Genomic DNA, 72,089 nt, shown 5'->3' with positions numbered 1-72,089 from the left:
CTAAGGTTTCTCTCTCTAGATGGATCTCGAGCTGTATTCTGTTAGCATATCAGAGTTCAGGAAGGCCTGCACCTCAAGGAGTCCATGCTCATTCTACTAGGGCCGTTGCCACTTCTGCGGCCTTTCAAGCTAGGGCTCCACTGGATGACATTTGTTCCGCAGCCATGAAGGCCACCCAAGACTTAGGTAGCTGGAGACTCTGTCCCACAGGTTGCTGACAAATGAAGTTCAACTTCAGATTAAGAAGTTATGTACTCACCATAATGTTCCATCTGAGTAGGTATCTTCATTTGTCTGCAACCATCCCCCCCTCCTTCCCCCTGACCGATTGGATCGCTCTTGTGTTATTAGCATATGTTCCCATTGGGACACCTGTTATCTGTTGTGCTATGGGGCAAACTTGATCTGAGGTCAGTTAGGGCAGGCAGGGATTATGGAGGGAGGAGCTAGGAGCTCAGATCTATGCTATGTTAGAAGTTGCCGGCTCAGATCCGAGATCGGATCCATATCCCACAGGTTGCAGACAAATGAAGATACCTACTCAGATGGAACGTTATGGTGAGTACATAACTTCTTAATCTGAAGTAGGAACTTCATTTGTCAGCAACCTTTGGGATACGGATCCGATCTCGGATCCGAGCCGGCAACTTTTACCACAGCATAGATCCGAGCTCCTAGCTCCTCCCTTTACCCATAATCCCCTGACAATCCTGACTGACCTCAGATCTAGTTTGCCGCGCTTCAAGCCTACAAACTGGATTTCGAGCTCCTGATAGTTCAGTGAATTTTGTGAGAAAAACTTGACTATTTTTTAGTACTTTCTCTTGTGTGAGTGTGTAAGACTGTTCAGGTTCCCTCTTTTATATCTTTTTTGTAGTATTTTTTCCTCCCTATCCTCGCTGGTTCATAGTGTGTGTTTGTGGTGTGTGTAGGGGCCTAGTGAGTGTGTTTTCTGTACAACATGTCGGAGGCCCCTAAAGCCATCTTTTCAAAATGCACCGAGTGTGGCCATAAGCTTTCACCGGCGGATGGCCACACCCGGTGCGTTAGGTGCCTTGGGGTTGAACACCTCTCTTCGGGATGCACGATTTGTGCAGTGTTCAACCCCAGGGAACTTAAGGACCGGAGGTCGAAGCTGATCCTGGCGGACCTTTTGCCCCTGGACTCGGCTCCGGCCTCCGGTTCTTCTGTGGCCGCTACCCAGCCCTCGGTGGTAGCCACCCCTGTCTCCCTCCCTCCGGTTGGGACTCAACCTACTGTTTCGGCTCCGGAGGAGAGGGAGGCCGTAAAAACCAAAAGGAAGAAGAAGCACCATAAGTGGCGGGCCGAGGACTCTTCCTTGGCCCCGCCCGCCAAGCGGGCTTCTCCATCCAGTGTTTCTGGATCACTTCCTCATCAGCTCCGGTCCCTTTGTTTTTCAGCAGGACCTGGGGAGGAGGCGACCCGGTCCCCATCGAGGTCATCGAGGCGACACTCTAGGTCTGCTTCGGTGGCCTCGTCGAGGTCCACCTTCAGTATGTCAGATGCAGACATGGACCGGATGATGAGGAGGTTCATCCAGGCTCAGCTGCAGATGGAAGTGCTCTTGCCTCCCCCCCCTCTGGGGGGGAGCTCGACCCCATTTTTTGCTCCAATTGCTCCTTCTCCGTCCCACTTCCCAGGTTCAGAGCATTCGGAGCCGAGCCGCGTCGGATCCGGGGGTGGGTCGGAACCAACAGTACTAGTTACTTTGTCTCTGACTGGTCCCTGTTGCGATCTTTTTGCCACTCCTTCAAATACCAAATGCAACTGTTACTTCGCTCTAATCCCCCTTCAGGGGGAGTCCCCGAGAGACTCTCTAGTACATGCTTGGCCTCCCGGTCTCCTTTACACATACCCTCCATTGCCCATGATGCTGAAACTCTTACAGAAAGCCAGTTGGCTGGGGAGCAAAATGATCCTCATTGCCCCATTCTGGCCTTGTCAAACATGGCTCCCGTACCTGTGGTCTCACCTGATTCATCCACCATGGATTCTGGATCCACTCCCGGATCTCATTACTCACCCTCTGGGTCTTCCGACCCCCAACCTGGTCAACCTCAAGCTGACTGCTTGGTTGCTCCAGTTCCACTCCTGATAAGGACTCCCGGAATCTCCTCACCAGTCAAAGCCATCCTAGTAGCAGCACATAAACCTTCCACCAGAAGAGTCTACCGAAGTAAGTGGAAACGTTTCTCCATCTGGGTGGAGCGCCATCACTTGGATCCTTTCACGGCTCCTCTTACATCGGTTTTGGATTTCCTAACTACCCTTTTTCATCAAGGGGCTAGCTGCTCTACAGTCAAGGTACAACTAGCAGCGATTTCGCATTATCATGAGGGCATGAATCGGGCCCTCTAATTACTTCCAAGCTTTGTAAAGCTTTCCTCAAGAGTACCTTCCTTCTTAGACCTCCGGTTAGGGAGGTAGTACCCCCATGGGATTTGTCTTTGGTTCTCCAAGCCTTGACTAGCCCCCCTTTCGAGCTGGCAGCTATGGTTAATCTTAAATACCTCTCTTGGAAGACGGCCTTCTTGGTGGCCATTACTTCAGCTAAAAGGGTCTCTGAACTTCAGGCTCTATGTGTTAAACCACTGTATTTAGCCTTCCATCCAGATAGAGTTTACCTCAGGATCAATCCGTCCTTTCTGCCTAAGGTATCTTCGGAAGCTAATATTAATCAATCTATTAATCTTCCCGTGTTCTTTCCCAATTACCAGAACAAAGGAGAGTACATACTGCATTCCTTGGATGTGCACAGACAATTACGTTTTTATATTCATCAAACTGCTGGTCATAGGCAATCTGACCAGTTGTTTGTCTCCTTTGCCAAAACAAGTTTAGGCAAGTCAATTTCTAAAGTTACACTATCACGGTGGATAGCTAGTTGTATCCTCTTAGTGTATCAGAGTTCGGGAAGGCCTGCCCCTCAGGGAGTTCGAGCTCATTCTACTAGGGCCGTCGCTACTTCGGCGGCTTTTAAATCTAGGGTTCCCTTAGATGATATTTGTTCCGCAGCCACTTGGGCCTCATCTCATACCTTTATCAGCCATTACAAACTGGATGTTGTCTCCAGAGGTAGGGCATCCTTTGGCTCTGCAGTGTTCCGGAATGTTCTTCCATAAAGGCCACCCAGGATTCAGGTAGCTGGGGACTCTGTCCCAAAGGTTGCTGACAAATGAAGTTCCTACTTCAGATTAAGAAGTTATGTACTCACCATAACGTTCCATCTAAGTAGGTATCTTCATTTGTCTGCAACCACCCCCCCCTCCTTCCCCCTGACCTATAGGATCTGTCTTGGATAAGCCCCTTCTGGGGCACAATAACAATGCTTATATCGGGCAAACTTAATCTGAGGTCAGTCAGGGTTGGCAGGGGATTATGGGTAAAGGGAGGAGCTAGGATCTCAGATCTATGCTGTGGTAAAAGTTGCCGGCTCGGATCCGAGATCGGATCCGTATCCCAAAGGTTGCAGACAAATGAAGATACCTACTCAGATGGAACGTTATGGTGAGTACATAACTTCCTATTATGTACTCACCATAACGTTCCATCTGAGTAGGTACTTCATTTGTCTGCAACCTGTGGGTATCGGATCTGACTTCGGATCCGAGCCGGCAGCTTACCAAGCTCTAAGATCCGAGCTCCTAGCTCCTCCCCCTACCCATAATCCCCTGCTACCAACCACATTACCTCAGATCGTTTTTTTTGCCTTACCAACCTGGAAACATGAAATATCAACTGCAAAGGTGATCAGAAAATCCCGAAAGGTTTGGGGGATGGCAGGGGGGGTCGGTTGCAGACAAATGAAGTACCTACTCAGGTGGAACGTTATGGTGAGTACATAACTTCTTTATCTAAAGTAGTTACTTAATTTGCTCTGCAACCTGTGGGACAGAGTCCCCAGCTACCTTATAAGAACCTGGGTGGTCCTTACGGAAGGATATTCCGAAGCACCGCAGAGCCAAAAGACGCCCTACTTCTTGAAATCACATCTAATTTATAATGAGAAATGAACGTATGAGAAGAGGACCAAGTAGCTGCTGAACATATGTCGTCCACTGGAACCCTAGACCAGAAGGCTGTTGAGGTGGCTACAGATCTTGTAGAATGAGCACGGATACTAACCGGGGCTGGTTTGCCAGATGATATATACCCCCGAATAATGCACTGACGAATCCAATTTGCTACAGTGACTTTGGAAATGGCTTTACTCATGGCTGATTTTGCATACGAGACAAACAACTGGTCTGACTTGCGAAACTCTCTAGTCCTATGCAAGTAGAAACGCAGCTGTCTGTGTACATCCATTTTGTGTAATGTGTATTCTCCGTTGTTCTGAAATGTTGGAAAAAACACTGGTAGATTTATCGATTGATTTATATTTGCTTCTGAAGCAACCTTAGGCAAAAAAGACGGGTTAGTCCTGAGGGACACTCTATCTTTGTGAAAGATAAGGTAAGGAGGCTTCATACACAAGGCTTGTAATTCTGAAACCCTTTTGGCCGAAGTAATAGCCACTAAGAAGGCTGTTTTCCATGACAAGAACTTCAATGGAATTGAGGCCGCAGGTTCGAAAGGTGGACTCGTCAAGGCTTGCAAAACTAGAGTGAGGTCCCATGGGGGAACCACAAACTTTATCGGAGGATTTAAAAGGAAGATGCCTCATAAGAAGGTTTTGCACAACTTTGTAGATGCTAAGGAACCTATGCCATCACCCACATGAAAATGGGCGATGGCCGCCAATTGCACCTTAACCGTAGAAGCGCTTGCTCCCTGTCGAAAGATTAACGAGAGGAAGTCCAGGATGGTCAGAATAGGGACAGTAAATGGGTCCAAGCCCTTATCTTCGGCCCAAATGGAAAAACGTTTCCATTTACTGTTGTAAAATTTTCTGGTAGATGGCTTATGAGCCGCAAACAGAATGGCCTTAACGGGAGATGAGATACCGGGAGTCCTAGCCATTAATGGAACTGGATCAGCCAAGCCGCAAGCTTGAGGTTGACCAGGTTTGGTGTTGGGCAATCCGCGGGATGAGAGATCAGTTCTGGACTGGGATCCAGAATCCACGGAGGAGCCATACTGTGAGACCGCAGAAAGGGGAACCAGATCTGCTGAGGCCAGAATAAGGCTATGAGGATAACTCTGCTCCCCAACCGACAGGCTTTCTGAATGAACTTCATCATGAGTGAAAGGGGAGGATAAGCATAAAGGAGCCCGGGAGGCCAAGCATGGACCAGAGCGTCTCTGGGGGTTTCCCCCCTGGGGGGAATTATTGCGAAGTACTCGCTGCATTTTGTGTTTAAAGGAGAAGCAAAAAGATCACAGCGAGGCTGACCCCATTTGTGGAAGATCTGCTTCGCAACAGATGGATTCAGAGACCACTCGTACAGAGTGAGAAGCACCCGACTTAGCTTGTCTGCTAATATGTTGGATCATCCCGGGATGTGCGTTGCTACCAGAAAAAGGTTGGTGGAGATCGCCCATTCCCAAACTCTCATGGCCTCTCGACACAGGGGGTAGGATCTGGTTCCTCCCTTTTTGTTTATATACCAGACTACAGACATGTTGTCTGTCTGGATTGCAATAGTCCCCAGGGGAAGAAGGTCGTGGAGAGCTTGCAATGCCAAAAGCATCGCCCTCATCTCTAGGACATTGATATGCAATGCGGTCTCTAGGGGAGTCCACGTGCCTTGAACGGATCTGCCTGAACAATGCCCCCCCCCACCTGAGGCGAGAAGCGTCCGTGGTCAATGTGGCTTTAACTGGGGGGATCACAAAAGGCCTCTCTTCTCTGAGTTCCCGCGCATGCAACCATCAAAGAAGGGAGTCCCTGCAAACTCTGCTCAGCGGTATTGGCGTGTTCAATGGGTGGCGCAAGAGGGACCATTGGACCATGGCGGGCATGGAGGGAAAGACTGATCGCTGCTGCCATAGACCCTAGTGCCCTCAGGACTAACTCCGCTGGAGGAGAAGGACTCCGGAGAAGGGCTAACACCTGATAAGACAAGCTGTTCAGTCTGACTGATGTTAGAGTAACTCGAGAGATTCGAGTATCCAACCTGGCCCCTATGAATTCCAGGGCTTGAGTGGGACACAGGCAGGACTTCTGCAGGTTTACTGAAATGCCTAGGTTGTGGGCTAGAGTCAGTGCGTAATCTCTTGCTACAGAGAGCTGATGCCTGTTGGTCGCGGTAAGGAGCCAGTCGTCTAGGTACGGGAAGACCTTAATTCCCTGAAGTCTCAGGTGGGCAGCAACCACCGCCATGACCTTGGTGAACACTCTGGGGGCTGAAGTGAGGCCGAATGGAAGAACCCTGAATTGATAATGACTGGCTCCTAGCCGGAAGCGGAGAAACCTCCTGGATCGTCTGTCCATTAAGATGTGGTAGTATGCATCCTTGAGGCCTTTGGAGCACATCCAGTCGTTCTCCCGCAGAAGGGGGAGGATAGATTGAAGAGTGACCATCCGGAACTTTTCCTTGGGTATAAACAGGTTCAGAGCGGAAAGTTCTAAGATGGGTCTGAGGTCCCCCGTTTTCTTTGGCACCAATAACCCAATCCGGACTGATCTGGGGGGGATGGGCTGGATGGCTCTTTTTCTTAGCAGCTTCAAAATCTCTGAAGCCGCTGCCTCCCTCTGATCGGGTGGGACATCAGGGAGGTGTCTGGTTTTGGGGGGAAGATTTAGGAAAGGAATGAAATAACCTCTGGAAAACATATGGAGCACCCATCGATCCGTTGTAAGGGACTCCCAGTTTGACAGATGCTCCGTCAACCATCCCCGACTGCCTCTAGAGAGGGACAGTCAGGCAAGCCCTCAGGGCTGTTGCATGGGTCTGTCCGAGAAAGGTTCTCTAGACCTGAAATTACACGGCCCCCCTCTGCCTCGGGGCCGGCGTCCACCTTGTCCTCCTTTGCCTCTAGAGGACGAGTGGTCCGCAGCTGGATGGGATTGCTGAGACTTCTTTTGTCCCCTCTGATTCCTGGAGAAGGATCTTTGGGGACTAGAGAAGCGGACTCTGACGGCAGACAGCGTCTTCCCGTCCTTTTCGCTTTGGACCAGCATATCGCAAACGGTCTTGCCGAAAAGAGCAGAACCGTCAAAGGGGGCATTAGCAAAGGACGCCTTGAAGGGATCCATGAAGTCGCAAAGACGGAGCCAGGCGTGAAGTCGTAAGACGACCCCTGCTCCGCTGGCTCTAGCGGCTCCCTCCAAAGCATGAGAGAGGAGCTGCATAGATGAATTGGAGATGGATTTCAGAGTGGCCATTCGTGTCATAAACACATTCCTGTCTCCGACCGACATGGACTCTGGGGGGGCTGCAGTGTATTCCTTGATCAAGTCTTGCTGTAGCCTGATGGTATGTGCCATATAGTTCAGCGCCCTTATAGAAAAGATCACTGAAGCAAACATCCGCTTCCCAATCCGGTCCAATGCTCGAGATTCTTTATCTGGTGGGTGGACCAGAGAACTCTCCTGAGCGAGTTCTTTCTTGGTGGCCACCGCCACCAACATGGCACCAACAGGGGATCCTTTGGCCCATGATTCCCTATCTGTGGGGGGGCTTAGTATTTTATAGGGACGCCTAGGAATTGGCTCCATGGTGCCAGGCTCCTTCCACGCCCTGGTGGTAATTAAGTCCACCAGGGGGTTGGCCGGAGGGGACACCCAGGAAGTAGATGGGCCTGCCTCAAATGCCTCCAGGAACACAGATTCATCAAGGGAAGGTTTTTGGGCAGACCACCCCCCTCTAATATGCAAAATTTCCATGATGTCTCCAAAGGAGACATCTTCAGGGGGTGACCTTGGGGAACCCTCTCTATCATCTAAGTCCGTGTCAGTGGTAACGGACTCGGGGGAGTCCATGTGCCTCCTTTTACACCGTTTCTGAGGAACCTCCTCAGTGGGGCTATCCAAAGAGGGCTCGTCCACGGGTTGTTGTTCCTCAACAGGAACTAGCTGGAGGACTTGGGCAGGCTGTCCCGATGGTCGGATGATGGAAGACAGACCCTCATACAGTGGGGGTACGGGTGGATCCGAAGCCTGAACTGGGGATCTGGAGGATCTCGACAGTACCCTCTCCACTACCTCAAAAGCCGAAGGAGAATCACCCTCGCCAGCCTCTGAGAGCAATCTCCTCGGCTCCGAGGAAGGGATCGGGGTCGGAGCCGAAGCAATCGGTGCCGAGAGAGAGGTGCGCCCCAAAGCCAACAGCTCCGAAGATACAACAACTCCCTCGGATCTGACGCTCAGCCCTCGGCCCTGAGAGCTCAGATCCGACAAGCTCGCGGGCATAGTCGGCGTCGAAGAGACCAGCGCTATTGGCGACGACAATTCCCTGGGTCCGAATGAGCACGGATCCAATGACTCTGAGATCTGAAAATGAGTCAGAGAAGGAGTGATCGGGGCAAACATGGGGGCCGCACTCCCCCACAGAGGGGGGGAGGCAAGAGCACCCCCATCTGCATTTGGGTCTGTAAGAACCAATGCATCATCTGATCCATATCCGCTTCGGAGATGCTTTTGGTTGACCTGGAAGAGGTAGTTGAGGCGGGCCTGGAGGGCCGCCTCGATGACCTCGAGGGAGACTGATCTTCCTCCTCCGGCTCCGGTGAGAAGCTAGGCGAACGGAGCCGAGAGGAGAAGGATCCAGAGACCCCCAAAGGAGACTTACTTATTTTTGCTGGCAGAGCCGAGGGGGTGAGACTCGGCCCGCCTTTTATGGGATCTATGTCCCTCCTTATCCTTGTGCCTGTTCTCCTTAGTTGAGGAGGCACTAGTTTCCCCAGAGCTCAAACCCGAAGTGGGAGGTTGAGTCCCGGGTTGAGCTGAGGGAACAGAGGGCGCCGAGGCCGCTGAGGCAGCTGGAGCCCGAACGGGAGAGGAAGAAGAAGCTGACTCCTGGGGGAGCTTTCCCACCAGGATCAGCTTGTTTTTCCTATCCCGAAGTGCCCGGGGGTTAAAGGCTGCACAGATCTGGCAGGCTTCTGAAATATGGGCTGCCCCCGGGCACAAAATGCACTGAGTGTGGCCATCAGCTGGGGAAAGCTTGTGGCCACACTCAGTACATTTGGAAAAAATGGCCTTAGGCCCTTCCGCCATGTTAAAACACACACACACACACACACACACACACACAAACACACCAAAACGCTAAGGGGGGAGGGGGAGTGACAAAGAAAAACTAATTAACTGTACCAGAAAAAATAAAACTAGCACTAAAAAGGGGTAGAAAAAGGTTTACTACCACACACACACGATTTTGAAACTTTTTTGATGAAGTTAAGATAGAAACGATCTCACCCAGCCAGGAGCTCTTCAAAGGGAAAGCTTCTTCAGCTGCGGCAAAAAACGATCTGAGGTAATGTGGTTGGTAGCAGGGGATTATGGGTAGGGGGAGGAGCTGGGAGCTTGGATCTTGGAGCTTGGTAAGCTGCTGGCTTGGATCCGAAGTCAGATCCGATACCCACAGGTTGCAGAGCAAATGAAGTAACTACTTCAGATCTTCATTTGGTCTGCAACCTGTGGGTATCAGATCCATCCTTGGATCCGAGCCGGCAGCTTTACCTAGCTAAAAGATCCAAGCTGCTAGCTCATCCCCTACCCATAATCCCTTGCTACACATCCCCCATCCTCAGATCTAGTTTGCCGCGGCTTGTAGCAGCTTTTAGAGACGAACTCTTAGGCATGCGTGAGAAATTTCCAGTTTTAATAAAACCTTTAAAATCATTTTTTCTAAAATTTTTTTGGTGTGTGTGTGTGTGTGTGTGTGTGTGTATTGTTTAGCCCCCTTTATTGACTAATATATTTAGCGTATTTTTTTGTGGTAAATTTACTTCAAATTTGTTTCTTTCCCTCCCCCTAGTGCGTGAGTGTGTGGTGTGATAGCTGAAGGGCCTAAAGCCATTTTTTCTAAATGCACTGAGTGTGGTCATAAGCTGTCCCCAGCTGATGGCCACACTCAGTGCGTTATTTGCCTGGGGGTGGCCCATTTATCCACCAGCTGCCAGGTTTGTGCGGCTTTCAACCCCCGGGCTATCAGGGATAGGAAGAACAAGCTAATCCTGGCGGGATTGTTGCCCCCGGATTCTTCTTCCTCCTCTCCCTCTAAGGCACCGTTCGCGGCTGCGGCTTAAGTGCCTTCCAATCCCCCTCCCTTGTTGGGGACTCAAACTCCCTCTGCTTCTCAAGGTGAGGGGGACTCTTCTTTCTCTTCTAAAGAAAAAAGGAGAGATAAGGACCAGCACAAGCATAAAAGGCGGGCTGAGTCTCATCCCTCAGCCCCACCAGCGAAGGTAGCTAGTCCCGCTAAGAGGGTCTCTGGTTCTCCTCATTCTCGGCTCCATTCTCCTTGCTTTTCCTCGGAGCCAGAAGAGGAGCACCGGTCTCCCTCGAGGTCCTCAAGGTGGCCCTCCAGGCCCGCCTCTACGACCTCCTCCAGATCCACCAGAAGCTTGACCAACGCTGATTTGGACCGGATGATGCATCGTTTCCTGCAGGCTCAAATGCAGATGGGGTGCTCCAGCTCCCCCCCCTCTGAGGGGGAGCTCGGCCCCTTTCTTTACCCCGATAGCTCCTTCTCTGACCCAGTTTAGGGTTTCGGAGTCATCACGTCCATGCTGTGTCAGACCCGGGGAACTGTCGGCGCCGATGGTCTTGATTACTTCGATGCCAACTATGCCCTCGAGCGTGTCAGATCCTAGCTCTCGGGGCCAAGAGCTGAGCGTCAGATCATTGGGAGGAACTGTGTCTTCGGATTTAGATCGGAGCACACTTCCCTCTCGGGTCCGACCGCTTCGGCTCCAACACCAATCCCTGCATCGGAGCCGAGGGGGCTGCTCTCGGAGCCAGGGGAGAGCAGTTCGCCCTCCATGTTTGATGTAGTGGAGAGGGTGCTGTTGAGGACTTCCAGATCCCCGGTCTGGACTGCGGATCCATCAGTCACCCCTGTGCATTTGGGCCTGTCCTCAGTCATCCGGCCACAGGGACAGCCTGCATCAGTGCTCCAGTTGGTTCCCTTAGAGGAACAAGACCCTGTGGGTGAGCCCTCCTCGGATAGCCCCACCGAGGAGGTTCCTCACAAACAGAAGTGCAAAAGGAGGCACCTGGACTCCCATGAGTCCCTCACAGAGGACACAGACTTGGAGGAAGGGGAAGGTTCCCCAAGGTCACCCCCTGAGGATGTCTCCTTTGGAGACATCATGGAGATGTTGCGAATCAGAGGAGGGTGGTCTGCCCAAAAACCTTCCTCGGATGAGTCTGTGTTCCTGGAGGCATTTGATGCAGGCCCGTCTACTTCTTGGGTGTCCCCCGGCTGACCCCCTGGTGGACTTAATTACCACCAGGGCTTGGAAGGAGCCGGACACCATGGAGCCTATTCCCAGAAGGCCAGACAAGATACTTAGTCCCCCTTCTGATAGGCTGGCATGTTCTAAAGGTTCTCCAGTGGATGCCATGGTGGTGGCAGCTGCCACCAAGAAGGAACTAGTGCAGGAGAGTTCCTTGGTCCACCCTCCAGATTAGGAATCTCGGACTTTGGACCGCATTGAAAAGTGGATGTTTGCTTCAGCTACCTTCTCTGTAAGAGCGCTGAACTATATGGCACACGTCATCAGACGCCAACGAGACTTGATTAAGGAATATGCTGGAGCCCCCCCCAGAGTCCATGATGGCCGAGGACAAACACACCTTCTCGGCTCGCATGGCCACTCTGAAATCTATTACTAACACTTCTATACGACTACTCTCCCATGCCATGGAGGGTGTGGCTAGAGCCAGCGGAGCAGGCATCACTCTGCGGCGCCATGCCTGGCTCTGCCTTTGTGATTTTGTGGAACCCTTCAAGGCATCCTTTGCAAACACGCTCTTTCACGGTTCTATGCTCTTTGGCAAGACCATCTGCGACACACTAGTCCAAAGCGAGAAAGGTGGGAAGATGCTGTCTGCCATCGTGATCCGTTTCTCTAATCCCCAATGGTCCTTCTCGAGGAACCAGAGGGGACAAAAGAAGATGTGGTTCCGGAAATCACAGCAGTCCCATCCCGCTTCGGACCCCTCGTCCTTCAGAGGCAGAGGAGGACAAGGTGGAAGCCGGCCCGGAGGCAGAGGGGGGGGCGCGGAATTCTGGGTCTCGAGAACCTTTCTCGGAGAGGCCCACGCAACAGCCCTGAGGGCTTACCTGACTGTCCCTCTCTGGAGGCAGTTGGGGGGCATCTGTCGGAGCACCTCCAAACTTGGGAGTCCATTACTATGGATTGGTGGGTGCTCCGAATTATATCCAGAGGCTATTCCATTCCCTTTCTGAGTCTTCCCCCTCCTTTGAAATGCCTCCCCGATGTCCCATCCGATCTAAGGGAGGCAGCAGCTTCAGAAATTTCGAAGCTATTAGAAAAAAGAGCCATCCAATACGTCCCCCCAGGCCAGTCTGGATTGGGAAATTACTCCCGATTCTTTATAGTGCCAAAAAAGATGGGGGACCTGAGGCCTATCCTAGACCTCTCATCTCTAAACCTGTTCATTCCCAAAGAGAAATTCCGGATGGTCATTCTGCAATCTATTCTCCCCTTCCTATGGGAGAATGACTGGATGTGCTCCATAGACCTCAAGGATGCATACTACCACATTCTAATGGACAGACGATCCAGGAGGTTCCTCCACTTTTGGCTGGGAGCCAGTCACTATCAGTTCAGGGCTCTTCCGTTCAGCCTCACCTCAGCCCCCAGGGTATTCACCAAGGTCATGGCAGTGGTCGCAGCCCACCTGAGACTTCAGGGCATTCGGGTCTTTCCGTACCTGGACGACTGGCTCCTCACCGCCTCCACCAGGCATCAGCTCTGCTCTGCCAGGGATTATACCCTGGCTCTTACTCAGCATCTGGGTATTACTGTAAACCTTCAAAAATAATTCCTTCATCCTGTGCAGGTTCTGGAATTTATAGGGGCCAAGATAGATACATGCCACTCCAAGGCCTTTCTAACAACAGGCAGGTTGCGCAGTTTGTCTCTTCATGTTTTGGCAATTCTCCAATCCCCAGCCCCACCTGCAGAATTAGTCCTGAGAGCTTTGGGCTCCATGGCAGCAGCCATCGGTCTGTCGCCCTTTGTGCGGCTGCGCATGAGAATTCTTCAGTGGACTCTTCAGGTCCAATGATCACTTTTACTGCACCCCTTGAACACCCCAATTCCCTTGAGCAGGGTTTGCAAGGCCTCCCTTCTCTGGTGGCTTCACTCTCAGGAGCTGCGAGAGGGGAGACTGTTTGTCATTCCTCAGCCCCAAGCCACATTGACCACGGACGCTTCTCACCTCAGATGGGGGGGCATACTATGGGCAGAACCGTCCAAGGCACTTGGACTCCCTCAGAGCTCATTCTGCATATCAGTGTTCTGGAGATGAGGGCGGTGCTTCTGGCGTTGCAAGCCCTACAAGACCTTCTTCCTCCGGGAACTATTGCAATTCAGACAGACAACATGGCTGTAGTCTGGTACATCAACAAACAGGGAGGAACCAGATCTTATCCCCTTTGCCAAGAGGCTATGAGAGTTTGGGAATGGGCGATCTCCACCAACTGCTTTCTGGTAGCATTGCACATTCCGGGCCGGACCAACATCCTAGCGGACAAGCTAAGTTGCTTGATCCTCGCACTGTACGAGTGGTCTCTAAACCCATTAGTAGCGAAACAAATCTTCCTCAATGGGGTCTACCTTGCTGCGATCTTTTTGCTTCTCCATCAAACACAAAGTGCAGTGAATTTTTTGCTCTAATTCCCCCAATAGGGGAGAGCCCCAGAGATGCTCCAGTTCATGCTTGGCCCCCCGGTCTCCTTTATGCTTATCCCCCGCTTCTGCTCATGATGAAGTTCCTGCCGAAAGCCCATCAGTTGGGGAGCAAGATAATCCTCATAGCCCCATTCTGGCCTCAACAGATCTGGTTCCCTTACCTGCGGTCTCACAGTGTAGTTCCTCCTTGGATCTTAGATCCCATTCTGGAACTAATTTCTCATCCTGCGGGATTACAACCCCCAAACCTGGGCGACCTCAAGCTCACGGCTTGGTTGATCCAGTTCCGCTGATAGCAAGGACTCCCGGTATCTTGTCACCAGTGAAAGCTATTCTGGTAGCAGCACACAAACCTTCTACCAGAAAAATCTATAGAAGTAAATGGAAACGTTTTTCCATCTGGGACAAAGACCTGGGCCTTTTACTATCCCTATTCCGACGATTCTTGATTTTCTGTCCCATATCTTTCATCAGGGAGCCATTGCATCTACGATCAAAGTACAGTTGGCAGCCATCTCTCATTTTCACGTTGGGGATGATGTAGGATCACTGGCTTCCACCAGGGTTTGCAAAACCTTTTTAAAAGGTGCCTTTCTGTTAAAACCACCAGTTAAGTCTGCGGTCCCACCATGGGACTTAACATTGGTCCTACAGGCTTTGATGGGCCCTCCTTTCAAACCGGCTGCTTCTGCTCAGTTTAAATTTTTATCTTGGAAAACAGCCTTCCTGATTGCAAGAACTTCAGCCAGGAGAGTGTCTGAGTTTCAAGCATCTGTATGAAAACCCCTTACTTAATATTTCATAAGGACAGAGTTTCTCTCAGGCTAATCCTTCCTTCCTCCCTAAAGTAGCCTCTGAGTCGAATATTAATCAGTCTATTAATCTGCCAGTGTTTTTCCCCAATTTCCAGAACAAAGGGGAATACACATTACACAAATTTGGATGTACATAGACAACTGCGTTTTTATTTGCACAGGACAACAACCAACCACAAATCTGATCAATTGTTTGTGTCCTTTGCCAAGTCTTCTTTAGGTAAATCTATTACCAAAGTTACTTTAGCCAACTGGATTTCACAATGCATCATTCAGGCCTATTTAGCTTCAAACAAACTGGTACATGTGGAAATCCATGCTCATTCAACCAGATCCATAGCTACCTCTGCAGCATTCTGGTCTAGAGTCCCTATAGACAACATATGTTCAGCAGCTACTTGGTCCTCTTCTCATACATTAATTTTCCATTATAAATTGGATATGATATCCAGGAGTAGGGCTTCCTTTGGCTCCGCGGTGCTCCGGAATATTCTTCCTTGAGGGCCGCCCAAGGTTTCTAGGTAGCTGGGGACTCTGTCCCACAGGTTGCAGACCAAATGAAGTTAACTACTTCAGATAAAGAAGTTATGTACTCACCATAACGTTCCATCTGAGTAGGTAACTTCATTTGTCTGCAACTGAACCCCCCCTCCATTCCCCCTAACCAGTTTTGTGCTTCTTAACCATGGAATAGGATTGCTCATGCTGTTAGGCAGTAGGTTACTGGCCTCTTTCAAGGGTCTTGTAGAGTCTATATAGGCAAACTTGACCTGAGGATGGGGATGTGTAGCAGGGGATTATGGGTAGGGAGGAGCTAGGAGCTCGGATCTTTTAGATAGGTAAGGCTGCCGGCTTGGATCCGAGGACGGATCCGATACCCACAGGTTGCAGACAATAAGAAGTTATGTACTCACCATAACGTTCCATCTGAGTAGGTAAACTTCATTTGTCAGCAACCTATGAGACCTATGGGATCCGGATCCGACCTCGGATCCGAGCTGGCAGTTTTCAACAGCTTTAGATACAAGCTCCAAGCTCCTCCCCCTACCCATAATCCCCTGCCAACCCTGACTGACCTCAGATCAAGTTTGCCCAAAAGCAGGTACTGCTCGAAGACTAATATTTTCAAGATAAAGTGGGTAACACCCATGGACCTGAGTATGAAAACATTCATAAGTGAGGGGGCAGGAGGGAGGGACGGTTGCTGACAAATGAAGTTTACCTACTCAGATGGAATGTTATGGTGAGTACATAACTTCTTAATCTGAAGTAGTTAACTTCATTTGTGCAGCAACCTATGGGACAGAGTCCCCAGCTACCTGAACCTTGGGCGGCCTTCATGGAAGGATGTTTCAGAGCACTGCAGAGCCAAAGGATGCTCTCCCTCTGGAGATAATGTCCAATTTATAGTGATTGATAAAGGTATGAGATGAGGCCCAAGTGGCTGCCAAACAAATATCATCCAAAGAGACTCTAGCTCTAAAAGCCGTAGAGGTAGACATAGACCGAGTAGAGTGGGCATGGACTCCCTGAGGTGCGGGCCTGCCAGAACTTTCATATGCTAAAAGGATACACTGCGAAATCCATCTAGACAGCATGACTTTAGACACAGATTTACCCAAGTTAAATTTGGCAAAGGAGACGAACACCTGGTCAGATTGCCTATGACCAGATGTCCTGTGGATGTAGAAGCGAAGTTGTCTATGCACATCCAGTGAGTGTAATTTGTATTCCCTTTGTTTTGGTAATTAGGGAAGAATACTGGTAGGTTGATGGACTGGTTAATATTCAATTCAGAGGCAATCTTGGGAAGAAAGGAGGGATTGGTCCTGAGGTAAACTCTATCCTTGTGAAAAGTCAAATATGGGGGTTTTACACAGAGGGCCTCTAGTTCAGAGACCCTTCGAGCCGAGGTGATAGCGACAAGAAAGGCCGTTTCCCATGACAAGAATTTAAGATCTACTGAAGCTGCAGGCTCAAACGGGGGAGCTGTTAAGGCCTGAAGCACCAGCGTTAAATCCCAAGGAGGGACTACATCCTTCAATGGAGGTCTGAGCAGAAAGGTGCCCTTCAAAAAAGTCTTACACAATTTCATGGTGATCAAAGGGCCCAGTTCATTTCCCATGTGATAATGAGAGATAGCTGCTAGTTGAATCTTGACTGTGGAGGAGCTAGCCCCCTGATGAAACAGCCCTGACAGGAAGTCTAATACCATGGGTAAAGGAGCTGTGAAAGGATCCAAATTTCAACATTCCGCCCAAATGGAGAAACGTTTCCATTTGCTACTATAGATCTTTCTAGTAGAAGGCTTGTGCGCTGCTACTAGAATAGTTTTAACTGGGGAAGAAATACCGGGAGTCCTAGCTACAAGTGGAACTGGAGCAGCCAAGCAGTGAGCTTGAGATTGTCCAGATTCGGGACTGGGAGATCTAGGGGGTGGGATATTAGATCTGAATGGGGATCCAGAATCCAAGGAGGATTCACCAGATGAGTCCAAAGGTAAGGGAACCAGGTTTGACGAGGCCAGAATAGGGCAATGAGGATTATCCTGCTCCCCAACCTGCTGGGTTTCTGTAGAAACTTCAGCATCAGAGGAAGAGGAGGGTAAGCATAAAGTAGACCGGGAGGCCAAGCATGCACCAGAGCATCTCTTGGAGGTTCCCTGGGGGGGGGGGGAATGAGAGTGAAGTAGTCGTAACATTTTGTGTTCGAGGGGGAAGCAAAGAGATCGCAACAGGGTTGACCCCATTCGGCGAAAATCTGATTCGCTATTTCGGGATTCAGAGACCACTCATGTGGTAACAGGATGGTGCGACTTAGTCTGTCCACTAGGATGTTGGACCACCCCGGAATGTGCATTGCTATGAGAAAGCGGTTGGTGGAGATCGCCCATTCCCACACCCTCATGGCCTCTTGACAGAGTGGGTAAGACCTGGTTCCCCCCTGTTTGTTGATGTACCAGACAACAGACATATTGTCCGACTGAATTGCAATAGTTTCTACAGGAAGAAGGTGCTGAAGTGCTTGCAACGTTAACAGCACTGCCCTCATCTCTAGGACATTGATATGCAGAGAGGTCTCCGTGGGGTCCCACGTGCCTTGGACTGTCTTGCCCAAACAATGCCCCCCCCCACTCGAGGTGGGAGGCATCCGTGGTCACCGTGGCTAGGGGAGGGGCCATAGAAAAGGGGCGTCCTTCCTGGAGGTTCGGACATTGGAGCCACCATAAGAGGGCCCTCTTGCAAGCCCTGCTGAAGGGAATGGGATGGCTCAGAGGAAATCGAAGGAAGGACCACTGGATCCTCCCCTCATTTTCAAACGCGCCATTGACAAAAGGTTGATTGCCGCTGCCATTGAGCTGAGAGCCCTCAGGACCAATTACGCCGGAGGAGCTGGAGAATGTAGAATGGCCCGCACATGTAGCCTCAGGGTTCATAGCCGGTCTGTGGTCAAGAAAGCTAGGAGCTTGTTTGTGTCTAATCTTGCCCCTATGAAGTCTATAGTCTGAGTCGGGGTAAGAGATGACTTCTCTATGTTGATAGTGACCCCCAGCCGGGGAGCTAGACGAAGAAAGTAGTTTCTGGCTGCGCAGAGTAGATGCCTTGTCGGGGTGGTCAGGAGCCAGTTGTCCAGGTATGGGTAGACCTGAATTCCCTGGAGCCTCGGGTGGCCCGCAATCACTGCTAACACGTTGGTGAACACCCTGGGGGCTGTGGTGAGACCAAAGGGAAGGACCCTGAATAGGAAATGACTGGCTCCTAGCCAGAAGCGGAGGAACCTTCTGGATCGCCTGTCCATCAGAATGTGGTAGTACGCATCCTTGAGGTCTATAGAGCACATCCAGTCATTCTCCTGCAAAATGGGGAGAATGGATTGAAGGGTGACCATGCGGAACTTCTCTTTGGTTACTGACAGGTTCAGGGGGGAGAGGTCGAGGATAGGTCTTAAGTACCCTGTCTTTTTTGGCACCAAGAAGAACCTGGAGTAAAACCCCGACCCGCACTGGTCTGGGGGGACGTGTTGGATGGCTCTCTTTTCCAGCAACTGTTGGATTTCAGTTGCTGTGGCCTCCCTCTGATTGGGTGGGACATCGGGGAGGTATCTGGGGCTGCGTGGGTAAAGAGAAAAGGGAATCTGATATCCTCTGGATATAATGTGAAGCACCCAGTGGTCTGCTGTGATGGACTCCCAAGCTGCTAGGTGCTTTGAGAAACGCCCCCCGACTGCCTCCAGAGTGGAGCAGTCGGGAAACCCCACAGGGGTGTTGTGTGGGTTGGTCCGAGAAGGGTTCTCTGGATCCAAAGTTCCATGGGCCCCCTCTGCCACTAGGGCGGCATCCACCCTGCTCTCCTCTGCCAAGGAAGGGCTGGGAGTCCAGAGCGGGACGGGACTGTTTTGACTTCCGGAACCACATCTTCTTCTGTCCCTTTTGGTTCTTGGAGAAGGACCTATGGGGAGCAGAGAAGCAGACTCCGACGGCAGACAACGTTTTCCCATCCTTCTCACTCTGGACCAAGGTATGGTGAACAGTTTTGCCAAAAAGGGCAGAACCATCAAAAGGGGCATTAGCGAAAGATGCCTTGAAGGGTTCCGTGAAATCACAGTGCCAGAGCCAGGCCTGACGCCTCATGACAAGGCTCGCTCTGCTGGCTCTAGCGGCTCCCTCTGTGGCATGGGACAGTAGCCGCATAAAGGTGTTTGATATGGATCAGAGAGTGGCCATCCGGGTGGAGTGCAAATGCTTGTCCTCCGCCGACATGGACTCGGGGGGGAGACGCAGCTTGCTCTTTGATAAGGTCCTGCTGCAGTCGAAGCACATGTGCCATGTAGTTCAGTGACCTCACAGAGAAGGTAGCTGAACTAAAGACCCGCTTCCCTAAACGGTCCATTGACCGAGACTCCTTGCTCGGGGGATGGACCGAGGGACTCTCCTGAGCTAGTTCCCTCTTGGTGGCCGCCACCACCAACATGGCATCTGCAGGGGGACCCTTACTCCAGTGGGACTTGTCAGAGGGTGGGCTAAGAATTTTGTCCGGGCGCTTGGGGACTGGCTCCACAGTGTCCAGCTCCTTCCACTCCCTGGTTGTAATCAAATCTACCAGGGGGTCGGCCAGAGGGGACACCCAAGAGGTAGACGGGCCTGCTTCAAATGCCTCCAGGAACACGGATTCGTCTGAGGTAGGCTTTGAGGCAGACCACCCCCCCTTTATCCTGAGCATCACCATGATGTCACCAAATGAGACATCTTCAGGGGTGATCTTGGGGAGCCTTCCCCCTCCTCCAAATCCATGTCCTCAGTCAAGGACTCGGGGGAGTCCAGGTGCCTCCTTTTGCACTTTCGCTTGTGAGGAACCTCCTCAGGGAGGCTGTCCAAGGAGGTCTCACCAGCCACGTCTTGTTCCAAAGGAACAACCTGGGACATCAGAGCAGGCTGTCCCTGGGGCCGGGTGATGGAAGTCGGGCCCAACAGAGAAGGAGTGCAGGGTGGAGCCATGGCAAGGGCCGGGGGCCTGGAATCTCTCGACAGGGCCCTCTCCACCACGTCGAATGCCGAGGGAGAGCTGCTCTCTCTGGAATCCAAAAGCAGACCCTCACTCGGATCCGATGGATGGATCAGGGCCGGCGCCGAAGCGATCGGATCTGATGGACCAGTATGCTCCGACCTGGACTGAGCTGAAGGTATACTGATACTCCCAGATCCAAAGTTCAGCCCTTGGCTCTGAGAGCTCGGATCCAAAGAAAACAGACCCGACAGACTCAAGGGAAGTGTCGGCGCCGAAGTACCCGAGACTATCGGCGCCGACACCCCCCAGCTCCAAGGCTGCCTGGCTCCGAAGACTCCGAGCCCGGGAAGCAGGATGGAGAAGGAGCTATCGTGGCAAAAAAAGGGGTCAAGCTCCCCTCCGGAGGGAGGGGGGAGGCAGGAGCACTTCCATCTGCAGTTGGGCCTGGAGGAATCTTCTCATCATCCGGTCCAAATCTGCATCCATGAGACTTCGGGTTGATGTCGATGAGGCCACTGAGGCAGTACGGGAGTGTCGCCTCGATGACCTCGAAGGAGATTGGATCTCCTCCTCCTCAGGACAAGGTGAAAAGCACGGGGACCGGATCCGAGATGGGGGAGACCCAGAAGTCCTGGAGGGAGAAGACCGCTTAGCCGGGGGGGGCCGAAGCAGAGGTCTCGGCCTGCCACTTGTGGTGCTTCTCCCTCCTTTTCTCTTTCCTGGCCTCCCTCTCCTCCGGGCCTAAGGTGGGAGGTTGAGTCCCGGCTGGGGGGAGGGAAGCAGGAGTGGCAGCCACCGCAGCAGCAGTGGGAGCCACAGGAGGACCGGAGGTAAAAGCCGAATCCAGGGCAGAAGACCTACCAGAAGCAGCTTAGACCTCCGGTCCTTGAGTGCCCTGGGGTTGAACGCCGCACAGATGGAACAACCAGAAGACAGGTGTTCAACCCCAAGGCACAACACACACCGATTGTGGCCATCCGCTGGGGACAGCGTATGGCCACACTCAGTGCACTTAGAAAAGATCAGTTTTGGGCCTCAGCCATTTTAACTAAAAGAGAAAAACACACACGTTAGGCCCCAAACACGCACACACAACCCTAACGGAACCACGAAGGAAGGGGGAGGTAAATGACAAAAAATATAGAGTTAAACTAGAGAGGGTTTTTACAAAAAGGGACCTGTAAACACTCAAAACCAAAAAACAGAAGAAAATAGAGGAAAAAGGTAAATTTTTTTCTCACAAAAAGTCTCTAACACCTGGAGCTGTAGATCAAGCTGCTGTTGGATAACCACGGCAAACTAGATCTGAGGTCAGTGAGGGTTGGCAGGGGATTATGGGTATGGGGAGGAGCTTGGAGCTGAGATCTAATGCTGTTGAAAACTGCCGGCTCGGATCAGAGGTCAGATCCAGATCCCATAGGTCTCATAGGCTGCTGCACAAATGAAGTTAACTACTTCAGATATGAAGTTACCTACTCAGATGGAATGTTGTGGTGAGTACATAATAAGAAGTTATGTACTCACCATAATGTTCCATCTGAGTAGGTAACCTTCATTTGTCTGCAACCTTTGGGGATTCGGATCCGACCTCGGATCCAAGCCAGCAATCTTTCATAGCTTAGATCCAAGCTCCTAGCTCCTCCCCTTCACCCATAATCCCCTGCTAACCCTGACTGACCTCAGATCAAGTTTGCCCATAGCCAAAAAGGCTAATAAAGGAGTATAACTACCTTGCTTAAAGGGCAGGATAAAACCTCTAACCAAAGAACATCCGAAGATCAGGAGGAAGGTGGGTGGGATGGTTGCAGACAAATGAAGGTTACCTACTCAGATGGAACGTTATGGTGAGTACATAACTTCTTAATCTGAAGTAGTTAACTTCATTTGTCAGTAACCTTTGGGACAGAGTCCCCAGCTACCTGAATCCTGGGTGGCCTTCATGGAAGGATGTTCCAGAGCACTGCAGAGCCAAAGGATGCTCTCCCTCTGGAGATAATATCCAACTTATAATGGTTGATAAAGGTATGAGGTGAAGCCCAAGTGGCTGCAGAACAAATATCATCCAGGGGTACTGTAGACCAAAAGGCAGCTGAAGTAGACATGGACCGAGTAGAGTTGGCATGGACTCCCTGAGGTGCGGGCCTGCTAGAAGTTTCATAAGCCAAAAGGATGCATTGCGAGATCCACCTCAACAAGTTGACCTTTGATACTGGTTTACCTAGGTTAAATTTGGCAAAGGAGACAAACAACTGGTCAGATTGTCTATGACAAGCCGTTCTGTGAATGTAAAAACGTAGCTGTCTATGCACATCTAAAGAATATATTTTGTATTCTCCTTTGTTCTGGTATTCAGGAAAGAAGACTGGCAGGTTAATGGATTGGTTAATATTTGCCACCGAAGCAATCTTGGGAAGGAATGAGGGATTGGTCCTGAGGTAAACCCTATCCTTGTGGAAGGTCAAGTAAGGGGGTTTGACACATAGAGCGTGAAGTTCAGAGACCCTCCTAGTCAAAGTAATAGCGAGGAGAAATGCAGTTTTCCATGATAAATGTTTGAGATCAGCTGAAGCTGCAAGTTCAAAAGGGGGAGCTGTTAAGGCCTGAAGTACTAAAGTCAGATCCCAGGGAGGCACTACTTCCTTAACTGGGGGCCTGAGTAGGAAGGTGCCCTTCAAAAAGGTCTTACATAACTTAGTGGTAATTAATGGGCCCAGTCCATGTCCCACGTGGTAATGAGAGATAGCCGCTAGTTGAACTTTGACTGTGGAACAGCTAGCCCCCTGATGAAAAAGCCCTGAAAGGAAATCCAAAACAGCAGGTAATGGAGCTGTGAAAGGATCCAGGTTCTGACGCTTCGCCCAAATAGTGAAACATCTCCATTTACTATTATAGAATTTCCTAGTAGAAGGCTTGTGTGCTGCTACTAGGATAGCTTTAACTGGGGATGAGATACCGGGAGTCCTAGCTACAAGTGGAACTGGAGCAACCAAGCCGTAAGCTTGAGGTTGACCAGGTTTGGGACTGGGAGACCTAGGGGGTGGGAAATCAGATCCGGGAGGGGATCTAGAATCCAAGGTGGATTCAGCAGATGAGACCATAGGTAAGGGAACCAAGCTTGGCGAGGCCAGAATGGGGCAATGAGGATCATTTTGCTCCCCAACTGACTGGCTTTCTGTAGGAGTTTCAGCATCAAAGGTAGAGGGGGTAAGCATAGAGAAGACCGGGAGGCCAAGCATGCACCAGAGCATCTCTCGGGGATTCCCTGGCGGGGGGAATTAGAGCGAAGTAACTATTGCATTTTGTGTTTGAAGGAGAGGCGAAGAGATCACAACAGGGTTGCCCCCATATGGCAAATATCCGCTTCGCTACCTGGGGGTTGAGAGACTACTTGTAGGGAGACAGTATGGTGTGACTGAGTTTCTCCGCCAGGATATTGGCCCGTCCCGGAATGTGTATTGCAATAAGAAAGTGGTTGGCAGAGATTGCCCATTCCCACACTCTCATAGCTTCTCGACAGAGTGGGTAGGACCTGGTTCCCCCCTGTTTGTTGATGTACCAGACCACAGACATGTTGTCTGACTGAACTGCAATTGTTCCTGAAGGGAGGAGGCTCTGAAGTGCTTGCAATGAAAACAGCACTGCCTTCATCTCCAGAACATTGATATGCAAGGAGGTCTCTGTGTCGTTCCATGTGCCTTGGACTTTTCTGCCTGAGCAATGCCCCCACACCCGAGGTGAGAAGCATCCATGGTCACCGTGACGAGAGAAGGTGGAGCGCAGAAGAGGCGACCTGTATGGAGGTCTGAAGAATGAAGCCACCGTAACAGGGCCCTCCTGCAAGCCTTGCTGATAGAGATAGGGTGATTGAGAGGAAGAAGCTGAAAGGACCATTGTACTTGAAGGGTCCACTGTAGTACCCTCATGTTTAGGTGAGCACATGGAAGGAGTGTAATTGCCATTGCCATAGAGCCCAGTGCCCTCAGGACCAATTCCGCGGGTGGAGTTTCTGACTGGAGGATGGCCCGCACATGTAAACTCAGATTCTGTAGTCGTTCCGGAGTGAGGTAGGCTCGCAGACTTCTTGTATCTAATCTGGCCCCTATGAAGTCTATCATTTGTGTCGGAGCAAGGGAGGATTTGTCCGTATTGATCGTAATGCCTAACTGGGGGGCTAGGCAAAGAAAAGAGCCTCTGGCTGAGCAAAGTAGATGCCTTGTTGGGGTGGTCAGGAGCCAGTCGTCCAGGTATGGGAAAACCTGCATTCCCTGGAGTCCCAGGTGGGCCGATATCACTGCTAAAACTTTGGTGAACACCCTGGGGGCTGTGGTGAGGCCAAAGGGAAGGACCCTGAACTGATGGTGGCTGGCTCCCAGCTGGAAGCGGAGAAACCTCCTGGATCGTCTGTCCATTAAAATGTGGTAGTACTCATCCTTAAGGTCTATTGAGCACATCCAGTCATTCTCCCACAAGAGGGGGAGGATGGATTGAAGAGTGACCATTCAGAATTTTTCCTTGGTTACCGACAGGTTCAGGAGGGAAAGGTCTAGAATTGGTCTCAAGTCTCCCGTCTTTTTTGGCACCAGAAAGAACCTGGAGTAAAACCCTAATCTGAGCTGGTCTGGGGGGATGGGTTGTATGGCTCTTTTCTCTAGCAGCTGCTGGATTTCTGCAGCTGCAGCCTCCCTCTGAGCGGGTGGTACATCGGGGAAGTTTCTGAGTCTGGGGACATGCTGCATTGGGATTTTGTAACCTCTGGATATGATACGAAGCACCCAGCGATCTGACGTGATGGACTCCCATGCCGCCAGGTGCCTCGAGAAGCGCCCCCTGACTGCCTCCAGAGTAGAGCAGTCGGGCAACCCTTCAGGGCTGTTGCGTGGGCCGATCAGAGAAGGATTCTCTGGACCCAAAATGTCTCAGAGCCCCTCTGCCTCTAGGGCGGCGTCCTCCCTGTCCTCCTCTGCCACGGAAGGACTGGTTGTCCGGAGCAGGTTGGGAGTGTTGCGATTTCTGGAACCACATCTTCTTCTGTCCCTTTTTGTTCTTGGAGAAGGACCTCTGGGGAGCAGAGAAGCTGACTCCGACAGCAGACAACGTCTTCCCGTCCTTCTTGCTCTGGACAAGTGTCTCGCGAATGGTCTTGCCAAACAAGGCAGAACCATCAAAGGGGGCATTCACAAAGGATGCCTTAAAGGGCTCCGTGAAGTCGCAATGTCAGAACCAGGCCTGGCGTCTCATAACTAGGCCCGCTCTGCTAGCTCTAGCGGCTCCCTCAGTAGCGTGGGACAACAGCCGCATAGAGGTGTTGGAAATAGATCTAAGAGTGGCCATACGAGTGGAGTACAACTGCTTGTCCTCCGCTGACATGGCCTCTGGAGGGTAAGCAGCGTATTCTTTAATAAGATGTCGCTGCATCCTGATGACATGTGCCATGTAGTTCAGGGACCTTACTGAGAAGGTCGCTGAACTAAATACCCGCTTCTCAAGGCGATCTATCGAGCGGGACTCCTTGCTCGGTGGATGGACCGAGTGGCTCTCCTGAGCTAGTTCCCTCTTAGTGGCTGCCGCCGTCAACATAGCATCTACGGGAGGACCCTTGCTCCAGTGGGACCGGTCTGTGGGGGGGCTCAAGATCCTATCTGGCTGTTTAGGAACTGGCTCCACAGTGTCCGGCTCCTTCCACACCCTGGTGGTAATAAGGTCCACCAGGGGGTCGGCTGGAGGGGACACCCAAGAGGTAGACGGGCTTGCTTCGAATGCCTCCAGGAACATGGACTCATCGGAGGAAGCCTTGGGGGCAGACCACCCCCCCTGATCCTGAGCATTTCCATGATGTCTCCAAAGGAGACATCCTCAGGGGGTGACCTTGGGGAGCCTTCCCCTTCATCCAAGTCTGTGTCCTCTGTCAAGGACTCGGGGGAGTCCACGTGCCTCCTCTTACACTTGTGCTTGCAAGGCACTTCCTCGGGGGGGCTGTCCGAGGAGGTCTCACCAGCAACATCCTGTTCCAATGGAACAACCTGGGACATCAAAGCAGGCTGTCCCTGTGGCCAGGTGATGGGAGCCTGACCCAGCAGAGAGGGAGTGCAGGGTGGATCCGAGACAAGGGCCGGGGGTCCGGATGCTCTCGACAGAGCCCTCTTCACTGCATCGAAGGCCGAGGGGGAGCCGCTCTCCCTGGGTTTCAAAAGTCGACTTCCCCTCAGATCCGATGAAGGGATCGGAACCAGCGCCGAGACCATCGGATATGAGGGACCAGTGTGCACCGACCTGGATGGAGCCGAAGGCACACTGAATCCCTCGGATCCGAAGCTCGCCCCACGGCTCTGAGAGGTCAGATCCGACAATGGAACAGACAGACTCTAGGGCAGGGTCGGATCAGAAGTACTCAGTACTGTCGGCGCTGACCCACCCCCGGTTCCGATGCTGCCCGGCTCCGAGCGCTCCGAACCCGGGAAGCAGGTCAGAGAAGGAGCAATCGGAACAAAGAAAGGTGTCGAGCTCCCACCCGAAGGGGGGGGGCAAGAGCACTCCCATCTGCAACTGGGCCTGGATGAACCTCCTCATCATCCAGTCCAAGTCTGCATCAGTAGGTTGATCTGGAAGAGGCCACCGAGGCAGGCCTGGAATGTCACCTCGATGACCTCAACGGAGATCAGGTCTCCTCCTCCTCGGGTCCCGGGGAGAAGCAAGGAGATCGGAGCCGAGGAGGGGGAGACCTGGAAGCCGTGGAGGGAGAAGCCCGCTTAGCTGGGGGGGGCCGAAGCGGAGTCCTCGGCCCTCCGCTTGTGGTGCTTCTCCCTCCGTTTCTCCCTCCTGGTCTCCCTGTCCTCTGGCGCTATTGTGGGAGTTTGAATCCCGGCCGGGGGAAGGGGGGCAGGAGTGGCTACCACCACAGGCTGAGGAGGTGTCACGGGAGGAGCGGAGGGCAGAGCCGAATCCAGGGGCAAAAGTCCCGCCAGAATCAGCTTTGACCTCCACTCTTTCAGTGCCCTGGGGTTGAATGCTGCACAAATGGAACAGCCCGAGGACAGGTGTTCAACCCCAAGGCACTGAACACACCGAGTGTGGCCATCTGCCGGAGAGAGCTTATGGCCACACTCGGTGCATTTAGAAAAAATAGGCTTAGGGGCCTCTGCCATACCTAAACTAAGGCTACACAAACACACTAGGCCCCAAACACAATCACACACAAGCACACACTAATGACTAGCGAGGGGAGGGTAAAAAACTAAAAATTCAAGTTAAAAGGCTAAAGAAAACCTAGCACACTCACACTGATTAAACTAGGAAAAAAAAGACTGAGAAAATACACTTATCTATAAAAAATTGCCAGGAGCTCACAATCCAGCTGACACACTTTAGAGTGGCAAACTAGATCTGAGGTCATTTGGGGTTGGCAAGGGATTATGGTTGAGGGGAGGAGCTAGGAGCTCGGATCCATAGCTGTATAAATAGTTGCTGGCTCGGATCCAATATCGGATCCAAGACCCACAGTTTGCAGACAAATGAAGTCCCTACTCCAGATAAAAAAGTTATGTACTCACCATAACATTCCATCTGAGTAGGTACTTCATTTGTCTGCAACCTATGGGTATCGGATCCGACCTCGGATCCGAGCTGGCAGCTTTCCAAGCTCCAAGATCTGAGCTCCTAGCTCCTCCCCCTACCCATAATCCCCTGCTACCAACCATATTACCTCAGATTGTTTTTTTTGCCTCACCAACCTGGTAACACAAAAATCAACTGTAAAGGTGATCAGAAAATCCCGAAAGGTTCGGGGGATGGCAGGGGGGGGGTCGGTTACAGACAAATGAAGTACCTACTCAGATGGAACGTTATGGTGAGTACATAACTTCTTTATCTGAAGTAGTTACTTCATTTGCTCTGCAACCTGTGGGGCAGAGTTCCCAGCTACCTTATAAGAACCTGGGTGGTCCTTATGGAAGGATATTCTGAAGCACCGCAGAGCCAAAAGAAGCCCTACGCCTCGAAATCACATCTAGTTTATAATGAGAAATGAACATATGAGAAGAGGGCCAAGTAGCTGCTGAACATATGTCGTCCACTGGAACCCTAGACCAAAAAGCTGTTGAGGTGGCTACAGATCTTGTAGAATGAGCACGGATACTAACCGGGGCTGGCTTGCCAGACGATATGTACCCCTGAATAATACACTGATGGATCGAATTTGCTACAGTCACTTTGGAAATGGCTTTGCCCATGGCTGATTTTGCATAAGAGACAAACAACTGGTCCGACTTGCAAAACTCTCTAGTCCTATGCAAGTAGAAGCGCAGCTGTCTGTGTACATCCAATTTGTGCAATGTGTATTCTCCCTTGTTCTGAAATGTTGGAAAAAACACTGGTAGATTAATCGATTGATTTATATTTGTTTCTGAAGCAACCTTAGGCAAGAAAGATGGGTTAGTCCTGAGGGACACTCTATCTTTGTGAAAGATAAGGTAAGGAGGTTTCATACACAAGGCTTGCAGTTCTGAAACCCTTTTGGCCGAAGTAATACCACTAAGAAGGCCATTTTCCATGACAAGAACTTCAACGGAACCGTGGCCGCAGGTTCAAAAGGTGGACTCGTCAAGGCTTGCAAGACTAGAGTGAGATCCCATGGGTGAACCACAGACTTTATCAGTGGATTTAAAAGAAAGATGCCTTATAAGAAGGTTTTGCACAACTTTGTAGATGCTAAGGAACCTATGCCGTCCCCCACATGAAAATGGGAGATGACCGCCAATTGCACCTTAACCGTAGAAGCACTTGCTCCCTGCTGAAAAATCAACGAGAGGAAGTCCAGAATGGTCGGAATAGGGACAGTAAATGGGTCAAAGCCCTTGTCTTTGGCCCAAATGGAAAAATGTTTCCATTTACTGTTGTAAAGTTTTCTGGTAGACGGCTTATGAGCCGCAACCAGAATGGCCTTAACGGGAGATGAGATACTGGGAGTCCTAGCCATTATTAGAACTGGATCAGCCAAGCTGCAAGCTTGAGGTTGACCAGGTTCGGGGTTGGGCAACCCGCGGGATGTGAGATCAGGTCTGGACTGGGATCCAGAATCCACGGAGGAGCCACACTGTGAGACCACAGAAAAGGGAACCAGATCTGTCGAGGCCAGAATGGGGCTATGAGGATAACTCTGCTCCCCAACCGACAGGCTTTCTGAATTAATTTCATCATGAGTGAAAGGGGGGGATAAGCATAAAGGAGCCCGGGAGGCCAAGCATGGACTAGAGCATCTCTGGGGGTCTCCCCTCTGGGGGGAAATTATTGCTAAGTACTCGCTGCATTTTGTGTTTAAAGGAGAAGCAAAAAGATCACAGTGAGGCCGACCCCATTTGTGGAAGATCTGCTTCGCAACAGATGGATTCAGAGACCACTCGTACTTAGTGAGAAGCACCCGACTTAGCTTGTCCACTAATATGTTGGACCGTCCCGGGATGTGTGTTGCTACCAGAAAATGGTTGGTGGAGATCACCCATTCCCAAACTCTCATGGCCTCTCGACACAGGGGATAGGATCTGGTTCCTCCCTTTTTGTTTATATACCAGACTACAGACATGTTGTCTGTCTGGATCGCAATAGTCCCCAGGGGAAGAAGGTCGTGGAGAGCTTGCAACGCCAAAAGCACCGCCCTCATCTCTAGGACATTGATATGCAATGCGGTCTCTAGGGAAGTCCACGTGCCTTGAACGGATCTGCCTGAACAATGCCCCCCCCACCCGAGGCGAGAAGCATCCGTGGTCAACGTGGCTTTGACTGGGGGAATCACAAAAGGCCTCCCTTCTCTGAGTTCCCGCGCATGTAACCACCAAAGAAGGGAATCCCTGCAAACTCTGCTCAGCGGTATCGGCGTGTTCAATGGGTGGAACGAGAGGGAGCATTGGACTTGAAGGGTCCATTGTAATATTCGCATTCGCAGACGGGCATGGAGGAAAAGACCGATTGCTGCTGACATAGACCCCAGTGCCCTCAGGACTAACTCTGCTGGAGGAGTAGGACTCCAGAAAAGAGCTAACACCTGATACGACAAGCTGTTCAGTCTGACTGACATTAGAGTAGCTCGGGAGATTTGAGTATCCAACCTGGCCCCTATGAATTCCAGGGCTTGAATGGGGCACAGGCAGGACTTCTGCCAGTTCACTGAAATGCTTAGGTTGTGGGCTAGAGTCAGTGCATAATTTCTCACCACAGAGAGCTGATGCCTGTTGGTCGCGGTAAGGAGCCAGTCGTCTAGGTACAGGAAGACCTGAATGCCCTGAAGTCTCAGGTGGGCTGCAACCACTGCCATGACCTTGGTGAACACTCTGGGGGCTGAGGTGAGGCCGAATGGAAGAACCCTGAATTGATAATGACTGGCTCTGAGCCGGAAGCGGAGAAACCTCCTGGATCGTCTGTCCATCAAGATGTGGTAGTACGCATCCTTGAGGTCTATGGAGCACATCCAGTCGTTCTCCCACAGAAGGGGGAGAATAGATTGAAGAGTGACCATCCGGAACTTTTCCTTGGGTATGAACAGGTTCAGAGCGGAAAGGTCTAAGATGGGTCTGAGGTCCCCGGTTTTCTTTGGCACCAAAAAGAATCTTGAGTAATAACCCAATCCGGACTGATCTGGGGGGAATGGGCTGGATGGCTCTTTTTCTTAGCAGCTTCAAAATCTCTGAAGCCGCTGCCTCCCTCTGATCGGGTGAGACATCGGGGAGGCGTCTGGTTTTGGGGGGAAGATTTAGGAATTGAATGGAATAACCTCTGGAAATGATACGGAGCACCCATCGATCCATTGTAAGGGACTCCCAGTTTGACAGGTGCTCTGTCAACTGCCCCCCGACTGCCTCCAGAGAGGGACAGTCGGGCAAGCCCTCAGGGCTGTTGCACGGGTCTGTCCGAGAAAGGTTCTCTAGACCCGAAATTACATGGCCCCCTCTGCCTCTGGGCCGGCGCCCACCTTGTCCTCCTCTGCCTCTAGAGGACGAGTGGTCTGCAGCTGGATGGGATTGCTGAGACTTGCGGAACCACAGCTTCTTTTGTCCCCTCTGATTCCTGGAGAAGGATCTTTGGGGACTAGAGAAGCGGACTCTGATGGCAGATAGCGTCTTCCCATCCTTTTCGCTTTGGACCAGCATATCGTGAATGGTCTTGCCGAAAAGAGCAGAACCGTCAAAGGGGACGTTCGCGAAGGACGCCTTAAAGGGATCCACGAAGTCGCAAAGACAGAGCCAGGCATGACGTCGTAAGATGAACCCTGCTCCGGTGGCTCTAGCAGCTCCCTTCGAAACATGGGAGAGGAGCCGCATAGACATATTAGAGATGGATTTCAGAGTGGTCATTCGTGTCGTAAACACATTCCTGTCTCCGACCGACATGGACTTGGGGGGGGCTGCAGCGTATTCCTTGATCAAGTCTCGCTGTAGCCTGATGGTATGTGCCATATAGTTCAGCGCCCTTATAGAAAAGGTCGCTGAAACAAACATCCACTTCCCAATACGGTCCAACACTCGAGATTCTTTATCTGGCAGGTGGACCAAAGAACTCTCCTGAGCGAGTTCTTTCTTGGTGGCCGCTGCCACCAACATGGCATCAACAGGGGTTCCTTTGGCCCATGACTGTCTATCTGTGGGGGGACTTAGCACTTTATTGGGATGCCTAGGGATTGGCTCCACGGTGTCGGGCTCCTTCCATGCCCTGGTGGTAATTAAGTCCACCAGGGGGTTGGCTGGAGAGGACACCTAGGAGGTAGATGGGCCTGCCTCAAACGCCTCCAGGAACACGGATTCATCAAGGGAAGGTTTTTGGGCAGACCACCCCCCTTTAATATGCAACATTTCCTTGATGTCTCCAAAGGAGACATCTTCATGGGGTGACCTTGGGGAACCCTCCCTATCATCTAAGTCTGTGTCGGTGGTAACGGACTCGGGGGAGTCCAGATGCCTCCTTTTACATTGACGTTTCCGAGGAACCTCCTCGGTGGGGCTATCCAAAGAGGGCTCATCCACGGGTTGTTGTTGTTCCTCCATGGGAACTAGCTGGAGGGCTTGGGCAGGCTGTCCCAATGGTCGGATGATGGAAGACAGACCCTCATACAGTGGGGGTACGGGTGGATCCAAAGCCCGAACCAGGGACCTGGAGGACCTCGACAGTACCCTCTCCACTACCTCAAAAGCCGAAGGAGAATTGCCCTCGCCAGCCTCTGAGAGCAATCTCCTCGGTTCCAAGGAAGGGATCGGGGTCGGAGCCGATGCAGTCGGTGCCGAGAGAGAGGTGCGCTCCAAAGCCAACAGCTCCGAAGATACAACAACTCCCTCAGATCCGACGCTCAGCCCTCGGCCCCAAGAGCTCGGATCCGACAAGCTCGAGGGCATAGTCAGCGTCGAAGAGACCAGCGCTATCAGCGCCGACAAATCCCTGGGTCTGAAGGGGCCCAGATCCCATGACTCCGAGATCCGAAAACGAATCGGAGAAGGAGTGATCGGGGCCAACATGGGGGCTGCACTCCCCCCAGAGGGGGGGGAGGCAAGAGCACCCCCATCTGCATTTGGGTCTGCAAGAACCGACGCATCATCCGATCCATATCCGCTTCGGAGATGCTTCTGGTTGACCTGGAAGAGGTAGTCGAGGTGGGCCAGGATGGCCGCCTCGATGACCTCGAGGGAGACCGATCCTCCTCCTCTGGCGAGAAGCAAGGCAAACGGAGCCGAGAGGAGGAGGATCCGGAGACCCTCGAAGGAGACTTAGCTGCTTTAGCTGGCGGAGCCGAGTGGTGAGATTCAGCCCGCCTTTTATGGGATCTATGTCCCTCCTTATCCTTGTGTCTCTTCTCCCTAGCAGAAGAGGCACTAGTTTCCTCAGAGCTCAAACCCGAAGAGGGAGATTGAGTCCCGGGTTGAGCTTAGGGAACAGAGGGCGCCAGGGCCGCCGAGGCAGCCGGAGCCCGAATGGGAGAGGAAGAAGAAACTGACTGGGTTGAATAGGCATGTACTCCCTCCGGTGCGGGCCTTCCAGAAGCTTGATAAGCCAATAAAATGCACTGCGAAATCCAGCGTGATAAGGAGACTTTGGAAATTGGTTTACCCAAATTGAATTTAGCAAAGGAAATAAACAACTGGTCGGATTGCCTATGACCAGCTGTCCTGTTCAGATAAAATCTAAGTTGCCTGTGAACATCTAAGGAATGTAGCTTGTATTCACCTTTGTTTTGATATTTAGGAAAGAAAACAGGGAGGTTAATGGATTGATTAATATTTGCTTCAGAAGCTACCTTAGGAAGAAAGGACGGGTTGGTCCTGAGGTATACACGGTCCGGATGAAAGACCAAGTAAGGAGGCTTGATGGATAAGGCTTGAAGTTCTGAAACTCTCTTGGCCGAGGTAATGGCTACTAAAAAGGCCGTCTTGAAAGATAAAATTTCAGACCTACCCTAGTCGCAGGTTCGAAGGGGGGAGCGGTCAAGGCCTGAAGAACCAATGAAAGGTCCCAAGGAGGAACCACTTGCTTTACAGGGGGTCTGAGGAGAAAAGTACCTTTTAGGTAAATCTTACACAATTTGGCAGACATCAGTGGACTGGAGTCTTGACCAATATGATAGTGAGAAATTGCCGCAAGTGGCACTTTGACCGTGGAACTGCTGGCACCATCATTAAAAAGAGTGGTTAGGAAGTCAAGCACCAGAGGAAGGGGAACTGTGAAGGGGTCTAGACCTTGCCGCTCTGCCCAAATGGAGAACCGTTTCCACTTGCTGCGGTAAACTTTCCTGGTAGATGGTTTATGAGCCGCTACCAGGATGGCCTTAACTGGAGACGAAATACCGGGAGTCCTGATCAGGAGTGGAACTGGAGCAGCCAAGCAGTTAGCTTCAGGTTATCCAGATTCGGGGTTGATAGATGGGACGGGTGAGATATCAGATCCGGAATGGGATCTAGAATCCAAGGAGGATTCACTGAGTGAGACCTTAGGAAAGGGAACCAGATCTGTCGAGGCCAGAATGGGGCAATGAGAATCATTCTGCACCCCAACCGAGAGGCTTTCTGAAGAACTTGGAGCATCAGAGGCAAAGGGGGGTAAGCATAAAGAAGACCGGGGGGCCAAGCATGCACCAGAGCGTCTCTTGGGGTATCTCCGGGAGGAGGGATTAGAGCGAAAAAACTGTCGCACTTGGTGTTTGAGGGAGACGCAAAAATATCGCAACAAGGAGTTCCCCACCGTGCGAAGATGCGTTTCACTACCTAAGCATTGAGAGACCACTTGTAAGGGGAGAGAATGGTGCGACTGAGTTTGTCCGCAAGGATGTTGGACCGATCCGGAATATGCGTTGCGATGAGAAAGCGGTTGGTGGAGATTGCCCATTCCCACACTCTCATGGCTTCTCGACAAAGAGGGTAAGACCTGGTTCCCCCCTGTTTGTTGATGTACCAGACGACAGACATGTTGTTCGACTGAATTGCAATAGTTCCCAAGGGAAGAAAGGCCTGTAGTGCTTGCAACGCTAAGAGCACTGCTCTCATCTCTAGAACATTGATATGCAGTAAGGTCTCTGAATCGTTCCACGTGCCTTGGACCGTCCGGCCTGCAAAATGCCCCCCCACCCGAGGCAGGAGGCGTCCGTGGTCACCGTGGCGAGAGGGGGAGAAGCACAAAAGGGGCGGCCTCCGTGGAGATCTTGTGAGTGGAGCCACCACAGGAGGGACTGCTTGCAAGCCTTGCTGATCGCAATGGGATGATGCATAGGAAGAGAAAGATAAGACCACTGAACTAGGAGTGTCCATTGAAGGACCCGCATATTGAGCCTGGCGAGAGGAAGAAGAGCTATCGCTGCTGCCATGGACCCTAGAGCCCTCAGGACCAACTCTGCCGGAACTGAGCTGGAGTGGAGGATGGCCCGCACCTGGAGCTGCAGATTCTGAATTCTGTCCGCAGTGAGGAAGGCTCTTAACTGTCTCGTGTCTAACCTGGCACCTATAAAATCTATGAATTGCGTAGGGGCTAGGTTGGACTTTTCTGCATTTATTGTGATGCCCAGATGGGGAGCTAGATGGAGAAAGGAATCTCGCGCCGATAACAGTAGATGCCTTGTTGGGGCGGTGAGGAGCCAGTCGTCCAGGTAAGGGAAGACCTGTACCCCCTGAAGCCTCAGGTGGGCCGCTACCACTGCTAATACTTTGGTGAACACCCTGGGGGCTGTGGTGAGACCAAAGGGAAGGACCCTGAATTGGTAATGACTGGCTCCCAGCCGGAAGCGGAGAAACCTCCTGGAGCGTCTGTCCATTAGAATGTGGTAGTACGCATCCTTGAGGTCTATAGAGCACATCCAGTGATTTTCTCCCAGAAGGGGGAGAATGGACTGCAAGGTAACCATTCGGAACTTCTCCTTGGGAGCTGCCAGGTTCAAGAGTGAAAGGTCTAATATTGGTCTTAGATCCCCCGTCTTTTTTGGCACTAAAAAGAACCTGGAGTAGAACCCTGATCCGATCTGGTCTGGGGGGACGGGCTGGATGGCTCTTTTCTTCAGCAGATGGCCAATTTCTGCTAAAGCGGCCTCCCACTGACCGGGTGGAACGTCAGGGAGGGACTTCAATTTTGGGATGCGATGAAATGGAATGCGGTATCCTCTGGATATGACGCGGAGGACCCAGCAGTCTGATGTTATGGACTCCCATGCCGCTAGGTGCTCTGAAAAACATCCCCCGACTGCCTCCAGAGTGGAGCAGCCGGGCAACCCTTCAGGGCTGTTGCGCAGGCCGTTCAGAGAAAGGTTCTCTGGACCCGAAGTTCCTGGGAGCCCCTCTGCCCCTGGGGCAGCGTCCTCCCTGTCCTCCTCTGCCACGGAAGGACTGGTTGTCCGGAGCGAGTTGGGACTGCTGCGACTTCCGGAACCACATCTTCTTCTGGCCCTTTTGGTTCCTAGAATAGGGCCTCTGGGGCACAGAGAAGCGGATTCCGACGGCAGACAGCGTCTTCCCGTCCTTCTCGCTCTGGGTCAAAGTATCGCGAACAGTTTTGCCAAAAAGGGCAGAACCATCGAAGGGAGCGTTCGCGAATGACGCCTTGAAGGGCTCCGTGAAATCGTAATGGTGGAGCCAGGCCTGACGTCTAGTAACTAGGCCTGTCCCTGCGACTCTAGCGGCTCCCTCCGTAGCATGGGACAGTAACCGCATAGAGGTATTAGTCACGGATCTGAGAGTGGCCATACGGGTGGAGTACAACAGTTTGTCCTCCTCCGACATGGACTCTGGGGGGATGCAGCGTATTCCTTGATAAGATCGCGCTGCATCCTAATCACATGTGCCAAGTAGTTCAGTGCCCTCACTGAAAAGGTCGCTGAACTAAACATTCGCTTCCCCAAGCGGTCCATCATCCGAGACTCCTTGCTCGGGGGATGGACTGAGGGGCTCTCCTGAGCAAGTTCCCTCTTGGTGGCTGCCGCCGTCAACATGGCATCTACCGGAGGCCCCTTGCTCCAGTGGGCATGGTCAGCCGGGGGACTAAGGATACGGTCTGGCCTTTTTGGGATTGGCTCCACGGTGTCCGGATCCTTCCACGCCCTGGTGGTAATCAGGTCCACCAGGGGGTCGGCAGGAGGGGACACCCAAGAGGTAGACGGGCCCGCTTCAAATGCCTCCAAGAACACGGACTCGTCCGAGGAAGACTTGGGGGCAGACCACCCCCCCTTATGCGAAGCATTTCCATGATGTCTCCAAAGGAGACATCCTCGGGGGGTGATCTTGGGGAGCCTTCCCCTTCCTCCAAATCCGTGTCTTCTGTGAGAGACTCGGGGGAGTCTATGTGCCTCCTTTTGCACATATGCTTGCGAGGGGCATCCTCAGGGGGGCTGTCACAGGACCCCTCGCAAGCGGTGTCATGTTCCAAAGGAACAACTTGGGGCAAAGGAGCGGGCTGTCCCAGTGGCCGGATGGTGGAAGCCTGGCCCAGTGCAGATGGAGCGTGGGACGGAGCCAAAGCAAGTGCCGGGGGTCCGGAAACCCTCAACAGGGCCCTCTCCACTACATCAAAAGCCGAGGGGGAGCCAACCTCGACCAAAGGATCTGATAATCGGCTCCCCCTCGGATCCAATGAGTGGATCGGAGCCGGCACCGAAGCACTCGGATCCGAGGGGGGCAGTGCACTCCGACACCGATGGCGCCAAAGGAGCACTGATCCCCCCAGATCCGAAGCTCGGATCCAGGCTCTGAGAGGTCAGATCCGAAGCACTCGAGGGCAGGGTCGGATCCGAAGTACCCAGTACTATCGGCGCCGACCCACCCCCGGCTTCGAAGCTGCTCGGCTCCAACCGCTCCAAACCCGGGTAGCGGGTCGGAGAAGGAGCTATAGGTTTAAAGAAAGGGGTCGAGCTCCCCCCCAGAGGGGGGGGAGGCAGGAGCACTCCCATCTGCATCTGGGCCTGGATGAACCTTCTCATCATCCGGTCCAGATCAGCATCAGATAAACTGTACGTGGATCTTGACGAGGCTACCGAGGTAGGCCTTGAGTGCCTCCTCGATAGCCTCGATGGAGATCGGGTCTCCTCCTCCTCAGGTCCCGGTGAGAAGCACACTGGAGACCGGAGCCAAGGAGGAGGAGAACCAGCAGACAAGGAGGCCAGAGGAGAAGCCCGCTTGGCAGGCGGGGCCGAAACAGAGGTCTTGGCCCGCCGCTTTTGGTGCTTCTCCCTCCGGTCCTTTTTTCTTGCTTCCCTCTCCTCCAAACCACTAGAGGGAGGTTGAGTCCCAGGTGGAGGAGGGGGAGCAGGAGAGGAGGGAACCGTAGACACGGTACCCCCTGAAGGAGCAGTAGCCGAAGCCGAGTCCGGGGGCAAAAAGTCCCGCCAGGACCAGCTTTGACCTCCGCTCCTTCAATGCCCTGGGGTTGAACCCTGCACAAATGGAACATCCAGAAGTGAGGTGTTCAACCCCAAGGCCTCGAACGCACCGAGTGTGGCCATCAGCAGGGGAAAGCTTATGGCCACACTCGGAGCACTTTGAAAAGAAAGCCTTAGGGGGTTCAGACATCCTAAGGATACTACTACTACTTTACTTTTTTTTTTTTTTTTTTGAAAATTAAAAAAGTAAAAGCTAACTAGCCAAGCAAACACAGGCCCAAACACACACTATGCACCAGCGAGGGGAGGGATAACTAAAAGTTATAAAAGTTATTAAAACTTAAAAACTTTAAGCTATAAAGATAGAGAACCTACAACTTTCACACAAAACTAACTAAAAATTTTTAAATTTAACACTGTAAAAGGTAATAACAACACTTAGTGAAGAGCTCTGAAATCCAATCTGGTCACCAGCGCGGCAAACTAGATCTGAGGTCATGTAGGGAGAGCAGGGCATTATGGGTGAGGGGAGGAGATGAGAGCTCGGATCCATAGCTGGAAAACCATGCCAGTTCGGATCCGATATTGGATCCATAACCCACAGGTTGCAGACAAATGAATCACCTACTTCAGATCTTATTCTTTCCATCGGTAACTGCCCTGGGATTGACATTTTGTCATATTGTACAATCCTCCTGGAGATGTTGAGGGCTCAAAGAGTAAAACACAGAATATGAGCATCCGAAAGGGGCAATTTGTGTCCACATTTTTGATACTTCTTGAAACACTATCATGTAAAAATAGAAAGAAAAAGAAGAAATAGGGAACAAGTTACCAATGATGGTAAACAAGAATTGCAGAAAATGTAATAATGGGAAGGGAGAAAGACATTATAAAAAAGGGGAAATTTTATTAAAAGGATAATATAAAAAACACACAACTTGAGAGCTAAGGCTGACCACATCTTTTTGTAAAAAGCAGTAAACGAAATTTGGGGTATGTTATGGGTTGGTGCATTTTGGATAAAAAAGAAGCTCGTGGTTACCACAAGCTTTAGAAGTGGCTGAGTCAGATCCGAGGATTGGATCTGAACCCATTAGTTGAGGATAGAATGAAAACTGACAACATCAGATCAATAATCATAAGAAAATTATATTCATAAGTAGCATAAGGTATTCTAGGAACTAAGGCAACACGTTAATGGAGAAAGGCGATTCTGCAGATAGGGATGAACGCAATTAGGGATACAGACAATAGGCAAGAGGGCGCTGGATTTTATTGGGAAAAACTGGCAAAGGAACCAAGGTAATGGAAGCAAATAACTAGAGGGTGAAAGATAATAGAATGGGAAGATGTCAAGAATTTATTTGAACTACAGGTTAGAGATTGCCTTCCATGAGAAGGATTGATATTAGAGTGTAGGCAAAGAGAAAGAAATGGAGGGGGGCCCTAAACAAAAGACCAGAACTGGTAGAGTTTTTACTAGAATCTAGAAGAGAAGCTGCTGTTAAAAAAGGAATAATTAATAGACAATATAAAATATTGCATGAGGACTATAAGACTTAATCCAGGAGGTTAGAAAGGACTGGGAAGATAAACTGGATAAGTAATTCACAAAGAAACATTGGGCGGATACATGTTTGTCTCCTAAATATGCAACAAAATCTAGATGATTTAGGATTTTAGCCTAGAAATGTTTACAGAGATATTTTTATTCCCTGAGTAGACTCCAGAGAATTTTTCCTCAGATAGACAGCAAATATTGGAGGTGTGATTGGCAAGAAAGAGGTAACTGGGAACATATTTTCTGGGAGTGTAATGAGTTGGCAGACTTTAAAGATTCCCTGCAGACTACTCTATCAGAGATACTGGGTGAGCCTAGGGAAATTATTTTTTTCTGAGCTATGATACAGAATTGGAATTACAAAGATATTAATGCCTTGCTGAATTTAATTATTGTGGCTGCCGAAAAATTACTAGAAAATGGAAATCAGAATCTAAACCAACTGTACTAAAAGTGGTGAAATAGTGACTGAGATAAAACAACTGGAACTGGGATCTTTAGAAATGGGTAGGAGAAAATTTCATAGGAAAAAAATTGTGGGAACAAAGTATACAGGGGAAGAATGAGGTTTAAAAGAAGGTGGGATTTGAAAGAGCTTTGTAATGTTTGACTGACAATGATTGAGTAGATTATAAGTCATGTATAATGTTTGCAACTAAGATTATGTCAATATGGTTTGTTTTCATTTATATAAATGTATAATTGCCTATGTCATAAGTGATAATTTAATAAAAATGTTTTTTGTTAAAAAATAAAGTACTTGCATATTATCGTAACCACGCTTTCTCGACAGCCCGTTATTTGTGTTTTCGCAACCACGTATTTTCCCCAGCATGCTATTTGTAAAATTGAGAAAGTAGTCATTGTTATTTTACAGTTGATTTAACAGTGCTAAGTAGGACTGTCTGAGATATATTCTTACTGGTACACCAGGCCGTTATTTTTTTATGCAAATGCAGTTAATATGAACTATAAAAGCTGTAAATACATTCCTCAGAACCTGATCTGTAGCGATACATGACAACTCCTTGTTTCAGTATTTCACAAAGGATTTATTAGTTGGCTGAGGCTGGCATTGGGCTGAGGGCACTGCAGGAATGGCTAGATTGGGACTTTGTTGTGGCTGGCATTGGTCTGGGGTGAAGAACGTGTCACAAAATATTGGCTTGGGCACCAAATTAATGTGCTATAACTCTACGCAGCACAGTGCAATATGTAACATTCGCCATTGAGAATCTACTTCTGGTTGGCTATAGCTGCATAATATGCAACATTTTATGCTATGAGGGTTTTTGTTTTAATGATTATTCCCCCGTTAGGCTGCATACACTGTGTAGCATGGAGGGAGTCAATAATACTAATAACAGGCTGGTGAGAAAGTGTGGTTGTGATAATATGTAAGTACCCAAAAAAAAAAGATGACAGAATCACCTAGAGCCATTTTACACCATGAAGTAGCTAATCTTGCAAAGGCTCACAGTCTATGATCTGTGTTCTTCTACCTTAATGCCCAAAATGATTGATCTACACAACTGTTCACCCTATTTGGCACTATGTACAGTCTATGCTACTGCCCGCAGCTCCATTCATTAATGAGTTTGAGATGGAAACACTCAGCATGTTTATTGGTAGAACTCCACAGAGACATGGAAAGTGCATAGGTTCATAGGTTAGTACTAAGCTAACTGCCCTTGCGAGCCATTTTAAGCCTAGCCAATTATCCCTTGTGAGACTCAAACCCTGCACCTTGTGTTTGTAAGGCAAACACCTTAACCATTAGGCCACCCTCCCATCCCTGCATCCCTATGCATACAAACTCCAAACAGGCATTGGCCAGAGATAAGGATCGAACATTGCACATTATACATGGGCGATGAAGACCTTAACCATTATGCCTTTTGCTATTTTAATGTTAATGATCTTCAGAAGAAACACCCCAGCAAGATTCAAATACAAATTACATGAACTTTACCTAATAGGTAAACCCGAGGAGAGGACAGGTGTTCTGCATGTCCCACTAACTTATATCTAATGCAGTCAGTTTGGTAGCACACTGTTTCAGGGGCAATCACTCCAAGTGCAAAGTGTAAGTGGGATCAATCCGTGAGTTCCTGCAGCTTTTCTATGAATCCTGCAGTAAGGCAAAGTCCTTTTTTAGCTATTTCTTTGAAGAGCAATGAGGTGGGGCAGTATTTCAGGGATCAATACTGTGAGCTAAATAAGCCAGCTACAGATCTAACCTTTTCACCAGTATGTTGAATAGATTTTATTCCATTATAATCAGTAAGATTACTGGCCAGTATTTCTGTCCCATTTTGTACATGACATAGGTAAAGTAATTCAAAACAAAACCGTATGAACATCTTCAAGTTTCCAAGTTCAATAAGTGCAACAATGAAGATCAACCAGAACAAAACGTTGTTTAACTAGAAAATACATCCAGAGTAAACTCAGATAATAATCATCATTTGTGTAGCTGCCCATAATGTATCTCGGACACTGTGTAGGTATGTTATTATTTCTGTCTCCCACACCAGTTGTCTTTGCCTCACACAATGGACCTAAATGTAACTATGCCACTAAACACTGACCTTTAACATTCAGCACAGACCTTAACATTCAAAAGGTCTCACAAACCACAACCATGAAATATACCACAAACATAACATCCACCAAAATCTAAATATAATTCTTTGACCATGAGTAACCCCCAACATAGATTGCTACTGTAATAGTTTAGGCAAGGGCTAAATTTACCACTATGGCATGGATGCACTTTTAAGTCTGAAGGCATAGTTACTTATTGAGATGCCATTTGAATGAAGGTCCATGCTTAACTCAGATCTACATTCTGCAAAGAGTCTGCTGTAGCCCCAAAGTCAAAGGGCAAGTGTCTTGATTAGAACTGGACAAGTTATCATATACTTTGGGGACCTTTCCTAGCTGTAGTCTGACTTCCTGTTCAAATGTGTGGAAGTAGTATATTTATCCATTCATTCTAAAGATACCATCTGTAAGGTACACAAAAAAGCAACAGAAATACTGATGTCTGGGTCAGGTAGCATTGGCTTCACCCAGTATGATGTCAGTGTAACACAATGCTTTCTGATACATGGTTATGAAGTGATGTCACAATGCTGATGCTTAGATGGGTAGGATAGAACTGGCTCCACCCACTAAGATGTCAAGGTAACACACTGCTTTGTGATGCGTAGTTATTAGCAGATGTCACAATAGTGATGACTGGGCATGACTGGATTGGCTCTGCCCCAATGATGTCACAATAACACTGCTTTGTGATGCATTGTTATGAAATATGTCACAATGCTGATGCTGATAGCATTTGCCTGTATATATGTATATCTTGACATTCTAGGTAACATTTAGTTTTACAATTCCTGAAACACTTGCAAACTCGTCAGCGAAATTTAAAAGGTAAGCTTTTTTTAGTTTAATGAAAAGTTAGCAGAAACAAGCATTTTTTTTTTATGCTGATAAAAATAAAAAGCTGGCAGAAGTTTGATGTGTGCTATTCAAGGGCATTCTTTTTGGTACCCTGCATATTTATTTATTTATTTACATTTGTTTACTGGGGAAGTCCGACTGGGCCAGTAGCCCATTTTCAGCAGAGGCCCGGGGAGAAAAGCTCCACAGAAATGCAAGAATATACAATAATTAGATAGTACAATACTATCCATACAGTAAGATGCAGAATACACATCTTCTAGCTACTCTATACAAAGTAGTATTCAATACAGTTTTCTAGTAAATATAATTTCAAAAAGAAAAACAAGCATTTCAGTGAAGATCATTGTGAGAAAAAATAAAGTTAGCAATGTGTAGATATTAAAATAATAGTTATGAATAAATGAGATTTTCTTCATATATATTTATTTTTGCATAGTAATAAACACTGAGGAGAGGGAGAAAGTGAGGTAAGGAGTGGACAGTGTGATGACAGCGTTATAGACATCTTGTCAGTCAGGTTTGGCACAGGAGCAATGCCAGTTTTTGAATAGATGTGCAAATAGTAGTTGTTTAAAACTGGTAGATTCAGGTGTGTTTTGGAGGGTGTGGGGTAGAGATTTCCATAGTTTGGCTATTTTATTTGAAAATAGGGCTTTACCGTGAGTGTTGTTAGCTTTGTTTACTGTGAGAACGTTTCTGTCTGCAGATCTTAGACTTTGTGGACATGAGTAGGGAACAACACGTTCCCCAGAGGGATGGACACCTGTCAGGATGGAAGATGATACTGTGTGTGAATTTAAGTTGGTAGAGATGAAGAAGGTTAGGTAGCTTGAGCCAATTTAATTTATGTAGAGCAATACAATGGTGGGTTTGGTGGGAAAGGTTGGCTGTGAAACGAGCTATTTTGTTGTCGCAAGTTTCCTATTTGGTTGTCTGATTTTTTTAAGTTGGTAAAGAGAGGAAAATCATATAGGAGTGCAGAGAGGAGGAAGGTTCTGGATATGGCTAGTCTGGTATTGTCAGTGAGGAATGGCTTGCTCCTGTACAGTGAGACAAGTTTGATGTGAACTTTCTTAATTGCGGTGGCTATGTGTTGGTCAAATCTGAGTTTGTTGTCAATTGTCACTCCAAGGAATTTTGTATGTTCAACTGGTTGGATGACTGTGTTGTTTTCTGAGAAAATAGTGAAAGCAGGGATGGTCGGTGATTGTTTGAGGTAGAGGATTAGTTGTGATTTACTTAGATATGTTTCTATACCATTAAAAGCTTATTGGGCTACTATTTGGAGGTCTGGTAAAGTATCTGTTGAGCAGATTAAAGTTGAATTGTCTGCATACTGAACTAATTTAGTGTGTGCTGTGGATTAGGCTAGATCATTAGAGAAGATGGTGAAAAGGATACTTAGTGCTGATGTCAGTTCATGTTTTAGCCTGTTGAGAAGACAGCCTGGGATATTGTCTGGTCCCACAGATGTTGTGTTTTTTTGCCATGGACACAGCTTTGAAGTCCTGCTCATCAGATATGTAGCATGGGGAGGAAGTTTGGGAGAAGGTTTGTGATAAGTTAGGAGGGGAAAAGAGTGAAATTTTCACCAAACCTATCCACTAGCAGGTTTGCTATCTCTGTGTGGTCAGTGTATGTGATATTGTTGGTCACTAGTTCTGCAGATGTTTGGATCCTACCTTTTAGGCTATGTACATAGCTGTAAAAGGCCTTATGGTTATCCTTGTCTCTACTTGCTATGTTCCTCTCAAAGGAGCCCTTAGAGGATTTGGCAAGTTGTCTTATTTGCCTGTTGAGGCTGAGGAGGGTGCTTTTTCATTGTTGGGTCCTTGCCTTTGTTTTCTTGGACAGCAACCTTTTGCATTTATTGTAAAGTTTATTGATGCTGGATGTCTACCATGGCAGCTTGTTTTTTACTTAGGACTCTAGTTTTGATTCTTTCTGGTACATCCGAGTTTATACACTTATGCAAGTGATTGTACAACAGGCTTTAGTATAAGCTTTGGTGTAGTTACCACTTCCAACTTGGGGTGGGGCTCATTCTCCTTAAAGGCCTGCATCCAAAATGACAGTTTCTCCTTGTTTCATGAGCTCCCCCCCCCTGTTTCATCACCATCCCTTTCTACTTTGAATTATAGTTTTCTGCTTGTGTATAGGTGCCTTAACTGTGTAGCTCTGAAATACCCCCTTCAAATCGTGTAATCCCAATCTGTCCTGTTCTCTTGGAGGAGTCAGCTTATCCCACTTGACTCTTGCTGTTTTCCCTTCCCAGATAACGTCCTTCAGCTCTTTATTAAATTGTTATCCACAACATCTTCTCTGGTGGATAAAAATATGTCTGACCTGTGTATAACACTTAAAGAGACTAAAAGCATTTTAATGGCTTGTATTTTACTATTTATATCCATATAACAAAGCTTCCATTTTCACAGTTTTTGTATTATCTTTTGTTTATTCTCTTCTCACATATCATTAGCTGCCACACCAGAATAATTTTTAATCCATACTCCTAAATACTTTATTTTATCACGTCCCCATAAATATGGATGTTGCTGAACTAATTCATATGTGGGTACATAATTTACTGCTATTGCCTTTGTGTTAACTTCACAAATTTTGTATCCCAAAAAAGATTTGAAACTGTCACAAAATGTTCCATAACACTCTAATGTCTCTTTCAGGTTTTGTCAGGTATAAAATAATATCATCTGCAAATAGACCCAGCTTTTCTTGACTACCATATCAATTATATCCTTGAATTTCTGAGTCCCTTATTTTCTTTGCCAGTGGTTCTAAATGTAAAGCAAATTACAAAGGGGAAAGAGGACACCCCTGCCTGGCTCCTCTGCTCAAGCAGAAATTATCAGAGAGGACCCCGCCCACTTTAATGTTCGCCTTTGATGCCTCATATACCCTCCTAATCAACCTTAGAATTTTTTTCAGGAAATGCAAATGCTTGAATTGCCCTGCTCATAAAGTCACAGCTTACTGAATCAAATGCTTTCTCTGCATCAGGACCCACCAAGAACAACAATGGTATTTTCTTACATTCTGCTTCCTTATGGATCATCAATGTTCTGTTAATGTTGTCAAATGTTTGTCTCCCTTCCATAAAACCACACTCATCCATATCTATTGATTCTGGCATTACGTTTTCCATTCTTTTATCTGTTATTGACATGAACACTTTATAATCATGGTTTAGTATTGAAATGGGCCTGTATGAAGATGGATCATGATGGATCTTTACCCTCTTTAGATATTACAGCTGCCACAGCTTTCTTCCAGGATGTTGGTACTTCACCTCCTCTTAGAACATTGTCAAACAAAACCTTCCAGATCTTTATCCATTTTCCCTCCTAGCTTCTAAACTTCCACAGGAATACCACGTGTTCCTCTGGACTTTCCTGTAGATTGGTTATAAATCACAATTTTTCTCATCTCCTCCAATCCTAACCGTTAGTAATTGAGCCTCATCTACCCCTAACCGTGGCATATTTAATACTTCCATAAACACTTCCATTTGTATCTTTTCTTGATTTCCATATTTCTCTGCTTTATACAGACTTTCACAGAATTTCCAAAATATTTCTAATACCTCTACAGTATCTCTTGTTACCTTCCTTCTTATAAGCTCACTAAGCCTAGTGACAGCTCTTTCTACATTTTTTTCCTGAGTCATTGTGCTAAAACCTTTTATGTGCTAGAGTTATTATCAAAAAACAGTTGCTTAACAGAAATATTTCTAAACGCTTGTATATTATCGAGGTAATCCCTTATTTTCTGCTTAGGATTCTGTAGTTGATCCTCTTCTTGTTCTGTGAGATTCCTCCTTTTCTGCAATACTTTAACATTTGTCTGTTCCTCTAAATAATTCTTGTTACTTCTTAACCATAGCTCCTGTTTTTTTATTTCCACCCTATTTTTAAACTCTGCCTTAAATTTATCCCACTCCCTAGCTATATTTTCAGAAGTAATTTCTATCCTCTGTAATAGCTCCTGAATAAAATCTACACTACCCATTCCTTAAATTCCTCTCTTTTCAACAGATAGGTTGGAAAGCACCAGTGTCTCATTTTTATTTCATTACCCTGTGTTTTTATTTTAGTTATTATTGGCACTTGATCTGAAATAGTTATTTGGTGCGTATCAAGACTTTCAATTAAATGCACATGTTCTTATGAAATATAAAGTCTGGCTAGCCTATCTTCCTTTCAGGGCCCCCAGACACATCTTCACTACTGAAAATTAAATTCCATCCCCCCACCTATAAGTAATATTTCTTGCTGAAAACTGATTATTTCTCCCAGAATTTTCTTAAGATCCATTATAGCACTTTTAGGTGGAATATAAATACATGCCAGTGTAATCCTCCTCCCTTGTCAGTAGCCCTTTAGCAGTACAAATCTACAATTATATTTTTTTTATCCTCTTCTATCACTATTGGAGCTACTCTTGCAATTAATATAAGTACTCCTTTTTTTCCTTTGTCACAAACATTCTGCTGAATAACCATCATGAAAACCTTTTTTTATCAAATTTGCGTTTAGTTCTTTCCAAATGTGTCTCCTGTAGCATAGCTATTTGCACTCTACAGTTTTAATATAGTTCACTATTCTTTCTTTTTGGTATTTATCTGTGAAAACACTGACATTTAAAAACATTACAGAAAGCATCATTGTAAAAGTTATTTCCACCTTTTATGTATAACACCTTTTTTGTTAAATATTTAGTTCCAGCTTTTGTGTTACAGGCATACATTGTTTAACAGATTGAACCTCTTTATATAGTTGTTTCTTGTCATATCCATATGAGCCTATGCCCCATATTACAAAAGTGTTTTGTTTTATTGAAAGCCCTCAAACAAAAAAAAAAAAAACAAATCCCCAATGCCAACCTAAAACTATTAATTTAAATCTAACGCACAAAATGATGTACCTCTTCAAATATTGAAGCTTTACCCTCCTAATAGGAACAAATGTTCCATACTGTCAGCCAGATTCACAGACTTGAGTTAACCTAAAAGAAATGTTATCCATGCTAAGACGCATGGTGCAGCCTGTGCTAACTGGTTTTGTCTTATCTTTATAGCATTCCCAGCTGGGGAAACCCCCTGAATGCTTTCAGAGAACATTATCTCCTAGACAGTTTCTATTTTCTTTTTTTCCCCAGCCAATCACTCTCCACCAGACTGTAACCAATTTATCTTTATCATTTTGTCTCCATGGAGACATGAGAACCAGACAGTCATTTTCTCTAATATTTTTTAAAGTAGCACTAAAAACAATAATCAATCAACAAACACCACAGACATTGGAAATATTATAAAACAAGATCTTCTCTGGTTATGGCTTTGTTTTACCACAGCTTACCCATAACCACCAACAATGTTGGAAATATCTTTAAGATGCCACAAACAACTCCTTGCACTCTCATTTTTAAAACAGAACCCTAACACAAGCTTGCCCACTATGCAGTACAGCAACACTAAAAATAAAATAAACTACTAGCTGGCAAAACTGCACCCACAATTCATCCAAATTCACTCCAGAGTGGAGTAAAACAAGTTATTAATGACAATCCACATTATAGCATGGCCAACAGATCTAAAAGAAAATCTATAAGCAACAAGATCAACACAATCTAGCAGTATACATCAGCACAGTAGCTGTTGATAACAACCACTACCCAGTTTATTTTTACAGTTTCCAACTACATGTTTTGCACATGAGAGCACAAATTTGACAGACGTATTACAACTGCAAAACTCATCACACACTGAGTTTTAACACCCCTTTTACTTCTGAAAACATAATGCCAGCTTCACTCTATACCACCAGGTCAGGGTTATTGATGTGCTGATGAGAAAGTGCATGAATGACCTGAGATCTCCAGTGCGACTGCTTGATCACGTCAAGATCCAGCTGCTCCTCTCCACAAACACATAGAAACCACTTCCCAACCAACTCCGGCCTTGATTCTATACCCATAGCGGGTTGTAGTTCTCGAAAAATGAGAAAAGAGCCCACTGCATGTACCTCATTCTACCTGTCAGACATGATTGGAGGGAAATGGAACTGACCATTGCAAGACAAATGAAGCAAGATGAGTCTGAGCACACCAAAACAGGCCTTGCATGCAGCAAAAGAGTATGCAGAGGAAAGTTAGAACAAATGCCTGCTAAAGCTACTATTCCACTGCTGCTGGTTGCTGCTGCTGCTGACAAACCACTTGAACTCAACAAATATGACAAACACTAGTGTTGCTACTGCCACCTGGGTGCACAGGACTAGAGCTATAGATTGTCTCCATCCACCATATATTTGGAAATTACTACAAAATGAAATGTACCGCTGTTAGCTATCACAATGGTCTTGGTGTTTACATCTCGGTGGTTACAAAGTGGCAACTGCATGGACAGGCTGTGCCATGGGTGTAAACAACGGTCTGAACTTTTGTTTTTATTTTTTTAGATCTGCAGCCCCAGTCTCCGATTCTGATAGGCAGTCAGGCACTGCCTCATGAAGCTGATGTCATCACACATGCCCCTGCAAGTTGATGATGTTGCTTGTTACGCTGGAGATGTGTGATGACATAAGCCATTACTTAAAATTGTAAATAAAATTTAAAAAAAATATCGTGAATTGAAGGAGCCACTCAGAAATTCATGGCACCCCATTATTTTCCCCTCAAAACTGGCAAATACTGAGGAATTTGGCATGGTTGAGCGGTACGTTCACAAGTGCTACTGCCAGGTTAATGTGGTCCCTGACTAATTTAACAGTTCAGTTGCAATACTCTAAATCTTGGGTAGCGCTATAGTTTTTATTTTCTCATTAGCTTGTTGAAGGATGACGATCTTGACTGTTTTTTCTACTCTCATTTATATTCTCAAGTTGAACAGTAATGGAGTGACTACAAACGTTAAACATATTGATGCTATATTTGAAAGAATGAGGTCAAGTAGATATGAACTTTTAGGAGGGAGGACAGTATCTGTTCTTGAGAGTAAGTTCTGATAGTAATAGTCAGAAACTTCTGTGCATTCTTTTTGTTTGTGGAATATGTTTGATAATGTATGGTTGGGTAGTTGAACTCTATCACAATAATTGAGTTAAAGGCTCATTTCTTCAGTTAGGTGCTATCGGGGAGACACAGAAGGGATTATATTGTTAGCCTTGGTATGCTACATGAATCTGTTTCTACATACAAGGATATGAAGGTGTTCTAGGTTATTATTCTCTAGATTAGCTATGAGGTGATGTGATTGCAAAGGAATACAGTCACACCCCTGATAAAAGAGTATAGTTAGGATAGAGCTGTGTATACAATGAAAAATTCTTGGTTGTCAAGAAGGAGATGTTGCAGAATAAAGTGAAGTGAATAAATATATTTGCACAAGACAAACACCAATAAAGTCTTAAAAGCTGGCAGAAAATGTATGCATATAATAATATGGAAAGGAAAAATCCCACATGCCAATGAGAAGCTCATATTCTGTACCTCTCTTGTGCGCAGAATTAATGTATGAGTTTGCTTTGAAATTTTGATTTGTTTGCAGCTAACAAATGTTGTGTCATGTGCTATTCTTTACATGTTTATTTACGTCCTAATGTTAAGGAAACAAAGAAAATGCCATCGCGAGTGGAAAAATATGTTGCATTTAGTCTGAAGGCAGGGCTAAAAGGGTGCCTCATCGGTGCAATGAAACTGCAACCTGAAGATGTTCTGCAGTTCGCATCAGTATATTTCTCAGAACTGGTGAAGTTCCAACAAGGTATGTTAATAAATTAAGAATTCTTCTTCTTCTTCTTTCAGCTTTTCCCAGTTAGGGGTCGCCACAGCAGATCACCTGTCCGCTCATGCTTGGCAGTGGAGTTTTACGGTGTCGAGTTGCCAGCCCAGCGCCCAACCTTCCACGGAAGGCACACACATGCACACACCCAAGCCTAGGGCCAATTTAGAGTATAAAATCCACCTACAGCATGTCTTTGGAATGTGGGAGGAAAGTGGAGCACCAGGAGGAAACCCACGCGACCACAGGGAGGACATGCAGACTCCGCACAGAAGGCACCCCAGCCGAGGATCGAACCAGAGAACCTCTTGCTGTGAGGCGATGTTAATAAATAAAGAATGTTATGATTATAATGTTTTGGGGGGTGGGGGATCTACCCAACTAGCTGGATTATCCAAATCTGCTCCAGCACGTCCTCCTCCTGTCACTGTCATAATGCTTCACTTATGCAGGCAAAAGTTTTGTGTGGAACAAACCTTGCTGGGCTAATCCCACCCCACAAAGAAGGAAGTACCTTGAACAGCATTTATTTGAAGAAAGAAAGCAGCCCTTTAGACACTGTGGGGCAAAATGGTGGTTAGCAGTAGCTCATTTTTTATAACCTGGTTAAGAGTTTTTTTCATACACTCAGCTCCTACTAACCCAATACGCAATGACAGGCAGAATAGAGAAAAAAGAAATTTAATCTAGGGTACCATATGCTTAAAAGTATAAAAAAATGAAGCTTACAAGTTGACTGTAACTGTGATGCTGTTTTCCTGAAGATTTTAACATATTTGCATTGTTTCAGAAAAAACAGACCATACCATTTATCAAGTCATCAAAGAATTCAATCGGACAAAAGGTAAAGATTTACACCAAATAAATTTTCACAATATTATTTTTCAAGCAGCCATAATAATGTAATTGTAAATTTAAATCCTAATAATGTGATTATGTGCTGATTTTTAGTTTAAATGCTAAGCAATGCCATTGGTTTACAGATTATGATTAGAAAAATAGCAGAATGTAGTAGTTCAGGTGTTCAGCATGTAATAAGTACTTTCAGCTCCGTCACTATATGATGATGGACGTCTTCGGTTCAAGTCCCATATGAGAGATAATATTGTCCTTTCCCTTCTATGCATGAAACATCAGGAATGCTAACAGTAAATCACAGGCTGTTCATTTTAAGAATGCATTTGAACTTCTTGAGGCTATAAATTATAATCATAACATATGGATTGTGCAGTGGTGCCATTGTGCATTCAGTGTGCAAACATGCCTGATTAGTAGCAAGAAATAAAGTGTGATTTGGCTTGTTTACTCAGGATTTGCTTATTATGCCTCACGCTGGTTATGAATTATGTACTGAAAAGAGGAAATAGAAAAGAAAAGATGTAGTTTGAGAAGCATAAATCAAATAACATAAAAAAGAAACAAAGAAAGAAAGCACCTTCCCACATTTAAATATACCAGCTCCATGATGACATTTCAGTGGGAAAATTAAAACCCCACTGGAATCCACCAGTGGCTCTCACAGTATAGGTCACAGTGATCTAACAAACTGACATAAAACAAAACCTCAGAAACACTTCTTGCATGCAGATTCTGCAGTGAAGAGGGAATATACTATGTAGCCTTCACCATACCATGTAGAAAAAGACATTTGAATCCATGCCCAAGGTTACCAAACATAATCAAAAAATACCAAAGGTTCCATTCTGCTCTCAGCATCTGATTGAAATAGTCTTGCAAGAATTAGTCCTTGGATAAGTGGCTGAGTAGTCCATTTAATCTATCGTTTTAAAGGATGAAGGCTTTGTATCTCAAGAGACTGGATGCAAGCTTTCATCCCTTGACACTATCACAAAACATATTGCAGATAAATGCTTTACGTCGACAGAAAGGCAATATGTGGTGTTAAAAGCTGAGAAACAACTAAGGGAGTTCCCAGACGTAGTCTGACACATTCAGTAACTGGTGGAGTCCTAGTACCCACTTGTTAGAATGCTACCCATATGATGAACTCCTTCAGTGATGTCATAGCAGTTAACTGCCTCACAGCTGGATACCATTTCACCAGACCTCCTAAAACAGGAAGACCAGATTTGCTCTCATTGGAAGGATATGCCCTATTTAAATCATTCTGACAGGTTGCAGACGTGCAAGCCTCCATTTCTGAAATTCTGTTCAAGCCTACCTTCGGACAGGTTACTTTCTGACTTCAAGCTTTCAGTTTCCTAGGTTACTGTTGAAAAGATGTATATACTTTAACCTCTTCTCTAGGTCATCAATTGAGCTATCACAGGCTATGTTCTCTTTATGCCGCAGCATTCCCATATGTATTCCTAAAATAATACAAGGGGGGATGGGCATCATGTGGGACAGTGCCAATACTATGTAATGGGTTCCATGAGTCATCTTACTATAACAGCCATGCCTTACGACAGAGGGAGTCTCCCATCTCCAGCTGCCCAGTTCCTTTAAACAACTTTCAATGACTTGATAGGTGATTGCAAATTCTCATATGAGATATGTGGGGCACGTTTACTTAATGGGGACATTGTTATTCTTACACCTGGACTGGCTGATAGGTTCATAGATGTGTACTAGACTAGCAATAACAACAGCCTTTTTACACTTAGCCATGCACTCTAAATCTCTGACAAGTTCTACTACTCTTGATAAGTATAACCAGGGGCTTGGGAGATGAAACATTTACAAGCAGGGGCCTCGGATATGAACCATTTACAGGCTGCCTGTGTCCATTAGAGACATAGTTGCGAAACTAGGGATGAATTTCCTGTTGCCCATCCAATTGTCCAAGTTGCACTTGAATTGGGTTAGAAAGGTACTCTGCTTCACATGGATAGGGACCCTGTTCCAGAGAAGGGTAGTCTCTGGGATATGTACCTGTTTCTCTGGCAAGTCCTATTTATATTAAAATCAAGGTATAAGTCTTTAGAATGGGTAATTCTGGTGCTGTTTGTTTTCCAGATATACAGGAGGTCCATCAGGGTGGGATCTGACAATGTCTTGTATGCCAGGCATAGATCTCCATCAACAGTCTGAAGGAGACAGAATACAGGCTTTGTGGCTCTCTGCATAAGATATGCCACTTATGCCCTGTATTTTTTTAATGAAGAATCTCTGTGGATGTCCCACTGTTGGATGTGCCTGATTAGGTACATACCAAATGGGGCATTGTACTTAATGATAGGTCTGATGAATGCTGAGTACAGTGGAACAATGACCTTCTTGGAACCAAATGTCATGCCTTTATAAGTTGCACAACACAGAATGATTTATACACTACTGTAGACATGTGATGGTTGAAGGCTAGATTTACTGTATGTGTGTACCCAAGTCCCTGACTACTAGGTCAGTTCTTAGGGGTGTATTATCAATGTGAGAGTTATCAGGAGTGGATGGTATTATGTATTACTTGGCATTTAATCTTAGTCCATGACTCCAACACAAGTTTACTTGTTTGTGTCAGCCCTTCCTGGACAACATTTGTGTCGGTGGGGGATTCATCTGCAAATGTGGTCAGCAAGAGGCCTCTGACATTGGCCTTAACTTCAGAAAGCACATACCAAAAAGGAGTGGTCCTGGGGCTAATCCCTGAGGGACTCTGTTTGTGACTGGCCTTTTTGTAGAGGTGGACTGCCCAATTCTGACTTCCTGAATCCTGTTTGTGAGAAAGTTGGATATCCACTGAGGTATAAGGGTTTATACCTAACCTCTTGAGTTTGTCAAAAATGCCTGAGTGGGGTATTGTGCCAAATACCTTGGCTAAGTCAAGATAGGCAGTGTGAACCATGTTACCCTCATCCATTGCTTTGGTGACCTCCTTAAAGAACTCCACAGGTAGAGAAGACATGGCTTTCCCTTGATGAAACCAAATTGGGTTAGGTCCAGTGTTTGAAGGTTTCCTAGGTCATTATTTATCATTTCTATGATAATTCCTTCTATGGTTTTGCATATGAGACTAGTGAGACTTATAGGTCTGTGGCATAAAGTGTGAAAAAATGTGAAATTAAAAAGATCGCGTGACTCATCGTTTTTCTTCAGTTTCAGTTTACTGCTGTCTTTTGCCACTTGAGCAAAAAAGGTCTGGGATTTGATTCTGTAGCTGCAGGAACCTATTACACATTATATGTATGAAGGCACAAAAGTTGGAAGAACCAGTACATTAATAAATGTGTTTGTTGTAAAGTAAATACTGATGTATTTCTAAGCAGAATGAGAATTGTCACCCAGCCACTGTCCTCTCCTTCTCTGACGCACATAAATTATATGCACATTAAACAAATCTAAAGGGTTTGGGAATACAGTGATTTAAGGCTGAACTGTTTTAGCTGTAGATGAGAGATGCAGTTAGAGTCATGCATTCCTTTATGAATGACAGGTGACCAACAACAGTAATTTCCATGCATTTACTAGCTACAAATTATTCTCTGATCCGAAAGTATGAATGTACTTTAAAAAGGTAAAAAGGTAGGTTAGTGCAATCCACAGTATTATGTATTCTGATTATTTTGGGCAAAGAATCATGACTGTATATAAAATAAATGTATCCAGAGGTAAAGTAGAAGGTGCAAATACTGTTGCATAATATAATATATGCTTAGCAAGTTATATATGATCTAACATTGCATACTCTCTCAAAAACAGTGAAGACTCTGCCAGCATCTTTCCCAGAGATGAAAGTAGCAGTATCAGATGAAGTGTCTACACACCACTCAAATGTCAGCACTAAGTGTCGTTCCAAGAACTTTTCCAAAACCAAAATAATACACTCTTCACTGCCTTCATTAAAACAGAAGACAAACAAGGCAGAACCAAGATCAGTTCAACATGAAGGTATTTCTCCTAAAGTTATAACGGAAACTTTAAAATACTCTTACAATAACATATCTGTTCCCACACATGTTTCTGACATGACATTAAAAGAAACATCTAGTTCAACGGGCAGTCTTTCAAAACTGCCTATTGTGACATCAGCAGCTGCGCAGGTCCCTTCTTCACAAAGTGGTACAGCGAGTTCCACATCTGTTTTTGGCAATACGACTGAACAAAATTTTAGTTCCGAGACAAGTCTGAAAACTCTGCCCAATACGAATACATTTGCTACCCAATTCCCTTCTGAAACTTGTCTACAAGCAGCAAAAGTATCTCTGCCTACCTCTAAGAAAAAATCCAAACAAGCAACGCCTGAATCTGCTTTGCCTGAAAGAACTGAAAAGTCTGCCTTAACACAGAAGGAAAAATCTTCTGATACTTTTGAAATTCCAGTTAAAAAAACTGCTTCCAGAGCCGGGAATGATCTTTCAAGGTCTTCGACAGAACAGTCAACAGCTGGTATGCCAGCGGTACCAAGGGGCAAAGATGCCAAAAAGAAACCAGTACAGCAGACTTGAAAGGACTGAATACTCTGCTGTCCCCTAATACAATAGTTATTATTTGTCTCTGCATGCTCATTCACTGCTTCTGTAACTTGATAGAATATTGCTGTAGGACCTGTGTATGACATCCAGATAATATCCCACTGAACTGCCACCAAATAATGTGACATCCCATTCTATCCTGGGTCAGTAACTAAGGAGCTTTAGTCCTCACTACTGTCCCCAGGAGGAATATTTCACAATTTCCCTGGACTGTATACTTCTGTACACCCTTAATGTGACTCCTTATTACACACTCCAGAGCAATATGTCCCAGTTTAAGACCTCTGATACATTCACACTTCAATAAATTAAATATCACACATCCAAACACTTCTGGGAAAGCTTGACACAGATTTCCAGTGTGTCCCTTCCTCAAAATAATACAGTAATGCTGTCACCAATCAGAGAGTCAACATGCCCTTTTAAAGGGGTGTCTAGTTATGAAAATTATATATTAAAACAAATGATGATAAATGACCTAAGCAGCCAGGCTTTCAGAGTGGCCTCCAAAGTTATCAAGGCAAGTATAAGCACTCTCAAATCACTAAAGAAAACACTGATTGACCATCCACAATGTAAGTTAATAAAAATCTAAAACACTAAAAAAAGACTAAAAAAAGACCAGAGCATGTAAGTTAAGCGCTTTCTTTCTTTTTAGTACAGAACTTCCTCAGAACAAATAACAACATGCACCCACCCCTTTTTTATACTCTAATTATGGCATCACTTCTGGTTAAAAACCAATCATAAAAGTAGTAGGTCAATCCCATCAAAAATGTAAGACATCTTTTTTATAAAACTGTATACACACATCTACAAAACATCAATGTACACAAATGCACTTTTTAAAAATTCACATACTTCAAAAAACTTCGGACAGAAATTTTATCATTCAGACCTGGAGAAAAATCTGCCCTCAAAAATATCTGCCATTTCAGTTGTAAAAATTCTAAAAAAGAAGTTAAGTCTTACCATAACGTTCCATCTGCACTGTTCATCTTCTTTCATTCATCACTGATGGGTTTGGTTCCAAGCCCTCGAAACTGAGTCCGCCTTAGTACAAAGCTCACACCAACCAAAAAACTCTTGAGCTAAGTTTCTACCCAGAATGCCCTTCTCCTTGTTACCTCAGATCAAGTTTGCTAGAGAAAGAGAAGTAAAGCCGAGGCCACTTCTGAGCAAATACCCTAGGACACCACTTGGACCCAAAGCATCCCCCAGGAGACTTTGGAGGGGGAAGGAGGGTGGTAAGTGATGACTGAAAGAAGATGAACAACACAGATGTAACATTTTGGTAAGACATAACTTCTTTATCTGATAATGTTAATTTTCTTTCCATTCATCACTGATGAGACAGAATTCTAAGCTACCTTGAGGTCCATAGGCGGCCCTTATGGAAGAACATTCCTGAGTACCATTGAGCCGAAGGCAGCTCTCCCTCTGGAGACCAAGTCCAATTTGTAATGATTGATAAAGGTATGAGGCTTAGCCCAAGCAGCTGCTGCGTGGATGTCATCCATGGAAACCCTGGAATGGAAAGCTACAGATATTGCCATAAATCTAGTGGAGTGAGCTTTAAATTTTGGCATAGGTTCATTACTGAGGGAATAGATGAAATGTATGCAGTCCCTTAGTCATTTTGATAATGTAACCTTGGAAACAGCATCTCCTATTCTGAGCCCAGAAAAGGAAATGAAAAGCTGTTCAGACTTGTGGATAGGTTTAGTACTGTCTAGGTGATATCTCAGTTGCCTATGTATGTCCAAGGAGTGAAGGCAGTACTCTTCTCTATTGGAAACATTTGGAAAGAACACTGGTAGGTCAATGGTCTGGTTAATGGAAAATTCAGATGCAACTTTGGAAAAGAAGGATGGAGCCATCCAAAGTGATACTCTGTCTTTATGGAAGACCAGATAGGGCCTCTTGATACACAATGCCTGCAGCTCCAAGACCCTTCTGGCAGACATAATGGCTACCAAGGATAAACATTTCCAGCACACAAACTTTAGGTCACACTTTACAGTAAGTTCAAAAGGTTTTTGAGTTAAAGACTGAAGGACTAAAGTGAGGTTCCATGGTTCCACAGGCTGTCTGACTGGAAGCCTGATATGAGAGGTCCCCTTGAGGAAGGCCTTGCATAGGCATAAAGTAATGAGGGGTGCCAGCTATACCATTGTGGAAATTAGAAACTGCCGCTAGGTGTACTCGTACAGTAGAGGCAGAGGCTCCATTATCAAAAATCTTAGCCAAGTATTGAAGTACCACAGTCACTGGAGCCGAACACAGGTCTAGCATGTTATCCTTGGACCAGATGGAGAACCTTTTCCATTCATCCTGATATAGTTTTCTGGTGGATGGTTTGTGAGAGGCCAGAATGATGTCTTGAGCAGGCAAGGAGAGAAATTAGCTTGCCTGGCAACTAATGGAAGTGGAGAAACCAAGCTCTCAGCTTAAGACTGGAAGATTCAGGTGACTCAACCCTTGGGGGTGAGTAATCTGATCTGGTAGAGGGTCCAGAATCCACGGTGGGTATACTAGGTGAGGCCAAAGAAAGGGGAACCAAACTTGTCAAGGCCAGAACGGTGCTATGAGGATCACCTTGCATCTCAACTGAAGAGCTTTCTTTAGAAAGTGTGGAATCAGGGGGATGGGAGGATAGGCGTAAAGAAGTCCTGTGGGCCAATCATGGACTAGAGTGTCCCTGAGGGACTCCCGATGGGGGAAGAAGGGCAAAATAGCTACTGCACTTGTTCCAAGGAGAGGCAAAAATATCGCAGCGAGGCTGGTTCCAGTGGCTGAAGATTTCTGTCACCACTTTGGGGTTGACGGACTACTTATGAGGCAGGAGGATGCATCTGCTCAGTTTGTCCACAATTACATTGGAGCTCCCTGGGATATGCATTGCTATCAGAAACTAGTTGAAAGCTATCACCCACTGCCAAATTCTCATGGCTTCTTGACACAGGGGGTAGGACTTGGTTCCTCCTTGCTTGTTGATATACCAGGCCACTGACATGTTTTCTGACTGGATTGCAATTGTCCCGGAAGGGAGAGCTGAATGAAAGGCTTATAACGCTAACAGCACTGCTCTCAGTTCCAGAACATTGTTATGCAGGTGGGCCTCTGAGGTGGACCATGTGCCCTGGACTGTCTTTCCCTGGAAATGGACCCCCCCACCCAATCAGGGAAGCATCCATGGTCACAATGGCTCTGGGCTGAGGAGATTGAAATGGGCGACTTCAAAGTTCTGTGTCTGGCCTCATCCACCAAAGAAGGTCTTGTTTGCAGGAGTTGTTATTCAAATCTGGTAGTGAAGGGGTGATAGTTTGGGAACCATTGAAAAAAAGGAGCCACTGCAGGATCCGCATATGAAGCTTCACTAGAGGCACTATTGGGATTGAAGCTATCATAGTCCCTAGGGTCTGAAGAACTTCCCTTGCTGAAACTTTTGTGTGTCAGAGTATCACTCAGAGCTGGAGCCTGAAATGCTGTAGTCTGTGGTTTGGGAGTGATATGAGACAGGACTGGGTGTTGAACAGTGTTCCAATGAATTCTATTTGTTGTGTAGGAGTAAGGTTTGATTTCTCCCAATGTATCGTTATTCCCAACAATTTTGCCAGAGAGAGAGTGTACTGCAGTGCTGTTACCAGAAGATGCTCGGTGGGGGTGGTGAGGAGCCAGTCATCCAAATATGGAAACACCCAGAATTCTTGTAGTCTCAAGTTAGCTGTGACCACTGCTAAGCATTTCATGAACACTCTGGGGGCCGTAGAGAGTCCAAACTGCAGGGCACAAAATTTATAATGACTGGCCCCTAGCCAGAAGCGAAGCAGACTCCTGGAGCGTTTGTCCATCTTGATGTGGTAATACAAATCCCGGAGATCTGTCGAGCACATCCGATCGCCTTCTCTCAAAAAAAGGAAGAATGGACTGAACTGTGACCATCCGAAATTTGGCTTGGGTGACAGACTTGTTTAATCTGCTGAGATCCAAAATGGGTCTCCAGTCCCCTGTCTTTTTTGGCACCAAAAAGAATCTTAAGTAAAATCCGGATCCACACTGGGCTGGTGAGACTGGTTGAATGATTCTTTTTTGCGACAGCTTTATTATTTCTGAAGCTGCTGCTTCCCTTTTATTGGGTGGAACATCAGGAAGGTTTCTGGGAAGATTTGGTTGAGAAAAAAATGGAATGGTGTAATTCTGGTGATGATACTCTGCACCCAATGATCAGTGGTAATAGATTGCCAGGCAGCTTGGTGCTTCCAGAGGTAAGCAAATGGGCTGCTCCTCAGGAGTGCTGGTAAGGCTGTCCAGAGGACGAGTCCCTGGATCCTTGTTATAAGGACCCCCTCTGCCTCTGCAGGGGTGTCTTCTGGAATTGTTATCCCCTCTGCCCCTGGGGGCATCATAACCACATGCAGCACGGAAAGAATCCTGAGATTTTTTGTGCCACAATTTACCACTCCTCTGGTTTCTGGAGAAGATACATTGAGGACTGGAAAACCATAGGCATACAGCAGACAGGGTCTTTCTGTCTTGCTCACACCTGGCTAGTGTGTCCTTCACTTTGGATCCAAAAAGGGATGATGCTTCGATGGGAGCATTCAAAAAGGAAGACTTGAACGGGTCCACAAGGTCACAAATGTGCATCCAGGCATGACCCCTCATAACAATGCCCAAATCCACTGCTCTGGCTGCCCCTTCAGTTGCATGTGAAAGCAACCTCATGGACGAGTTGGATATTGATTCCAGGGTTGCGAGCTGCAAAGCCACTTTGTTCCTCACCTCATCACACAACTGTCCTCCGAGTGTCCCAAAGAGTTCAGAGATCAAGTCCCTCTGGAGCCTCGTAAAATGTGCCAAATAGTTCAGGGACTGTATAGCAAAGGTACCTGATGCAAAAACTCACTTCCCAAGTCTTTCCACTGCTTGGAACTCTGTTGGGTGGGTGGACAGCATGACTTTCCTCAGCCAAGTCCTTTTTTGTGGCTGCTGCTACCACCATAGTATCAACTGGTAATCCCTTGGACTATTGTGGGTTCTCCTCAGGAGGGAAAAGAATTTTGTCAGGTCTCCGAGGGATCACCTCAATGGAATCAGGATTCTTCCATGCATGCTGCATGAAGAGCTGGATGAGTTCAATGGCAGGTGGGGCTAGAAGGCTGGGTGCAAAAAGCCTGCAGGAACATGGACTCCTCAGACAAAGGGTTGGAGGGCTTCCAGTCACCTCTCTGTTTTAGCATTTCCAGGATGACGTGCCAAAGTCGGAATAGGCGTGGTAAGGTCTATACTCGGTGCCGGAGGCAGAACTGGTGCCGAAACTGTCATCTGTGTCGAAGGTTTCAAGATGCTCAGAGCCAAGGAAGATGGAGCCGTAGAGGCAGATTTATGCTCTGAAGACAGCTTTAGGACCTTTGGCTTGATAGGCTTACCTTGATCACCCAATGGTGAGGAGGGAACTGAGTGGGACCTCTTTTTGTCCTTAGTGGGAGGACTTGAGACCTCCATAACAGAAATGGCCTCTGAAAAGTGAGACTTAAGTAACCTTTTCAGTATCAGTTTATTTTTGCACTCATTAAGAGTGCGTTGATTGAAACTTTGACAAATGTCACATGGAGGCTGCACCAAAAGGTGTGGCACCCCCAAACAGTATACACAATCATCGTGAGAATCACTATTAGGTAAATTACCCTTACATAAAACACAATGCTTAAAGCCTGAAGTACGTTTCTTATCTGACATCTTGATAGAACAACCACAGGCCAACAGTATAACCAGTCAGAAAAAAATAAACCAAACACTGTTCAAAAAGTCACAATTCTACCAGTACAGAGATATGAGAAAACAGGAACCTCTTAGTAAAAAAACAATCCTAACAGGCTACAGGAAAGAGAGGAAAAAATACCAGCTATGGTACTGAAGGAATACCACAAAGGGTAAGGGAGGAAAGGCCGTACCAACAATGGTACTAGAAAGATTACCAATGGCAATAATGTGAAGAAAAGGGAAGAACAAAACAAGGTCTGAGGGAAGAAAACAGACTAGAAATAATATTATCTGCTTTATAAAAAAGGAAGATATCCAAAGTTTTATACACAAATATCAATCAAATAAAGTTTCACTTAGCTGAAAGCTCGGCTGAAATGCAGCTTTATGGCTACGCGGCAAACGAGAACTGAGGAAACAGGGAGAAGGGCATTCTGGGTAGACTTAGCTCGAGAGTTTTTTTGACTGGCATGAGCTTTGTAATAAGGATGACTCTGTTCCGAGGGCTCAGAACTGAATCCATCAGTGATGACTGGAAAGAAGATTAACAACATCAAATTAATTATTAATAGACCCTACAAATCTAGCTTTGTCAACTATCTCAACTACAAAGAGAAAAACTTCCTAAAATCTTTACATTGTAGCACATTTAGCTAATGCATTAGTACTATCCTTCTTTTTAATAGCCAAAAATGTTCTCTTACTCTAAGTTAACAAAAATATTTAATAATGAGCAAAATAATTAAAAATATAAAACAGTAATTTCCAGTAAACAGAAAGAGCTCAATCACCAAGAAAATGAAATCAATACTGAAGGACAGAAATCCATCATTTAGAAAAACTCTAACTGATCTAACTGATTAGTTATAATTTTCCTATCTGACTAAAGAACATGGTCCGTGATCAGAACTAAATTACTACAACAGAGCAAAGGCAGGCTTACAGTTCTTGGTGAGTCCTTTTGGGTATCTACTGCACAGTACATTAATAAACAATTCACAACTGGCTGTTAACTGGATGCAACTGACAACTGTAACTGACAACTGACTGTCTTCAGCAGACTATTTTATAGACCAGCCTGTCACAACTGTTTCAGTTCTAATTTTTATTTCATATTTTGAAAATCACCAAACATCTATTTACTAAAGTTCCTTCCTGCCTTTCAGCTTCTGACAGTAACACATAGCAACTGTCAACATTCTGATGACATCACCTGCAGATCAGCTGAATCTGAGACAGTTCACCTTAAGAATCTTTCTCACAAGCATGCACAGTTAGAAATGTAAAGGGACGCTGTTCAAGTCTTTAAAACATTCTGTACAAACAGATCATAAATCAGCATGTAAGAACCTATTTACAATATAGCTAGTCATGCTGGCATATAATACACAGGTTAATCTGAAATTATATACAGAACTTCAGCCAGACATGCTAGGACAAATAACAGTGTCTAATTTCTTCACACTTATTTTCACAGATGGGTGAGTGGGTGTTAGGTCTGTAGATCAGATTGTGTGATATACTTTAAAAAAACTTTCCAGCCTGTGGCCACATGCATAATAGTACTGAGCACATGCAAGCAAAAGTGCCATTTTGAGTGAGCAGCCAGAGTGAGAGCATACATGTATGTAGTCAGTCAATTAGTTAGATAGCTTATGAGGTCACCACATTTGAGGGACTAGCAGACATTTTGGTGAGGGAACAAGCCCTCAGTACTTTGCTTGATGACATGAGAATCTGGTTAGCAGACACAGAGTGTAACTCTGCAGAGGAGTTGGGGTTAAAAGGGGATCTCTACTTAGCAAGCAGAGCACTGATGCATAATAAATGGATAACCTGTGCTGGGCATGGATATAAGGGAACCCATGAGGGGCAGTCTAAACCACTTCAACAGAGTACACCAGTAACAGGGGAAACTACTAGTCCAACTACATGGTTAGGGATTAGATGTCTCAAGTGTAACCAGAGGGACAGCATAGCAGTCATATATCTATTGAGGCAAGGTAAGAAACAAAAGGTGAGGGAGCCAGCAAGTGGGGGATGACAAACTGCCAGTGATAAGTTGTTTAGAAATAACAAGGGTTCCAGTGTATCACCAACATTTATATCCCATCTTAGTAGATGGTAAACAGGTTACTGCAAATAGAGACACAGTTTTTGAAATAACCATTGTAAGGCCTGCAGTGGTTAGAGAATAGCAGTAGTTGCTTAGATAGTCTACTCCAATCAAATCTTTGGGAGGGACTCCATTCCAAATACCTTTGTCTAGGGTTCATCTTGACTGGGAGGATGGAAGATGAGGCAAGCAGGTACGTGTGTTTGAGGTTATTTCTGCAGATGTCCTGATAGGGAATGACTTTGATGATGCAGTATCTTGTGTGCATTCAATAACATGCAGTCAAGCTTGGAGATAGCCATGTAGGTCCGGTAACCTGGGGAAACCCAGAAAGATCTCATAACTGCAGCTGGGACTGTTGTGGTGGCTGTTTCACAGAATAAGATACCATGTAGCAGTAAGTCTGAATGTGAGCCACAGCTGCTGGGAGGTACCAATGTTCTCTTGCAAGGATGGAGGTGAGTAACAGCACCCAGAGTGACAGTGAGGTACAGCTGTCAGAAGCTTCCTGCAGAAGGGGAGCTTGAGAGGATCACACATGTAGAGTTGAGACAGGCCCAACCTACAGACAATACATTACAAGGCTTGAGAGATGGCTAAGGAAGCACTTGAGGTTCAAGGAAGAGGGAAGTCTGTATACAAGAACAAAGGTTTGTTGTATAAATAGTGGACTCCTAAGGGAGGGCTGGAAGGTGAGATAGTGTGGCAGTTGGTAGAGCCTAGTGCCTACCATCTTCCACTTCTCATTATAGTCCCTAATATTCCTTGTGTAGGTGATATTGAGGCAGAGATGGAAGGATTGTTGCATAGAAAGTGGACTCCTAAGGGAGGGCTGGAAGGTGAGGTAGTACAGCGGTTGGTAGAGCCTAGAGCCTACCATCTGCCACTTCTAACTAGAGTACCTAATATTCCTTTTGCATGTGATATTGATGTAGAGAAGGTAGCAGATGCTTTGCTAGAAATTTTCAACAGGGTAGATCTTCTGAGGGAGGTACTGACTGATTGAGGTTCCAACTTCATGTCAGACCTGCTGCCTTGTTTGTGGAAGTGTTGTGGGATGAAACATTTAGAGACCACTCCTACTATCCTCAGACTAATGGTCTTGTGGAGAGGCTAAACTCTACATTAAAGACTATGCTATGGTCTTTTGCAGACAACTTTAAAAGGCCAAAGTTAAACATTAAACCCAGTAAGTGTCAAGTGGGTATGCCAGAGGTCATTTACTTATGACACAGAGTGAGTAGTGGTAAGATTAGGCCAGAACCTGTCAAAGTGGAAGCTATTCAAGCATGACCATTTCCTGTTATTAAAAAGCAAGTGAGAGCATTTCTGGGGACAGCTGGGTAGTGTGGAAAATGTGTGCCCAGTTGTAGTACAATAGCTGCACCACTTACTGACCTAACTAGGAAAAATGAACTGGATAAAGTAGTGTGGACCACAGATTGTGAACATGCATTCCAGAAACTTAAGGAGATTTTGTGAGGAACCCCTGTGTTAGCCAGCTCAGATTATAGTAAAGAATTTGTTGTGCAAAAGGAATATTAGGTACCAGTAAGAGGTGCAGCTATTGTACTACAACTGGGCACAAATTGTCTACGCTACTCAGCTGTCCCCAGAAATGCTCTCACTTGCTTTTTAGCAGCAGGAAATGGTCACGCTTGAATAGCTTCCACTTTGAAAGGTTCTGGCCTAATCTTACCACTCTCCACTCTGTGTCGTAAGTAAGTGACCTCTGCCATACCCACCTGACACTTACTGGGTTTAATGTTTAACTCTGACCTTTTAAACTGGTCTGCAAAAGCATATAGCATAGTCTTTAATATAGAGTTTAACCTCTCCACAAGACCATTTGTCTGGGGATAGAGGGGGTAGTCACTAAATGTTTCATTCCACAATGCTTTCACAAACAAGGCAGCAGGTCTGACATGAAGTTGGAACCTCAATCAGTCAGTATCGCCCTCACAAGATCTACCCTGCTGAAAATTTCTAGCAAAGCATTTGCTACTTTCTCTACATCACTATCACATGCAAAAGGAATATTAGGTACCATAGCTAGAAGTGGCAGATGGTAGGGTCTAGGCTCTACAAATTGCTGTACTACCTCACCTTCCAGCCCTCCCTTAGAAGTCCACTTTCTATGCATCATTTCTTCCTTCTCTGCCTCAATATTACCTGCAAAAAGAATATTAGGGACTATAATGAGACATGGCAAACAGTAGGCTTTAGGCTCTACTAACTGCCATACTACTTCACCTTCCGGCCCTCCCTTAGGAGTCCACTATTTATACAACAAACCTTTGTTTCTGTATACAGTCAAATTAAGGGGTGGGGGCTGTACTTAGCCCAGTTTCCTCAGAAGGAGAAGAACACTGCAGTGGGGTTAATAATGCCAATACAAATGGATTTCCCAGGAAAGGAGTGGGTTGATATTCCCAAACAGACCCATTTTTCTCAAACATCATTTTTCAAGGGTCACTTGCAAACCATGCTTGAGTCATAGTGGGGGAGGAAATGTGAAGAAATTAGACACTGTTATTTGTACTAGCATGTCTATCTGAAGTTTTGCATATAATTTCAGATTAACCTGTCTATTATATGCCACCATGACTAGCTATGATATTGTAAATAGGTTCGTACATGTTGATTTATAATCTGTTTGTACAGAATGTTTTAAAGACTCGAACAGTGTCTTTTTACATTTCTAACTGCACATGTTTGTGAAGAAAGATTCTAAAGGCAAACTCTCTCAGATTCAGCTGATCTGCAGATGATGTCATTAGAATGTTGAACGTTGTTATGTATTATTGTTAGAAGCCGAAAGACAGGAAGGAACTTTAGTAAAGAGCTGTTGGTTGATTTTCAAAATATGAAATAAAAATTAGAAGTGGAACAGTTGTGACAGTTAGCCTAGTCTATAAAAGAGCCTACTGAAGACAGTTAACAGTCAGTTATCAGTTACAGTTGTCAGATGGTTGCAGTTGTCAGCTACAGCCAGTTGTGAGTTGTTCACATGTGTGCTGTGCAGTGGATATGCAAAAGGACTCACCAAGAACTGTGAGCCTGCATTTGCTCTGTTGTAGTAATTTAGTTTACATCAGGGACAGTGTTCTTTAGTCAGACAGGAAAATTATAACTAATCAGTTAGATCAGTTAGGGTTTATCTAACCTTCAGTATTAATTTCATTTCCTGGTGCTTGAGCTCTGTTTGTTTATTGGAAATTACTGTTTTATATTTTTAATAATTTTGCTCATTATTAAATATTTTTATTAACTCACATTGTGGCTGGTCAGTCAATGTTTTCTTTAGTGATTTGAGAGTGCTTATACTTGCCTTGATAACTTCCCAGGCCATTCTGAAAGCTTGGCTGCTTAGGTTATTTGCTATCACTTGTTTTAATATCTAATTTTCATATTTGGACACCCCTTTTAAAGGGCATGTTGACTCTCTGATTGGTGGCAGCATTTCAGTATTATTTTGGGGAAGGGACACAGCTGGAAATCTGTGTCAGGCTTTTCCAGAAGTATTTGGATGTATGAGATTTAATTTATTGAAGTGTGAGTGTATCAGAGGTCTTAAACTGGGACACATTGCTCTTGAGTGTGTAATAAGGAGTTACATTAGGGGTGTATAGAAGTATACAATCCAGCCCCAGGCTATAGAGCATGTTCATGTTGTGATCTTGGGGAAAATTGTGAAATATTACTCCTATTTTAGTTACAGTCTCACATTGGAGTCAGTAGTGAGGATTGAAATTCCTAAATTACTGACCCAGGATAGTAGGGAATGTCACATTATTTGGTGGCAGTTCAGTGGGATATTATCTAGATGTCACACTGTGCATAAAGGCCCAATTTATAATTGGCATTTTCACCTTTAGCACTGTAGCCACTTCTGAAGTCTATTGAAATGCCAAATATAAACTTTGCTTTGCAGCCTTTATTCACACCAATGTTTTTATCATGCTCAGAAAAAATAAATAAATTATTTAAAACTATTCTTCTAGTCTCACTTATATGTCTGCATCTGCACTTGTCTTTGACATTTTTTATTGCTTGCACATTGAAAGAAGAGATTTTGTTCTTGTCAAGCATTAAATGACAGCCACTTAAGGTTCTGATTTTTTGAAAATGTTTTTTAGAAGTGGTTACTCCAGCAGATATGATGTCAGCATAACTAAAGCTGATAATTCCACAGACTAGCTCATCAGTCCTAATCCTGTAATGTTGTTGAAATTCACTAAGCAGGAACCATGACTACAAATGTGGCAAACAGAAAGTATCAGCCATTTCTGAACTGTGAAAAAAGTATAACTGAGAGAGAGGATATGAAAACCATATGTACTATATCAGACATTAATTGCAAAATGAAACCCTTCAGCTCCTCCTAAACAGCTGAACTTTGAAAATACACCAGATAACTAGGTCCATACGAAGGGGGAATGTATGACTAATGTCAGATGTCTAAAAGGATGGATAGGAATGCTGTACCGCAACACTGATGGGTGGATAAGTAAACTCTGTATTCCATGACAGTTGAATGTACAAACATGTAAATGGCCAACAAGAACAAATACAAGGTCAGGATAGCCTACCAGGCTAAGGACAGTCACAAAGTGGTAAATGTCGCAACCTTCACTGACTAAGATGACATAGCGGATTTCCTGGCTGATACATTTAGCTCTAATTTCACCTCCCAACTACTCCCTGTGAAGTCCCTTCCAGAATATCCCAACTATCAACAATAAGCAGCTCATAGTGGCACTTATTTAGGCCAAAAACACTTCTTCAAACGGCCCCAACAATATCCCCAGCTATCTCCAATACAGCCTAAAACACAACCTAGCAAGACCACCTGAGGCACTCTTCAACTTCAGCCTCAAACAGTTTACATGCCAGGTGGATGGAGAGCTGCAACTGTCATCCCTCTTCATACGGGTGGACCATCAATCAATACCAGGAACTACAGACCCATCAGTTTGACAAGTCTGATATGTAAAAACATGGAATGAATTATCATGGAAATGACCAGCAAGGACATTGGCAACCTACACACCCTTGACCCTTTTCAGTTTGGCCTACTGAACCTGGCAGATATCTTCAAGAGGGTCACCAATGCTATAGATGAGGGAAAAATGGTACATACTGCCTACCTTGACCTGGCCAAGGCATTACAATACAATGACCCACTCAGGTATTGCTAACAAACTCCCAAAACAAGGCATAAATCCCTATATAATTCACTGGATTGATAACTGGCTCAGAGATATGACCCAAGGAGTCAGGATTGGTGAGACCACCTCCAGCAGGAGACCTGACACCAGCAGAGTACCCCAGGGTTCCATGTTGGGCCTGCTCTTGTTTGGCATCTATTTTTCAGAAGTAAAGGTAATGTCTAAGGTCTCTGGCTCACAACAGGGTCTAACACAACCAAATGACTGGTACCAAAGCCACCCATTAAATCTCAATGCAGGAGGTGCATTATAGTGCCCTGTGGTAAATTGTCCACCCAAGCTAATTCTTTATTGATAAAACACCCCAAGAGCTGACCCAGTAGTTAGGGATCTGGGAACATATGCAGACAGTAATCTGGCCTTTGACCAACAAGTAGCCAAGACAGTAAGAAAATCATTTTATGTTGCTCAACTCATAAGCAAGGATATGGCAGCCAAGTCCAAGGAAGTTATAGTATCACTGTACTCAGCCCTTATCAGAGCCATCATTGAGTACAGTGTCTCCTTTGGCATGAGCCGAACACCTATCAGGCTCTTACAACAGCTGAAATGCCCTTAAAGATTTCTCAGTGGGAGAATTCAGGGTATCAATACTTATCCTGCACAGATTGTCTTAAGGCCCAATCTCTGTACTCAGGCTCCTACAAATTATCGAGAGGTGATCTATCTGTAGCATATAAGACATCCTCAGACTCAGCTCTGATGGATCGACTGCACGTCTGCAAACAAGCAGAACCAGAAACACTACTTCCAAGGACCTGAACTTTGCCTGCAACAGAAATAGAACATGCTAGAGAGACTGATATGCTTCTCCTAGGATCCCTGCATTACAGAATGAGCTCCCCATCTATGTGAAGCAGAGTTCTTCCCTGACACTATTCAAACGAAACGCATACTCTATCTAACCGCCATTGCGCTAATGGACAGAGTTCGACAGTAAGTAAATTAATCCCCAACTTACATACCCCTGCTTCAAAATCCTTAGCTACCTCTTTAATAACATACCTCACCATATAGGTATTCAAGGAACATGGGGAAAAAACTAGGTGGACCTATGAATGGCTCTTTATTGAAAAGTTGGCACGCAAAATGCCGAGTGCCGACTTGATAAAAAAGAAAGGACTGTAACTACTGATGAAGATGCAAATTTGAAAATCTCTCTTTTTCCACTTTAAACTCCTTTTTTGTAGGGATCAAGCCCCCTTGTACCCCCAAACTTATATATACACACACACATACATATATATATATATATATATATATATATATATATATATATATATATATATATATATGTGTGTGTATATATATATATATATATATATATATATATATATATATATATATATATATATGTGTGTGTGTGTGTGTGTATATATATATATATCTATATCTATATATATATATATATATATATATATATATATATATGTGTGTGTGTGTGTGTGTGTGTGGTTGTGTATATATATATATATATATATATATATATCTATATACACACACACACACACACACACACACACACACACACACCAACTCCAAGACCTCTGTGGAAAGGGAATATTCCAAGAAATGCCCATCTTGAACTTAGCATATGTAAATCCATTTTTTAGCCATTCAGATTCCATGTATTGGTTCATAGGTTCATAGGTTCATACTAGGCTATCTGCCCTAGGGCATTTATAAGCCTAGCCAGAATGTGTTTGGCTTTCGCCACCCAATTTAAATTTATTTTGCTATGCCCTTTTTCGAGGTTAGTATATTGTGCCTCTGTCTAACAGTGACACAGAAGTGACACCCGGGGTAAACCTACGATCCCCCATCCACTCATCAAGATTCCTCTTGAAGAGAGTCAATGAGGGACTCTGCCTAACCTGGACTGGGATTTTATTCCAGAGTGAAGGGAGCCTCTGGGTTATGAATCTGTCCCTCCAGCATGTTCTATTTATTTCAGTGCTGAGGTTCAAGTCTCTCGAGTGTGTAGCTCGATGGGATTTGGATTTTCTGAGGTGCAGCATGTCCATTAATTCCGGGTTGGACATGGCTTTATACGTCAGGCACAGATCGCCTCTGAACAGGCGGTATGCCACTGAGTAGAGCTGGAGTTTCTTTAACCGGGCAGCATATGGCATCTGTTTGAGCCCTTTGATCCTCTTGGTGAGGTACTTTTGGGGTCTTTCCAGTTGCTGCAGGTGCCTGGTAAGGTACATCTCAAAAGGGGCATTGTACTCAACTATGGGCCTGATGAGGGATGAGTAAAGAGGCACGATGACCTCCCCTGATCTAGATGTGAATCCCTTCATGATTAGGTGGGCTATATAAAATGTTTTTCTAACCACTTTGGCCACGTGGTTGTCAAATGAGAGATTGCTATCAACTTGGGTCCCCAGGTCCCTAATTACTTCTTCTGTACTTAATGGATTACCACCTATGTGTTAATTTGTGGGCACTTTGTTTTTTCCAAAGGGGATGACTATACACTTTTTGGCATTTAGCTTGAGGCCATGGCTCTCGCACCAGTTGTCTGTTTCTATGAGGCCCTTTTGGAGGATGCTTGTGTCAGCTGGAGAGTCGATTATGGCGCCCAGTTTGCAGTCATCTGCAAACTTGGTCAGCCACAGTCCTTCTGTGTTGGCCTGTACCTCCGAGAAATATATACCTAACAAGAGAGGTCCCAGGACTGAGCCTTGTGGGACACCACTTGTAACTGGTTTGGAGTCTGACATGGCTCCAGCAATTCTAACCATGTGGGTTCTGTCCTTGAGCCAGTTTGCAAT

The sequence above is a fragment of the Protopterus annectens genome, chromosome 8.part0 (assembly GCF_019279795.1).
Source record: "Protopterus annectens isolate FY-2018-M chromosome 8.part0, PAN1.0, whole genome shotgun sequence".
NCBI classification, from domain to species: domain Eukaryota; kingdom Metazoa; phylum Chordata; order Ceratodontiformes; family Protopteridae; genus Protopterus; species Protopterus annectens.
The sequence above is the reverse complement of the archived record's forward strand: the minus strand, read 5'-3'. Positions refer to the sequence as shown.